Source organism: Hippopotamus amphibius, chromosome 7, assembly GCF_030028045.1.
Source record: "Hippopotamus amphibius kiboko isolate mHipAmp2 chromosome 7, mHipAmp2.hap2, whole genome shotgun sequence".
NCBI classification, from domain to species: domain Eukaryota; kingdom Metazoa; phylum Chordata; class Mammalia; order Artiodactyla; family Hippopotamidae; genus Hippopotamus; species Hippopotamus amphibius.
This window is the reverse complement of record NC_080192.1, coordinates 106,536,769-106,608,857: the sequence shown is the minus strand read 5'-3', so window position 1 is coordinate 106,608,857 and position 72,089 is coordinate 106,536,769. Positions and strand designations below refer to the sequence as shown.

The window sequence follows — 72,089 nt, the reverse complement described above, 5'->3', positions numbered from 1 at the left end:
ATTCACTATTCCACAGGGAAGTATACCACCTGACATTGAACACTCACACCGAAAGGACAAACATGCCATACATACTCCCATAACACACGTTGAGATTATTGAAAACTGGGACTATACTTAGTCTTTATTTTGTACTTGATGTGCCTAGTTCAGTAAATACTACAAACATAAACAAATGCCTGTTCATAGACCAGTAAGAACTCATAATGTATTTGGCATGCTTGTATCTACGTATTTTGCCAAATAGATTGGCCTGGATGAAACAGGTAATTGTGCACAAGTCACAGGATATCAGTAAGTTCTGCCCCAAATATCATGAAACACAAAATGAATTATAATAAATATTATCATTTAAGAAGAGATTTGCAATTTATAGTATCTTTGTTTGGTTTTGGTATCAGGGTAATGGTGGCCTTGTAGAATGAGTTTGGGAGGGTTCCTTCCTCTGCAAATTTTTGGAAGAGTTTGAGAAGGATGGGTGTTAGCTCTTCTCTAAATGTTTGATAGAATTCATCTGTGAAGCCATCTGGTCTTGAACTTTTGTTTGTTGGAAGATTTTTAATCACAGTTTCAATTTCATTCTTTGTAATTAGTCTGTTTATATTTTCTATTTCTTCCTGATTCAGTCTTGGAAGGTTATACCTTTCTAAGAATTTGTCCATTTCTTCCAAGTTGTCCATTTTATTGGCATATAGTTGCTTGTTATTTCTTATGATGCTTTTATATCTGTGGTGTCTGCTGCAACTTCTCCTGTTTCATTTCTACTTTTATTGATTTGAGTCCTCTCCCTCTTTTTCTTGATGAGTCTTGCTAAAGGTTTATCAATTTTGTTTATCTTCTCAAAGAATCAGCTTTTAGTTTTATTGACTTTTGCTATTGTTTTCTTTGTTTCTATTTCATTTATTTCTGCTCTGATCTTTACGATTTCTCTCATTCTACTAACCTTGAGTTTTGTCTGTTCTTCTTTCTCTAGTTCCTTTAGGTGTAGGGTTAGATTGTTTATTTAGGATTTTTCTTGTATCTTGAGGTAGGATTGTATTGCTATAAACTTCTCTCTTAAAACTGCTTTTGCTGCATCTCATAGTTTTTGGATCATTGTGTTTTCATTGTCATTTGTCTCTAAGTATTTGTTGATTTCCTCTTTGATTTCTTCAGTGATCTCTTGGTTATTTAGTAACATATTGTTTAGCCTCCATGTGTTTGTGTTTTTTACAGTTTTTTTTTCCTGTAATTGATTTCTAATCTCATAGCATTGTGGTTGGAAAAGATGTTTGATACGATTTCAATTTTCTTAAATTTACCAAGGCTTGATTTGTGACCAAAATGTGATCTATCCTGGAGAATGTTCTATGTGCAGTTGAGAAGAAAGTGTAAGCTGCTGCTTTTGGATGGAATGTCCTATAAATATCAATTAAATCTGGCTGGCCTACTGTGTCATTTAGAGCTTGTGTTTCCTCGTTAATTTTCTATCTGGATGATCTGTCCATTGGTGTAAGTGGGGCATTAAAGTCTCACACTATTATTGTGTTGTTGATTTACTCTTTTATAGTTGTTAGCATTTGCTTATGTATTGAGGTGCTCCTATATTGGGTGCATATATATTTATAATTGTTATCTCCTCTTCTTGGATTGATCCCTTGATCTTTATGTAGTGTCCTTTCTTGTCTCTTGCAGCATTTTTTATTTTAAAGTCTATTTTATCTGATATGAGTATTGATACTCCAGCTTTCTTTTGATTTCCATTTGCATAGAATATCTTTTTCCATCCCCTCACTTTCAGTCTGTATGTGTCCTAGGTCTGAAGTGGATCTCTTGTAGACAGCATATATGGGTCTTGTTTTTGTATCCATTCAGCCAGTCTGTGTCTTTTGGTTGGAGCATTTAGTCCATTTACATTCAAGGTAATTATCGACATGTTTGTTCCTATTACTATTTTCTTAATTGTTTTGGCTTTGTTTTTGTAGGTCCTTTTCTTCTCTTGTGTTTCCCACTTAGAGAAGTTCCTTTAGCATTTTTTGTAGGGATGGGAGATTTGTAATTTGAATGTAACTTTACATATACTATTTTCCTCACAGGGTGATATGAGGTTGAAATGAGATGATTTTCATTTTATGGGTAATTCTCAATGTTTTAATAAAATCACAGTATCAGAGAATCATTATTTTTGCCTTCATAGATTTTTATTTCAAATTCTGAAGCACATGGTGAAGACTAACATATTTAACATTTAAATAAATAGTTAAACTTTCTCCTAAATGCTAGGTAATACAGATAATAATAATAGTAATAATACAATAGCTAACATATATCTAGTACTTCCTAGGTACAGGCATTTTTCTCAGTATATTATATGTATTAAATCAATTATTCTCATAATAATCTTAGCCAGTAGATATATTATCATTCCGTTGTATAGAGAAGGAAAATGAAGGAGAGAGAATTTTAAGTAACTTGCCGAAGTTACATAGCTAGTAAGCGTCAGAGCTCAGATTCAAACCTTGGTTATTTGTACTCAATGTACTTAACCACTCTGAGTTTCTGCTGGAAACCAATTGAAATATGCTGAAGAAATGGAGTTTTCATCCACTGTTGGGTAATTTTTGAGGCAACAAATGCCAAGAAATTCAGATGTTCTACTGTGTTTGTGTGTGTGTCTATGTTTCTGCGAATTGGGGGGGTGGGTCTAACAAATCAAAGATCAGAATAAGATGAGGAGGTACAAAAGAATAACCTCACTTAATTTGCTTTGCTAGCAAGCTTCTAACTCCAACACCAAGATTACCATGAATGCAAACCAAGTTCAAAGTTTCTTCTTTACATAAATTTCGAAAGCAAACCGAAAAGAGACATGCATTATTCTTCAACCATTTCTTCTTAAACAAGCCAATAAAGGATCTTTGTTATTCTGGGTCTGAAACAGGGGGACTATGCCATAGCTGTGGAAAAGTACAGAGAATCTTGAAATCGGAATCAAAAGACATATTTTGAAACCAAATTATTTTATTAACTTGTTGTCAGATTGTGAAACTTAATTTTCTTATCCTTGCTGAATTCCATTTTTCTCACGTGTAATTGGGATGATTTTTTTTCACAGCGTTGTTATAAATGTTAAATAAGACCTTATATATAAGTGACTAACAGCAACAAATGGTCAGATGATAGGCCATTTTTAGTTAACTAACTAATAATTTTAACAGATATTTAACAGCTCTTTTGGACAAGTTATACATTTTCAAAAATTTAGAGGGTGATGAAAGACAATTATCACTAAAATCATACTGAAATATCAAACTTGTGACTTGGGAGTTTATCATAAATTTATAATCCTTGAGGGATAGTGTGATTGAACATTGAATGAAAAGTTGTATTCATCTGTTATTGCTTCTGTAACAAAATACCACAAATTCAGCAGCTCGAAGCAATACCAATTTATTAGTTCAAAGTTTTGTAGGTCAGAAGTCTGGGTTTGGTGTGACTGGATTCTTATCTGAAGGCTTGGCTAAGAAAGAGTCTGTTTTAAAGCTCATTCAGGTTGTTGGTGTTTTTCAGTTCCTTATAATTATAGAACTGAAGTCTCCAATTTCCTTGTGGGCTATCAGTCAGGGGACATTCTCAGTTTCTGGAGCCCTGCTTCATTTCTTGCCATGTGGCTACCTTCATCTTCAATGTTGAATCTCTCTCACACTTCTCTTTTAAGGGCTCACCTGGTTAGTTCAGATTCACCCAGAATAATCTCCAAATTTTAAAGTCAGTTGATTTAGGAACTCATATCTTCATAGTCTCTTCATAATAGCACCTGGATAAGTATTGGATTGGCCAAGAAGTTTGTCCGGGTTTTTCTGGCTTTTTTTTGGCCAACACAATATTTGTTTGAATAACCAGGTACAGCTGTGTGTGCATCAAGAGGAGGGAATCTTAAGGAAACAACTTAGAACTCTGCATACCACAGGGTTATTCAATGTTCCCTACTGTTAGGATACTCAAAAAAGTAGCCTTGGGAATGTTCTGCTTGATAGAGTCGCTTAAGCTGTTCACCATTTCTACCACTTTTCTGTAAGGAAATCCCCTGTGCTTATCCTGCAACTGTCTTTGATGAGTACCAGTATCCAAATCCAAAGGAGTGTGACAATCCTGAGTCCAGAGGAGCATCCCAACACATATTCTATAGACATATTTTTATACTCCTTAGACTGGAGCTGAGATTCTTTCCCAGGGTTTTCTCTATTACCCAACTGGAGTCAGAAACTGGGTGAAATAAAATCGAGCACTCATAAATCAGAAGAATTTTTCTTAGAATCTAGATATTAGGTAAGGGCAGGGCAGACAGACAAGCTCAGAAATGGTGGCAACCATTTTTTCTGTGAACTTATCGTAAGGCATTAGAGTGTTCAGATTTAGGTGAAAAAAAGATTGTCATTCAGCCAGACATTAAAACAAGATTTAATATTAGTGATCATTCACTGCCTTCCCATGATGAATTTACATAGGTGCTGCTCTCACAATGGTTTAGGAGAATGTTTGTCAAATTAGTGTCCATTATATTATGTGGATCATAGCAGCTGAAAATAATTCTTAAAATGCAAATATCTTGGCCTCTTTAAAGATTTACCAAATTGGATTCTCTATAAATGGGCTTCAAGAATCAATCTGCATTTCTAACAACTTTCCCAAATAATTCTAATCTCCACTGATTTGGAGAGATTGGATTATTGAAACTATTTCTAATTCATTTCAATTTATTTATTATAAAGTTTGACTACTTAAAGTCCTACACAGAGAGTTAGAAAAATGGATTAAACCTCAGGGTTTAACTGTGAATCATCCCTCCTAGCTTAGAAGATGTTCTAATATCTTAGTGTCCAGGTCTACTGTTAAAAAATAGGTTCTCCTTTTGACTCACTTTAAGGTTATGTTATTATTAATAACATTTAGTTCCAGCAAAGATTTTATAAACCACTTAGGCCAATTTTCTTATTTTACAGATAAGAAAATTGGGGCCTAGAATGTTTAAGTGACAAAGTCATTCAGATCTTTAGTGGGGAGATAATGACTTGCAAACAATGCTCAAGATTAGAACTCCCATGATCTTCCCAATGTATTATACTGCCTACATGTTTTATGTGAATCTAGCCAATACTGAAACACTCTCTGTAAAACGCTATTAAAATTTAGGACAATCATCTACAATCATGGTTTCATCTTGAAGGCAGATAACCATGACTTTTCAAAACTTTGACTCATTCCTGGATACTGAAGGAATCCAAGGACTTTTAAAATAAGTCAGTTGATAATACTGCATTTTTATATGCAGTAAAATAAAATCAATACAAAGTGTATCATTTTTCTTTAGCACTTCAAATGTTCCATCTGACATCCTTAGTGTATTTAAATCTCATCTTATTTTATATGCAACTTTTAATAATTTAGATTGCAGATGTCTAAGCTTTAGTTTTATTTGTGCTGCCATATTTCTAAGTAGATTTTGCTTACAGTTTAAATAATTTTTGAACTTCAAAATTATTTGCTTTTATTTCTCTGAGTGGCAATGCTGCTATTTTCACATCATCAATCTTTTATCCTGATATATAGCTCTATTGTAGTGAAACACACAATAATTCAGAAATTCACTGCATTGAAGTGTGATATAGCATTCAAAAAAGTCTCTTTTATGCTGAGTTGCGATTTATAAAGATTCTCCTAAAAACTGAGTCTTTCCATATTTATAAATAAATGACTGTTAAAAATAATAACTTGAAAATATCTTTCCCACCCAGGTGATGTCATCCTAACACAATATCTCTCACTTTGAGTTTGAAAAGTATTGTAAAACTGAGCATTTAAAAATTCTGTGGATTCACAATTGGAAAAGTGAAAGAGCTGGAGGTGAGGTGGAGATAGACATATTGGCGAAGCCAACTCTGAACCTAGACACTCAGATTGCTCTCCAGTTTTTACTATATTCCAATATAATTTTCAGTTTATCTTGTTATATAGCAGGATTGTCACCAATCTCAGGTTCATGTTCACCGACGTTAGCAAGCTTTCTAAAATTAAGTATGTGTAGGAGTTTAAAGGGTTATCACTCATTTCATATAATGGATTAATTAAATGAGACTATGTCCCTCTGGTTTTTGAGTAAATTTGTTTGTGAGTTTTGACTGATGTCAGAGAATGGAGCAAGGAATTCTGGAATGAAGAGTATTTTGGGAGATAGGCGAGTCTGGCCAGTGTGACACAATTAGGGTCTTTGAACAATATATGGCGATGAGGAAACCATAGAAAACTCTTGGAGGTGAGAGAGAGAGAGAGAGAGAGAAAGGATGATGGGAAGATGCTTGCCAATTCCCTGGCTCTTAGCCCAGGTTTCAATGAATGCAATGGATTTCAAAATAAAGTTACTTTCCAAGAAAATGAAATTCAATTCAATTAAAAAAATATAGCTATTGTGTGCCTAATATATGTAAAGCAGTATGACAACTCAAGAAAACAAACAGTCCTAATTTTTTTCACATCTTTATAGTTAGCTCCAATTGGAAGACATGTAATGATATAATTTGTTCAATGTATATAATCATAAAGCCACAGAACTTTTATAACTGAGAGAAACTTAGACATCATAGATTCTAATTCTCTTAGCCCATGGAAAAAGGAACTGAGTCCAAAAGAAGTTGAGTGATTTGCCAAGAGTCCCAGAGAAATCTTTCTGATATTATCTACCTACTCAAAATAGACTTATCATATAACTGAGCAGAAAAATGGGTGAAAAGGCAGGCCAGGAGTACACTATAAATGCTATTGTTCCACATTGAGAATAACCAGTTTAATTATACACGTAACTACTGCAGAATCTCTTTGACCCTAGCTTGGCTCTGAGACATAACTGCAGACAACTGTTTTATCCTTCACCATGGTGAGGCTTTGGCAGGCTTCTCTTCCTTCTTAGGAATTCCCTAATTCCCCTAACTCATTGTGAAAACAAATGAGAAGTTAGCCAAACAGTGTAATTTTCAAAGTTATCATCCGAGTGGATGCAACTGGCCAATTCTAAAGCATTAGGTCGTGATCAAAACCAATTAGAAATCTTCAGTGTCCCTGATGAGCCTTACACACTTGGTCCGGTCACAGCACGGGCCATGTTCTCCATGGCAATTGTTGAGTACCCAGCTGTCAGTTATAAATGATCTTTGACTAAGCAATTTAAGATATGTAAAGCATGCTACCTGTGACATATTGAGATGCCTGATAATATATATTAATTAGTCCTTCTATTTCCAATTTCTTCTTTACAAATGGAAAGCTTTTCATAATCTCCCTTAAAATGATTAGGAGGTAACTCAAAGTGGACCTGAGATAGTTCAAACAAATTGGCTGGTTAAAACACCTAAGGACTGAACACATCATTTTCACTACGGAAGCTTATGTTACAATTTGCTCCCAAGCCACAAAAGCCTTACCTTAGTTCTTTCCTCAGTCAGCTCAATTTAGGAATCTTTCCCTTATCAAAGGAATGTGATACAAAAACATCCTTGTCATCCAGCAGCACCAATTCACCCCAATCCCACAGATTTCTCCAGAACTCCTTCCTGGTTAAAGGCTCTGGCTCTGAAGCCTATCCTTCTTTAATATCACTTCTTTAGTCTTTGTGTAGAACATTTCCTAGTGTATAATGAGTCCCAGATGAAGGACGAAGAAGGCTGTGAAATTCCCAGCAGAAGCACCTCATCTACTGCATTCTTTCTGATATGATGATCAGTGCCCACTCAATCCTCAGGGTATCAGCTACATGTTCATTATGCAATTATGAAATCCCAGGGCTTAGAATATACATACATCTTTTCTAATCTTCTCAATTATATAACCCCATGACTAAATATCCTGTTTTGGAGCAAGTTAGAATTTAGGAACTAATGTCTGGATCTTGTAATTTTCTTCCCTGAGTTTAAAATACAACTAATCACAATTCATCAAGTCCTTTCTGTCCAAGGTTTGAATGCTGTTTTTTCATTTAGATATCCAGAAAAAATAACAGACATATTAACTAGCTAATCATTCTTCCTAAAGTCTATGGCAAAATATCACAGAAAACCACAGAAGGGAGTATGTGGCTATAGTGAAAGGAAAGTGAGTCACAGAATAGATGATCTTGTCTCAAATTCTGGTCTAATTTTAATTAGCTTACTGACAGAGGGAAAATCAGTTATCTCTTTTAATCTGTCTCCATTTGTAAAATCAGAATGATAACAACTGCTATGTAAGTCATTTGCCTAGACTACACAATTTAAGATATGTAAAGCACGCTACCTGTGACATATGGAGGCGCCTGATAATATATATTAATTAGTCCTTCTCTTTCCAATTTCTTCTTTACAAATGGAAAAATATTTGAATAAAATAATGCTTAGTATGAACAGTAAGCAAGCTGTAGGTACAATTATGCTATTAATACTCACTGTTGTGTTTAGACAAAAGCAACGTGAAAGGATTATCACTGTTCATTAATGCATCATCAGTTATAACTGCAACAAAGAGGATTTATTTATGGACTGAACTATATATTCCTGCTATACATATTAAGTTTTTAGTTCTTCTTCACATAACAAGAATTAATACTTAAACGTTTTGGTGAAGTTCTACATGAAAAAAAAAATATATATATATACACTATGGAATTTTCCTTAGACTCCTATTGGGTAAAAAAAAATAAAAATTGCCTAATTCAGCACATTGTCTGATGTCATAATCTCGATATCTTGCCTTTGAGCACTCAGTGGAAATCCAGGTGAAGGTTTATCAATTTCTTATATGATGAAATCATTATAGATGACAAAATTTGCTTCCACTGGGACATTTGTAGCATTCAGGATCCTTCAGAAAAACAAAAACTGTTCAGAGTTTCAAGTAGTTCATGCAGAAAAACATTAGGTATGGGTGAATAGGAAGGGCTGGCAGAATGAAGGCCAGAGAAAGCTGATCCAGGAAATCAGAATGTGCTGGGGAAACCCTGTGTCTTTGGTCTGCAAATCCTCATGCCTGCTGCTGCCTCTTGCAACAGAGGCTTCTGCTTTTCTTGTACTTGCTAGAAATCTCATGAGTGTCTCTCACTGGTAAAATCAAACCTAGAAATTTTGTTCTCAGGAATTCTGGAATATAGAATTACTAGGCTTCTAGCCTCTGAGATACAGAAGAGAGCATAGAAGGGAAATAATTTAGTTATCTAAAGGTAATCTGTCAGAGCAGTGACAAAACATCAGGATATGGTCTCAAATTGAACTAAGAAGAAGGCTGGAGCATAAGATGACAGGTAACTATGTGGACAACATAATAAACCTCTATAAGTATCGCTAGAAATATTGGTTTATTTATTTGGATTTTTTAAAAGGGTGATCCTAGAAGAAACATACCTATCATATGTAGGGAATAAAGTTCTAAGGTTTAATTAACAAGTGTAAAAAGAACTAATATCAAATGCTTACTCTTCTTTTGACTATCATTGCAGAATGTGTTCAATAAATGGTAGTGAATATATGTGAAAATGTAAAATTTTTTCATCCCATATTTTTGGTATTGATTTATAGGAATGTAGAATAGATTCTTTTAACTTTTCCCCTCTCCCTCTAGAATTAAACACATGCAGACACACAAACACAGAGACACAGGCATGTATGTATACAGATACACACAGACTTGATTATGTTTTTATATGCAGAAGACAGAAGCAGATGGTGGAAACTGTGAATTCCTAGCAACAGACTTTGAGACCACAATATTATTCTAGCAAAACAACAAAACATACTGCTCATGTAAACTGATCAATATACAACTCATTAAGAAGTCCAAATATTTTCAGAAATTTATTAAAGAATTAAATCAGTGTTGATCTAGACAAAGTTAATAATACATTTTCCTTGAGTCTCCACCCTCAGATCATTTTAGTTTTCCAGAGAAGATAAAAGAGAAATAAAAATAATTTAATTTTCTTTGTCAAGGAAAATTACTCAAAAAGACAAAAGGACATAGTTTTTTTTTTTTTTTTTTTTTAAGGTAGAAGAGCATGAGACTACAGCTTACCTAATATAAGGACAATTTTAAAAACAAAATAAATCAAACAAATGAGTAAGCTGCTTCTTACCATTCACAAGGGCACCTCAATGCAGATATTTTAGTTTTGGAAAACCCAGGATTCTAGCCTGTTAGTGTGCACATGTGTGGAGGCACACACGCACACACACGGAGTAAGAACGCATCTTTACTATCCAGGAAACAATAAACAATAAGCCTCCAGGATAGTATAAGAAATAAAATACTCAAAGAGCAGAGATATTAAGGGAGAAATTGATATTGCTGTGGCATTTGCTTTATAATATGAGTCTATGTAAAGAACCTCAGGCTGCTACAAATAAATAATAAACTACCAGACTGTCAAACTATCTTCAAAATCCAATAGAGGTAAAGCTTAGCATACTGGTCAGAGATGCTAATTCAATGAATGGTCAGTGTTCACAAGCTGCATGTGAAAAAGAAAATCCTAAGTCAGGAAAAGATTTCCAGGGGTCATTTTCCTTCTCTTGGTAAAATTTCCTTTAATGCACAAGAGCTTTGTTTTTACAGTCTACCTAAATTTATTCTGTTTGGTAAGGCTCCACAGACTTTAATATTTAGAAAACACTTTTATAAAACTTATCTAAATTCCCATAATTTTTCTTTATCTGCTCTTGAAAAACAAGATAAAAACCATGATCACATAAAACAATCTCAGAGGTTTGGCCTGGAGTAGCATCTTCTGTAAAGGGTTATCACTGATTTTTTTTCCCTATTCTTGAAAATTTAGATTCAAACTTTAAAATGTTGAAAATCAGCTGTGTCATTATTTATGATTAGTTTAAGAATAGTTGCTGATACCATCAAATGAAAAGATCCAGAAAATAAACGTATTGATTTCCTTGCCCAAAACCACAAGAATAACTGTTGATCAAACAAAGTCCAGTCTATTACTGCAGTAAGAAAGTACTTAACTTTAACAGTGTTAGTAGTTCCTTAGAAGAGGGAGGTTAAGGGTGGATAATCATAAAGTTCAAAGCTTTTGACTGGAAAAGTTTAAGTTGGGTATTTCCATGTTGGATTTTTATTGGCATTGGCCAAACATGAATTAATGATATGATTGATGGACACAGTGAGAATATAGTCTTTATGAGTAAACAGTTGTTTGATAAGCAAGCAGGTTAGCTCAGTAGAGTCATCTACTGTCCCGAGAAGGGCTCCACCCAGATGTGAAAGTTATTCTCCTGAGAAGTGAACTGCCTTAATGATCTATTGTTTGGATTAATGGAATTTGGGGGAGTTCCTGAGACTAGCAAGAAAGTGTTTACTGGTTTACAGCCTTTCCTTCTCAGGCAAAAGTCTCCTGCAACAAATAGTAAAGGCATGTTGATGTAGGGCCTCTGTTCTTAGTCTCCATAATGTAGCTATGTGGCTGCGGGCTTTCCGTTTTCATTACTTAATTCACATAATTCAAAATCAATATATCAATTTATATTTGGAGATATACCACAACATTTCATGAAGAATATAGAAACATCTTCTTAGGCTCAGATCCACTAAAGAAAATACAGTCGATAAATACAGAAAACGAGGTTGTGTGTTTATCTTGAGGCATTAAGTCAACATAAGCACAAGCCAACAGGCAGAGCAGTGGGTAGAAGACCTTTTGTCCTCCTCTGAGCTATCATGATGTGAGAGCTGTGCTGGCTAATATCAAAATAATTTGCAACCTCTACAGCCCTAAGGAGGTGAGGCGGAAGACAGAACAAGGTGTAGCTGCAGAATCTGCAGGACTTGTCCTTTGCACAAGGAGACAGAAAATGCCCAAAGAGTGGAGCAAAGCTCCCAGGCCACATATTTGTCATCTTTATTATGACTCAGAGCCCAGCACAGCAGTGTGTGAGGGTGGGAGGCTGTGGGCAGAGGTTCCCAGCATCACTCCAGTCCTGTGAGTACATATGTGTGGCAGTGAGGGAAGTGGGCTGGAGCCAAGAGTGAGCAGAATAGTCATCTTCTCTCTGTTCTCAACTGCAGTTAAGGAACATTTAGATTCTTTCATCACAACTTGCCAATTTCTCTGAGAGGGTAAAAAAAGGAAAGGATTTACTTCTGTATAAAAACAAAACATTCAGATTTGTGCTTGTTTGAACTATATTTCCTTGTGCTTGGCTGATATATGTGTATATATATATATAATTTACAGGAATATTAAACAGAGAGAAATGCTTGCATTCTCTAAGAGTAGTACATCTTCTCAAGGAAGAGATATGAAAAGTTTGACACAGGATACAAGTCCTGAACAGTATCTAAATGGCCTGACTCAGATCACATGTTGGTTTGTGTTTTTAATTCAAAGCTACCTAAAAACATTCAATATTTGTTTAACACATTAAACTTTTAATAACATTTTATACTTGTATTACCAGGGTTTTCATATTTATAAAACAAAAAAAAAGGTCCAAAGGGAAATGTGTAAAAGCAAGGGAGAGACATATGTTATGGGTTAAGGTCAGAAATGTTCCCAGAGAACTAAAAATACTATAAAATCTTATCTGTGGTGCAAAATATGTATTTTCCTAAAAATGAAACAATTCATAAATGACTTTTGCAAACATACTATACAAAAGTGAACTATAGACAGTAAGACAAAATTTCTAAAAGAATTTCTTTTGGAGGGTCTAAAATTCTGCTTCTCATCTTGCCTGAAGTGATGCTTACTTGTAAGAAAATAATTTGATATAGCCATCAAAAGAAAACTGGCCAATGAAGTCTATTGCAGATTGAGGAGGGGAATCAGTGAGAGACTAAGTAAAAGAAATTTAAACACCAGCTTATCTTCCACTAATAAAAGAGTTAGATATAGTTTCTTCTTTCTCAAATAGAATGCTCAATGGACTTGTGAACTTTTCATTTTAAATATTTTTAATTTAATAGTTTTGAAGATATCTCCAATTCTTCCTGTACTAAAAAATTGCTGTTAGAAACTTTGCTGATACATTTTAAGTTTTAAGTTTTTGATTAGTTCTTTTCCTTCAAGCAAATTCAACTAGTTTTTGTTTAAATATCAGAATGATGACAAATGACAAAGTTTTCCACTTTAAAAGTACTTAATGATTTCCATTTTTCTCTCAAATGCATTATCATAGAATCAGCAGTTCTATGTTTCTTGTTTATACTAATGCTACAAGATAATGTCTAAAGGCAATAAAATATTCAAATAACTTTAAAATGCACTACTGTATATGCTAAAAATGGTGAACTAGATGAAACAGGAATATTGGCAATGAAATCTTGCCACATCAATTAAGAGATGGAGGATAGTGAAATTAACATTTGACCCTTGTATCCTAACTCTCAATTTGAGGTTCTTCTGTCTCTCATTGCTTCTCTAAATAATTATAATGAAGTAAGCACCATGAAAGCACAGACTTTGTTGGGATTGTTCAGCTCTGAGTCCTTATGCAGAGAATTACTTGGAACATATTAGGACTGTGATGAATGTTTGTAATATTTGTAGGGAAATTCAATTCTTATCTATGTTGCCTAGCATTTTTGCTCATTGTCTGTTCTTTGCAATAGATATACCAAATGATAGTTATTCAACATAGAAACATATCCCACGACTTGGCAGTGGAACAAATGAAGGGAAAGCTGAACCCAGAGACTGCAAATTTCACAGGCAAGACAATAGAGAGAGATGTCAAGAGTAAAGGAAAATTAGTGTGGGTGCCAAGTAGCAGCGGAAACACTCCATTTTCTGGAAATGGTTGAATTAAGGAACTAGATGGCAGACCCCAGGTCCAGAAAGACTGGGATAACATGCAGGGGATTAAAGTGGGCTCTGTTGTATAAAGGGGATAAAAAGGAGTGGGTAGTGATGCTTAGGTGCAAAGCATTCATTTGATCACGGGCAAAGAGATCTGCTATTGGAGCCTATGCAAATGTAAGCTAGGTATGTATGCATATAACTAGTCCCAGCTTCTAAGAAAATAATCACTCAAGGGTTACAAAACATGGTGGCAGATAACTCTGCCTACCAACATTCACATAATTACTGCTGTGTATTGAATGTGCCTACAAGATTCCTTAGAGTTTGGCAGGTTATGCCATTGATTCCAAAAGTATGGTTCCAAACCTAGGAAAATTATCCTCTAAATGATATTACATAGGGGCATTAAGAGGAGCTAAAATAGAACAGGAGATTTGGCTTAATTCATTTTAAACATAAGTATTAAATTGGTATTTGTTTTTAAATAAAAATAAGCAAGTTATAGCCATGGATTGTTAGGTATGGCTACAGTGAAATGTATAAGCATAAATTTTGAATTCCTATCTTTCTTAATTATTACATTCATTAGGAAATAGGTAATTATTTTCCCCTCTTATGAAGCACCAAAATATATACTTCTAAATTAAATATTATACCTCAATATGTAAAACTTAAGCAATAATGTACACATACATAAGACACAATGGATAATTACAACCATACTGGAAATAATCATCATCATAGTACCTAATGTAGACCAAGATAAGTCCTTCCTATATAGGATTCTATTTGATTTTCAGGCTTGGAAAGGTTGTTATTTTTTTCTAAGGGCAAATAGTCAGTAAATTGATGAGACAGTTTCTGAACAAGGAACTATTTGCTTCTAAGTATTCATTGCATTATATGTCTAGAAAGCTTAAAATATTAATCTCTAAGTAGTTTTCAATGAATGCAATATTTGTTTCTTTATAACAACCATGTTTATCATTTTTTCACTCTAAAATCACATATAGGTCTGTTCTTCTCTATCATATGGTAAACTATCATAAACAAACTACCATAAACAAAATATTTTTATTTGCACTTATTTGAAGAAATACAGTACTTTCTAGCAAGAATTGTGTCTATGGCACACTTAATTTCCATGCTGTAAACATGCTAGTGTGTCACCCTTGAAACACATACTGCTAAAGGAGAATTTATTTTTCAGTGCTATGACTTCCAGCTACTAATGGGAATTAGGCTTTGTGGTTTAGGTATCTCATTAATAGAAATTATTCTCTGTCTCATTTTTCCATAAATTAACACAATTAAAAATAAGCTCTATATACTTAATATGTGACAAATTAATTTAAACATATTCCATGACAGCCTGATGCTATGTATCTATGCAAGAATTCAATGAATCTGCTCAAGAAGAGCATCTAGATCAATTAGGGTGTTTCCCTGCCTGAGTCAATTCATGTTGTTATTACCTCTCTGTTCAGAATAGAAAACTTAAAATTTTCAGCAGAGACTCTTTGGAATATTCATTTTAAGGGGGAGATTTTGACGGTCTTGTGTTCCAATGCCAAACAATTAAGAAAAGAAAGGAATCAGAAACCAGAATGAGATTATCCCATTCAGATAAAAAATCACAGGTCAAAAACAGAGAAGAGATTTATAGAAGGAAGGTTCATAGATCAGACCAAAGTGTAGAGCAGCAACAACAACAACAACAACAAAAAAAAAAAAAAAGAGAGAGAGAGAAAGAAAGATCAGTAGGAAAGGTAACACAGAATGAAATTGCTGGAGGCCTGGTGAGAATATCTTTCCCTTTATCTGACCTTGTACTCCAACGCCACTCCTACCACTAAAGATTTAGGATACCAGCTAACCTGCTGATACTTGCCTTCTCTCCCACAACTCCTCGTTTGATAAGAATGCACTAGTTTGAGTTTCTGCAAGAAATATGGGAACAAACTGACCTGAGACACCAAGAGAATGTGACTGCAGGTAGTAGCAGGTGAGGAAGATATTGGGTTGGGGTTTGGAGCATCTTGTAGGGTTGTATTTCCAAACTAATTTGATTACAAAGATTATCTAGAATAAAGATTTATTTATTTATTTTTTTGCAAATGGCCAGGCCTTCTCCAGGATATTTTAATTCTTAATGTATGGTAGGGCTCAAGAATCTATAATACATTCCCAAGGTGTATTATGATGAAGAATGGCTTATAAACACTAGTACGTTAGGATTAAGAGGTTTGTGTACATTTAGGCTAGAAACAATACTAAAACATAGGAGCAACATAATTGTTGATTTTAATTATTTAAGTTAAGGATGTGGGAAAAAAGTTGTAGACTTACTGTGGTTCTAGAAAATAACATGTGAATCTAAGAGGCATCTTGATTGATTCCTTAAATTATTCTATTATTTAACAAAGTTTACCAAGCCGGTGGAAAATGCTAACAGAAAAATAGAAAATTTATCAAACAAAAGGAAGATTATAAACAATTAGCCATATAACCATCCTGCCAAAAATGAACCGCTACTGATTTAACTGTATAATAATATTTCAATACTTCAGGGACATATTCCTGAAACGTCTCCATCATATATGGATAAAATTTGTGTTTAGCAGATATCTGTGTAGAAAAAAATGTTTAGAGAAATCTATTAAAAATGATGTTCAATATATTAAACACAATAAACATTCAAGAGGGTCCTTTCTTCCAAAACAACAGCTTTTTTGGTAATTAAGAGTACTTCTCCCATAAAAAAGTCTCAGACATTTTGTATTACTATTGGACATTGTGTGTTGTGTTGGCCAGGTCTGTGAAAGGATATAAAGGCTTATCCACACTTCCCCCGGAAGGCAGAAATATTTAGATTAACCAAGTTTAGCCAACTTTCAGAGTATTCCCTTAGAAATTGAACAATCTAATTATTGGAGAAAAAAAGGAGAATTTAAAACACACACACACACACACACACACACAAAGTTTTCCTGAAAGACATTCATCAGTTTTTCACAAATCATTGCAATCTATTGAGGATGATTCTTCTAAAAGCCTTACGTTAATAAATCCTCTTCTAGATGTTTTGAAATAACCCATACTTAAAATGTCTATTCCAGTTGTTTTCTCTATTGTTATGGCAAAATATAATGTAAAAACTCAAGGTCTCATCTTCTCTCTATCTCCATATATGTATGTATGTGTGTATGCATGTATATATATATTACATACATATACACATGATATTTAGAAAGAAAGAATGGCTGTAGTCTATGTATAGCAAATTTTATTTCTGGCCAATTTTGTGAGGCAAATATAACATTATATACTATATTAATTAAATATTTTATGACTTTTGGTAGCCATACTTTAAAAATACAACTTTTTAATTCAAATAATCTGTGCACTGTTATGTCACCTTAAATCGCCTGAAACATATCTGAACTAAAAATCAGTACTCAACAAGAAGATTGAAGAAACAACGTTTTTATTTAAGGAAATACCAGACATGTAACTTGTGATTCTAACAGAGTAAATGCTAACCAAGGACACTGCATGCTCTACTAACTGATGAAAAGTGTCATCTCTTACTCTGCCAAGTTAGATATGGTTAGTTTCTATTAAAATTCCCATTGATAGGTTACTGGAGATTAGATATGTTTATAGAGAGAACTTCTAGCAATAAATGCCTAGCATGGTAAAGGAAGTAAAAGTAGTCACTTCATTCTTGGAGTCACCATCTGGGGAAATGTAAGACAGTATTTCTTAAGCCTGAGATACCACCTCATTACAAACACTTCATTAGTGTTTTCAGCTGCTCATTTGTCTCTTTTCTCTCCACCTGCATATCCTCCCAGCCAATTTTCAATAATGGCTGTCCCTTTTCCCAGCCCTCAATGTGCCAAGCACTGGACAGATTCTGAAAGGCTTTGCTTCAATGTGAAATGGAGAATTTGGCCAGGATTTAGCTGCCATGGAGACACCCTTGATATTTTTCTTCCATTGCACGTTTGTCTGAATTGAGTATTTTTTGCCTTTTCATTTTCTTCTTAACGGTACCTCTTCTTTCCCAAATGCTCCAGGGCCGCTTCTCCCAAATTGTGGATTAAGAGAAAACCAGCATTTTGTTTCCTCCTTCTACTTGTTTAGTATAATTTAAGCACGTCTTCCATTTTGGAGTCTATAATATTTACTTATTCAACTTTCTATCCTTATTGTATCTACTATCCTCCAGAATTTTATTTCTATTGAAAACTTTAGAATCTATTTAACCTACTTTATTTCTATCCAAGCATTTGACAGTTTGGTGATTAACATCAGCTCCTGTGATGAAGGCTCACCTAACATCCTGTACATACTTAGCTTATTCATTTCAAATTATCCTAATTCACCTATTCAAATCATAAAAACAACAAGTCCTTGTACCTATTGCTATTCAAAGCTGTTCTTGATTTAACCTGAAAATAAGACAATGTCGAAAATCTCCTCTAATTCTAACCTCATCACTCTATCCAATTACCATCATCTCTGTTTTGGAATGCTAATAGTTTTATATTGGTTTTCTCTGAATTCCCTCTTCCATTCCAATCCACTCTCCATCTGCAATACAGAGTATTTTTTTTTAAATGTAAATTTAATCATGTTCCACATCCTTAGCCCTGCTTCCACTTCAAATAAAATTCAAGTTTTTCACTGTTAGATGGGGGCAGTTTTATGCTGTTAAATGATTGATAATCAGTTGGGGGTGAAAATTTGGGAGATACCTCCCCCCTCCCAATTTGTAGCATTTGCCAGATTCCCATAGTTTACTCCTATGGTGGCTGATTTCTAGCTAGCAATGACCTCTCTGAGTGGACAGTTGGAAAAATGTGTGCACAATCTGCCACAGAGGGAGCCAGTGTAAGCTAACTAACTCTAGAACATCACTGGGTAGTGGAAAATTCCTAAACTTTAAGTTCCTGCTTCACCTGCCCCTCTGACCTTGTTGTAAACCTAGACTGTCTACTGACCACTCTGAGCCAGTGTTTACTTTCTCAAATGCTATGCTCTCTCTAGACAGGGGGACTTTGCACATGCTATTCCTTCCTCTGGGAACATCTCCCTACTTCAACCTTGCCAAATTTAAGATCTCAGCTCTATCGAAATTTTCTTAGGGAAGTCTTTCTTGATTTCTACTGTGCTCAAGACTAATCCAGACACTCCTACTGTATGCACAGTGGTCATCATATACTCTTTCCTCTCTCTTTACATTGTTCTCATTTCTACATCTATTTGTGTGATTGCTTTATTAATGTCTATCTCCTCAACCAGACTATAAACTCTGTAAATGCAGGGTTATGCCTGGGTGGGCTCATTATTGTATCATCAGTGCCTATGTCTAGCATAATTCTAAGCATATAGTAGCTTCTAAAAAGTAATAATGATGATAACATACTTTGAATGAAATAATGAAGAAATCTTTATCCTTCTACTGCATGGAGCTAAGCACATTCTGGGGATTCATTTGATGTTTATTGAATGGTTAATTGAAGATTTTATTTGCTGCATTTCTTCATTTATGCTGAATTGCTCTTACCTTTACTATGCTCTTTATTCCTCAATATCCTTCAATTCAATATTGTTCTCCAACCCTTAGCTGCTATCTTATAGTTCTCTACTCCATCTATTATAATATTCAAAGGCTATATTCCAAATTTTTAACATGCCATTGTTATAATTATAACCTGATAAACTATCAGCCTTTATCACATTTGATTTGGGCACTACATTCTTAACAATTAGTAAAAATCCATTGGTGTTAATCCCGTTCAGAAGATATTGGATTGAAAAAATGGTAGTAAATCAAATAATGAAAATGATTTAACAAAAAATTGCAAAAAATCATACATGAGAAAGCAAAATTCATCCTTGACATAGATATTTTGTGAGGAAAAATGTGATCATTTACAAGTAAATGTTGTGAGTGGGATCTTAAAAAATGCTTGATAGTACTCTATCACAGACACTCAGAGAAAGCAAGTCATTATATAAGTGGTAGATTTAATAAGTCCACTCTGACATTCTCATTACTAATATGGATGACATGTATGAATGAACCCAAATAATTAAGGAAATTTCACATAAAATCACCAGTGACATTTAATAAACATATTATGATTCTAGTGAACCATGTTATGTAGGTGTTGATACTTTAACATAAACAACTTAGTTGTATAAAAACAAACACACCGAATCAATATATAGTCTTTCTCGCTTGCAATGTCTGATTTTTTTTCCTGATGGTATGTTCAACAGAACATGCTGAGGTTGTTTCTATTGTTTTGTTTTGCTTTATCTCTAAAAGTGAAGTGACTCTTTTTTTGCCTCCGCATTTTTTGCCTGCAAAGTCAGACACCTCTGTTTCTCAGAAAAAGTCAATTTTTATAAGCTAACTTTAAAAAATGAGACAGAGAATCTATTCTATAAAGACTTCTGTTTAAACACTGTGTTTAAAGTGCTTGTTGCCTAGTGTTTTTAGAAGCTAGAGATATTTCTTTTGAAGTGTCAATCTGACTATTATCATGATTTTGATGGTAATTATAGTGGAATGCCTATATTTCAAAGAGTGAGATCAAAAGTTCATTTTAATCTCTTCACTGAATGGAACTGGCAGTGTTTCTGTGGCTTTTGAGTCCTGAGTACATATATTTGCAATGCATTGTGATGTAATAAACTGATTGTTTTGGTTTATCTGGTTGGTTAGATCAGTTGGCTATATTAGCAAACAGTGCAGTGGTTTAAGCATGACATCTAATATTACAATCATATTTGAAGATAAAGTGTAGACATTATTAGACAGATACCATACGCTCTTCTATGGAAATTATTTTTAATAATCAAAACAAAAATTGAATAATAGATAAATATTTCTTTTAGCCTTTACCTAGGGGTACCTTAAAATAGGTTCTGTGAAGAATGCAAAAAGGGAATGTCACTCTTCGGTCCCTACTTGTGGGAATAAGAAAAGACACTGAAAATGGATAAAAAGAAAAGACTAAAATGACTGACTATACAAGGCAAGGACAGAGCAAATCACAATGCAGTATCTGGTTAATTTACTGAGTGAAGCATCTATGTATAAAATCCCATAGCAGACACCTCAGAAATACAAAACATCATGAGAGACTACTACAAGCAACTATATGCCAATCAATTGGATAACCTGGAAGAAATGGATACATTCTTAGAAAAATACAATCTTCCAAGACTGAACCAGGAAGAAATAGAAACCATGAACAGACCAATCACAAGTACAGAAATTGAGGCAGTGATTAAAAATCTCCCAACACACAAAAGCCCAGGACCAGATGGATTCACAGGCGAATTCTATCAAACATTTCGAGAAGAGTTAACACCTATCCTTCTCAAACTCTTCCAAAATATTGCAGAAGGCGGAGCACTCCCAAACTCATTCTACGAGGCTACCATCACCCTGATACCAAAACCAGGCAAAGATGTCACAAAAAAAGAAAACTACAGACCAATATCACTGATGAATATAGACGCAAAAATCCTCAACAAAATACTAGCTAACAGACTGCAACAGCACATTAAAAAAATCATCCACCACGATCAAGTGGGGTTTATCCCTGGGATGCAAGGATTCTTCAATATACGCAAATCAATCAACGTGATACATCATATCAACAAATTGAAGGATAAAAACCATATGATCATTTCAATAGATGCAGAAAAAGCTTTTGACAAAGTTCAACATCCATTTATGATAAAAGCTCTCCAGAAAATGGGCATAGAAGGAAATTACCTCAACATCATAAAAGCCATATATGACAAACCAAAAGCCAACATTGTTCTCAATGGAGAAAAACTGGAAGAATTCCCTCTAAGAACAGGAACAAGACAAGGGTGTCCACTCTCACCACTGTTATTCAACATAGTTTTGGAAGTGTTAACCACAGCAATCAGAGAAGAAAAAGAAATTAAAGGAATCCAAATTGGAAAAGAAGAAGTAAAATTGTCACTCTTTGCAGATGACATGATATTATATATAGAAAACCCTAAAGACTCTACCAGAAAACTGCTAGCACTCATTGATGAGTTTAGTAAAGTAGCAGGATACAAAATTAATGCACAGAAATCTCTTGCATTCCTATACACTAACAACGGAAGAGCAGAAAGAGAAATTAAGGAAACTCTCCCATTCACCATTGCAACCAAAAGAATAAAATACCTAGGAATAAACCTGCCTAAGGAGGCAAAAGATCTGTATGCAGAAAACTTTAAGACATTGATGAAAGAAATCAAAGATGACATAAACAGATGGAGGGATATACCATGTTCCTGGATTGGAAGAATCAACATCGTGAAAATGACTGTACTACCCAAAGCAATTTACAGATTTAATGCAATCCCGATCAGATTACCAATGGCATTTTTCACAGAACTAGAGCAAGAAATCTTACGATTTGTATGGAAACGCAAAAGACCCCGAATAGCCAAAGCAATCTTGAGAAGGAAAAATGGAGTTGGTGAAATCAGGCTTCCTGACTTCAAACTATACTACAAGGCCATAGTGATCAAGACAGTATGGTACTGGCACAAAAATAGAAAGGAAGATCAATGGAATAGAATAGAGAACTCAGAAGTAAGCCCAAACACATATGGGCACCTTATCTTTGACAAAGGAGGCACGAGTATACAATGGAAAAAAGACAGCCTCTTCAATAAGTGGTGCTGGGAACATTGGACAGCAACATGTAAAAGAATGAAATTAGAACACTTCCTAACACCATACACAAAAATAAACTCCAAATGGATTAAAGACCTACATGTAAGGCCAGACACGATAAAACTCCTAGAGGAAAACATAGGCAGAACACTCTTTGACATACATCAAAGCAACACCCTTTTTGACCCACCTCCTAGAATCATGGAAATAAAATCAAGAATAAACGAATGGGACCTCATGAAACTTAAAAGCTTTTGCACAGCAAAAGAAACCATAAACAAGACTAAAAGGCAACCCTCAGAATGGGAAAAAATAATTGCCTATGAAACAACGGACAAAGGATTAACCTCCAAAATATACAAACAGCTCATGCAGCTTCATACCAAAAAAGCAAATAACCCAATCCACAAATGGGCAGAAGACCTAAATAGACATTTCTCCAAAGAAGACATACAGATGGCCAACAAACACATGAAAAGATGCTCAACATCACTCATCATCAGAGAAATGCAAGTCAAAGCCACAATGAGGTATCACCTCACACCAATCAGAATGGCCATCATCACAAAGTCTGGAAACCACAAATGTTGGAGAGGGTGTGGAGAAAAGGGAACTCTCCTGAACTATTGGTGGGACTGTAATTTGGTACAGCCACTATGGAAAACAATTTGGAGGTTCCTTCAAAAACTACACATAGAACTACCATATGATTCAGTAATCCCACTCCTGGGCATATACCCAAAGAAAACCATAATCCCAAAAGAAACATGTACCATAATGTTTATTGCAGCACTCTTTACAATAGCCAGGACATGGAAGCAACCTAAATGCCCATCAACAAATGAATGGATACAGAAGTTGTGGCATATATATACAATGGAATATTACTCAGCTATAAAAAGGGATGAGATGGAGCTATATGTAATGAGGTGGATAGAACTACAATCTGTCATACATAGTGAAGTAAGTCAGAAAGAGAAGGACAAATATTGTATGCTAACTCACATATACAGAATCTAAAAATGGTACTGATGAACTCAGTGACAAGAACAAGGATGCAGATACAGAGAATGGACTGGAGAACTTGAGGTATGGGAGGGGGCGGGGGGTGAAGGGGAAACTGAGAAGAAGCGAGAGAGTAGCACAGACATATATATACTACCAACTGTAAAATAGTCAGTGGGAAGTTGTTGTATAACAAAGGGAGTCCAACTCGAGGATGGAAGATGCCTTAGAGGACTGGGGCAGGGAGGGTGGGGGGGACTCGAGGGGGGGGCGTCAAGGAAGGGAGAGAATATGGGGATATGTGTATAAAAACAGTTGATTGAACCTGGTGTTACCCCCCCCAAAAAAAAAAAAAAAAAATCCCATAGCAGCTTCTTTCCAAAAGTAGAAACCCCAGGAGATGCAAGAATAAATAAATGGAAATACATAGTATTTGTAATTTTTCACACACCATTTTTAATCCAATACAGGTAAGTAGATAAAAATAAGTGAGGATATAGAAAAACTAACATAAGAAATAATGTATATATCATGATAAAATATTCAAATTGGCATCAGATAGTAATGAATACACATTTTTAAATATATATGTAAGACATTCATAAAAAAAAGACATTCATGAAAACTGACCACATATTATCTTGCAAAGGCAAATTCAATGTTTCATAAATCAAGATTAATACTAAGAATCTCTTATTGCAATGCAAGAAAACTAGTAACTTCTAGTTTTATTAGTAATAAGGTCATAAAACAAGAAGACTTCTACACTGAAAAAAATAAATTCTTGTGTCAAGGGGGAAACACAAACTAAAATTTTAAAAGTAGTTTAAAACAATAATGATAATAAAAGTCAGTACATTCCAGAATCTATAATATTTAAAAGACATTATATAGGGAAACTCATAGTATCAAATACTTAGATAAATAAAAATACATGAATGAAAATAAACATATTAAATATTCAAATAAAAATATTTTAAAAATATACTGAAAGAAAATACAAGAAATGATAAAGGAAAAAGCAGAGAGTAATAAGTAAGAATAAAAGCTTTAAGACTAATGAAAAAATGTAAAAGTTGGTGCTTTACAAAAATTGATTAAACTATTATTTAACCCAATTAATTAAAAAATGAGAAAAATATAAATTTAAGAGAACATGATGAAGGAAAAATAACTAACTATAGAGACAGAAGTTCTATTAATGGGGAGTGCTGCCAAGAAAACAGGCTTCTCTCCTCTCCTAGTTCCCAGTTAAAGGCTATAGTTTCTCTCCAAGGAGGACAGACCACCAGCGTTTCTCATCTATATCCCACCAGCTTTTGGTTGCAGAAGCTCTTTTCCAAGCAAATCCAGCTGAGAGGTCTAGGGCTTACTTCTTTCAAACTCAGCTACCAACCACAGAATAGAAGTTCTACTCCAGGCAGGACAGGCAGATAATATTGGACCCCAGTTATTCATCCTCACCTGTTTTATAGGATAGAAATTTCATAATGGAAGGCAAGTTAAGAACAAGGGCTACTGCCCTCAGTGACCCATCTATAGATCAGAGGTGTCTGTCCCAATTCCCAGCTTAAAAGCAGTGACACAGAATTTCTCCCCAGGAGGAGAAGCAAATCCTAAGAACTGAGAACTCCATAGTTCACAGCTCTCACCAAGGGAACTGATTTTATTTTCAAAGAGATGGGAAATTTCAAGACTAAGGGCACTGTCAAAAACAATGGAAGTATTGATGGTAAACAGTTAAGAAGGGGTTTTCAGTTCCAGGATAGCAACAAGTGAAACCACAGGGCTGCTAGAAGTTTAACGAAGAGGACCAGGAAAAGAGACAGGTAAAATGAGTATTTTTAAGCTCAGAACAGCATCAAAGATGGTCTTAATGACTACTTCTTCAAAGAGTTCAAATTTAATTTGATTATACTGTGGAGTAATTTATTTCTCAGGAATAAATTATTGTCAAAAACAATAGAACAATCAGCTAGCAATTAGTGGAGGCAAACAGCTGAGAGAATTTGTCATTAGCAGACTTCACTTACAAGAAATACTAAAGGATATTCTTCAAGCTGAAAGCAAGTAATACCAGAAAGCAAAAGAATGGAAGAAAAATAACAGGATACAATATCCAACATAATAGGACTGGAGGGACTTTACACAAGAAAATAACAATAGAAATAAAGAGGGACAACAAGGGAGATATAATAAATATAAACATACATATACCTAACAAGAGACAAAACACATGAAGTAAAAATGATCAGAATTGAAGAGAGGAATAGACAAGTCAAAGATAATAGCTGGTGGAGCAACAGGAACTTTCATTCATTTCTGATGGGAATGCAAAATGGTATAGTCGCTTTGGAAGACAGTTTAGTGGTTTCTTACAAAACTAAACATAATTTTTACCATACAATCCAGCAATTGCACTCCTTAGTATTTGCTCAGAGAATCTGAAATCAACGTCTTGTCCTTTGACATATACTTATATGTTAATAATATATATTCATACATTTTGTATATAATACAAAATGATATATAAATATAATATATATTTATACTCTAGACAAAAGACAGCCTTTTATCTAATGAGAAGCAGAGGATATATTCAGTGAAATTTGGAAAAGACAAAAATGCTTTATATATTTACTACTATTTAACATTGTGTTGACATTAACAAGCTGTTAACTGTGGGGCTGTGAAATATATAAAAAAACTTGGAAAAGTATGGCAATCATGGAGCTAGCTTCATGGAACATACTAGGAAGCCTATGTAACTAAAGCAGTATGGTTTTAGTACAAAAATGAGAAGATAGAGTAATGGAACACAATAAAAAATCCAGAATTATCTTCAAGAACAAATGGAAATATATATATATATATTTATATATATAATGAAAGCAGCATCTAAATTGCTAGATAGAAGATAGCTATTCTGTACTACAAAGCTACAGTACTCAAAACAGTATGGGCCTGACACAAAAACAGAAATAATCCCACACACCTATGGTCAATTAATCTATGACAAAGAAGGCAATAATATACAGTGGAGGAAATACAGTCTATTCAATAAGTGGTCCTGGGAAAACTGGACAGCTATGTGTAAAAGAATGAAATTAGAACATTCTCTAACACTATACACAAAAATAAACTCAAAATGGATTAAAGATCTAAATGTAAGGCCAGGTACTATAAAATTCTTGGAAGCAAACAGACAGGACACTCTTTGACATAAATCACAGCAATATCTTTGTGGATCTACCTCCTGAATAGTGAAAATAAAAACAAAAACAAAGAAATTGGACCTAATTAAACTTAAAAGCTTTTGCACAGAAAAGAAAACCATCAATAAAACTAAAAGACAACACACAGAATGGGAGAAAATATTTGCAAGCGATGTGACTGACAAGGGATTAATCTTCAGAGTATACAAACTGCTCATGCCTCTCTATATCAAATAAACAAACAACACAATCAAAAAATGCATGGAAGATCTAAATAGACATTTCTCCAAAGAAGACATACAGGTGGCCAAAAACACGTGAAAAATGCTCAACATCACTAATTATTAGAGAAATTCAAATCAAAACTACAATGAGGTATCACCTCACACTGGTCAGAATGGCCATCATCAAAATATTTACAAACAACAAATGTTAGAGAAAGTGTGGAGAAAAGGGAACCCTCCTACACTGCTGGTGAGAATGTAAATTGGTACAACTTCTATGGAGAACAGTATAGAGGTTCCTTAAAAAACTAAAAATAGAGCCACATATGATCCTGCAATCCCACTCTTGGGCATATATCAGGAGAAAATCATAATTAGAAAAGATACATGCACCCCAGTGTTCCTTGTAGTACTATTTGTAATAGCCAAGACATGGAAGCAAGCTAAATGTCTGTTGACAGAGGAATGGATAAAGAAGATGTGGTACATGTATGCAATGGAATATTAGCCATAAAAAGAATGAAATGATGCCATTTGTAGCAACATGGATGGACCTAGAGATTATCATATTGAGTGAAGTAAGTCAGATAAAGAAAGACAAATATCATATGATATCACTTACATGTGGAACCAAAAAAAAAGATAAAGAAAAAGAAAAAATGATACAAATGAACTTAGTTACAAAACAGAAACAGACTCACAGACAGACTTTGGAAACAAACTTATGGTTACCTAAGGGGAAATGTAGGAGAGATGGATAAATTAGGAGGTTGGGATTAAGATATATACTACTATGTATAAACTAGATAATCAACAAGGACCTACTGTATAGTACAGGGAACTCTATTCAATACGCTGTAATAACCTATATGGGAAACGAATCTGAAAGAGAACAAATAAATGTATATGTATAACTGATCACTTTGCTGTACACCTGAAACTAATGCAGTATTGTAAATCAACTATACTCCAATATAAAATAAAAAATTAAATTAAAAAAGAAAAAAGATATTCTAAATAAATAGTTTTATGACAAGGAACCCATTTACAAAAAATATAAAACTCTATTCATACCTCTTGCACCATATTCCAAATAAATAAATGGTTCACAGATTTAAATTTAAAAAAAATACAATTTACACACCACAGGAATAAATTCCTTTATAACCTGAGATATGGAAAGTTTTTAAACCAAAGCTCAGAAATAATATAAGAAAGACATGATAAATTCAACTACATTTATACACACAGATAAATATATGAACCAAGTTGAAAGTAAAATGACAATCTTGAAAAAATATTTGCAACTTGTATCAATGTCAAGGAATTAATATCATTAATGTATAAAGAGCTCTTAAGATTGAAAATAAACTTTAAAATCCAATAGAAAATGGGAAAGATATACATAGGCACTCAAAGATAAAGAAATTCTTCTTTAACATATAAAATATAATCTAGCTCAAAATAAGAAAAATACAAAATACAAAGGTATACACAATTTCTGTTGGTGCAGCTGTTAAAAAACAGACTCTCATATATTGCAGGTAAGAGTGCAAAATGGTACAATCCAAATGTACAATATCTTATCAATATCTCTAAAAATTATATAAAATAGCATTTGTAAATACTATTTGTAAATGCAATAGTGTAATTTGTAAAACATTGGTAATAAATCCAAATACACACATTAAGTAACACACTTTATAAAGGATGGCATATTAAATTATACTACCTTACAATATCATGAAGAAGTCTCTATCTAATAATGTAACATGATTTCCAGGATATATTTTTAAGTGAAGAAAACAAGGTTCAAAGCACTGCATATAGTATGTTATTGTTTGCATTAGAAAGTGAAACACATGCACATGTATATGCTTCTTGGCAAAGAAATTACACTAGAAGAATAAATTAGAAATTAATTCATATAAATAGCTTCCTCTGAGGATAGGGATTGGAGTAGAAGGAACAGGAATGAATGCAAAATTCAGAATGCCTTTTTTTTAATTGAACTGTATTTGCTGTACAATATTATGTAAGTTAAGTGTAACAATATAGTAATTCACAATTTTTAAAGATTATGCTTCATTTGTAGTTATTATAAAATACTGGCTATATTCCCCGTGTTGCACACTATATCCTAGTAGCTTATTTTATACCTAATACTTTGTACCCCTTACTCTCCTATTCCTTTATTGTCCCTCACCCTTTCCTCTCCCACTTGTAACCACTCATTTGTTCTCTGTATCAGTGAATCTGCTTCTTTTTTGTTATATTCAAAATTGTGTTGTATTTTTTAGATTCCACATATGTGATACCATACAGTATTTGTCTTTCTCTCTCTGTCTTTTTTCATAAAAACACTAATTTGAAAAGATATATGTGCCCCAATGTTCATAGCAGCATTATTTACAATTGCCAAGATACGGAAGCAACCTAAGGGTCTATCAACAGATGAATGGATGAAGAAGACTTGATACACATATACAATGGAATATATAATGAAATACTACTCAGCCATAAAGAAGAATTAAATTTTGCCATTTGTAGCAACATGGGTGGACTTGGAGGGCATTATACTAAGTGAAATAAGACAAAATATCTTTTAATATAGTCTGCCTTTGAACCATGTATTTATGGTTTTTTAAAATAATTTTTTCACATTTAAAAATAAAACACACTAATTCATTTTAAAACATATAAATATTGTGCCATTTATCCAATGATCTATTGATTCACACATCATTTGTCCATTCAATCTAGAAATATTTATTGAGAGCTTCCTTTGGGCCAGTAACTGTTCTACATACAACAGAAAACTATAGAGCATGGTACATGTTTACATGGGACAGATTTGGCTAGACCCGCCCTTTTCAGTAGGAATGTTCCATCCAAAATGGGCCACAGAATCCATTTTAGACCCGCCTGGGCTTCACAGTATTTGCATGCATGACCCTTGATTTAAATAAATGGTTTTGTAACAAATTTCATAGCAAAAAAACAATCAACAGGAATGAAATATTTAGGTTATGTTAAATCATTATTGTTAAATGTAATGATATTTAATACGGAGCTAGGGACAGATGTGCTGAGTATCACTGTGGAACAAACCTGTGAGATGATCTTACAGAAGGAAAAAATTCTCAAATATTTATCTTATTGCCATTATTCTATGAAGGAAATAATGAAAATAAGTACACTCTGTTGAGTATTTCCTGAGATCCAAACCTTCCACCTAGGGCTTTTTTTCCTTATCCCCTTATTTACTCCATACAAGGTTATCCTCATTTTACATATAAATAAACTGAGGCATATAGATATTAATAAACTTACCTGACATACTGAGAAAGTTACCTGAAATGAAGGTAATTAGGCAGAGCTAGCACTCTAGTCTTAAATTCAGAGGCTATATTTCTATTCACTACTCATAGTAAGTCTAAAAGTAAAAAATATAGTTTTCTGAGGAAAGAGGTCAAATAGTACTGGCTGAAAGAAAGAATAGCTGATATAAAGAGAGAAAATACTGGATACTTTAAATAAACGTATATACATATAGGCTTCATATTGAATATCTGTTAGGCACATATTAAAGAGATGTTAAAAATAATGTCTTTGATAAGGTAAAGTCTTTTACTTTTTTAATCTCTAAATTTATTGTAATAAACAAGAATATGCTTTATTCTCCCCTCTATTGTTTACAATAATAAAAATAGAGTATTCAAAAATTTTTCTTGGCCTAGACAAATTCATCGCAAGCGTGTACTTGGAAATGCAATTTCTAAACCCTTGATTTTGGTTACTCAAGTATCTTCCATTGGGGAAATGGACAAAGATTGGAAATAAGGGGGGGTGTGCAGTTTTGACTTTCATAAAGTAACCATAGTAGGGTGGGGAGAGGGAGTATGAGCTGGGCTTGGAGGTGAAGGGGAAAAAAATAGCAATATAAAATAAATAAGGGCCATGGTTCAGATAGATGTCTGTGAACAGCCATGACCTATTGCCTGTGATTAATGCCTCTCCGTATTCTTGAGGTACTCAAAATAAAGTTATTCAAAAGTGATCTCTTTCTAAATATGACAGATTTTAACAAATTTAATTATGTTTCAAACAACTTCTATTATTACTAACTAGACTTAATTTTATATTTTTAAAGGCTATTATTTCCTTATGTTTTTTCAAGTTTTGTCCTATTTTTATGTGTGTCTTTAGCCTTTCCTTTGAGTTCACTTTGCTTTTCGTGAAAATGTATATAAAATATTGGCGAACTCCCAAAGTCTTTATAAATCTGAAAGTGTCTTTATTTTGCTTGTACTCTTGAATGAGAATTCACCTCAGTAAAAGCTCCAGATTGAGAGTTAATTTCTCTCAACACTGTGAAGTTATCATTTCATTCTCTCTGGCTTCCGTGGTTGTTTTCCATGTCTGTGTCAGTCTAATTGCTGCTCTTTTTGCAGTTAATCTCTTTTGTGGCTTGTTGCCTTTTAAGATTTCTTTAACCTTTTCTATTCTGCAGTTTCACTACAGGATATCTATTTAGGGATTTGAGTTTATTCTGTTTTTTAAATATACTTTTGATCTGAGGCATACTGTCTTTCTTCAGTTCTGGAAAATTAAGAACTATCATATCTTCAAATATTGCTTTTATTATACTCTTTCTTCTCCTGAGACAAGCTTTGGGATCATAATGACTGATCAAATTTTGACCAATCATTAACTGTGTGGCTACATAAACTTTCGTGCATTGGTTAATGTATACACATACACACACACACAGACACGCACAAACAAACACACACACACATATACTAATTGTTTTTCAAATCATGCTTCTTTATCACTCCTTTATATTACCTATCTATTTCTGTGTGTCTCTTCCTAATGATCTCTTCAATCTTATCCTGTTTGGAGTTTATCCCTTTTTTTAATAATTATACTTTTTCATTTGCAAGATTGTAATCATTTTTTGTTGATTGGTGTTTCCTGCTTGCTTTAATTTCATGATTTCTTCCTTATTTAAATAGAAAATTTGTTCATGTATCTTGTACTTTCCTTGTATACTCCCAGGTTTTTTGGGTTGTTTTTGTTTTTGTTTGGATTGCAGGGTAAATTTTGTTCTCTACATCTGTATTCACCCAGCCCTACCAGGCGGCTTTTGTGTAGCCTCTAAATGGTCCTAGGAACTCCTGAACCTGAACTAGATCTTTAATTGTGTTTCCGTATCTTGTTCAGTAATGATTGTCTGGGATATTGCAGACAAATTTACTGAGTCAGTTAGCTGTTTGGTTCACTTTCTGGTCAAAAAGTAGGGTCTTATATACGGAATCTTAAAAAAAAAAGAAAGGTACTGATGAACCCAGTGACAGGGCAAGAATAAGGATGCAGATGCAGAGAATGGACTGGAGGACATGGGGTTGGGGGGGCTGGGGGCCAAAGGGGAAGCTGGGACGAAGTGAGAGAGTAGCATAGACATATATACACTACCAACTGTAAAATAGATAGCTAGTGGGAAGTTGCTGTATAACAAAAGGAGATCAACTCAATGATGGGTGATGCCTTAGGGGGCCAGGACAGGGAGAGCGGGAGGGAGTTGCAGGAGGGTAGGGATATGGGGATATATGTATAAATAGAGCTGATTCACTTTGGTGTACCTCAAAAGCTGGTACAAGAGTGTAAAACAATTATATTTCAATAAAGAGCTTAAAAAAAAATAGGGTCTTTTCCCTCCTACCTCCCTCACTCAATCCACAGTTTCCTATATAACAAAATAGGTCAGCCAACAGGTTTTTGGTTTGTATGTTTCAATAAAAAAAAAATTCCTATCCCACCCCATTGCTTTGAGAAGTGAGTCTACTTTTGGTTCCTTGATTGGAAATGGACATTACACCATGGGAACTTCTGTTCAATGCTGTGTGATTCCAGACTCAAAGCCCTACATGTCCACAGCATCATATTTAATCTCTACTTTGTGTTTTTGTACAGTCTTGGTCCAAAACAATATTTATCTTGTTTTTGAGTTCAGTTTTGTCTTTTTCTCTTTTCATGTATCATTTTCAATAGTATGCATTTGGAGTAGGGCATGGGGTGGGAGGATGGCTAAGTGGAAATTCATGATATCATCTTGACCAGAATTCCTCTATCACTTACTTTTCAGTGCTTATTGAAATGTGATTTTCAGACTTTTGGACACATATTCCACTTCCATGGTTTGTCAATAATGAAATATACTGAATAGGAATAGCATGCTGTTTGAAAAAGAACTGAAAACACTGTGAAGGTGTTTAGCTCAGAAAAAAATGGGCTTTGAGTGGAAGGTGCTGAGTAACGGTTTTCATATATTTGAAAGGATGTCAAGTGCAAGGGGATTTAATTTATTAGTATTTTTTGAAGTGAATAAAGTCAGTTTGAGTAAATAGAGTGAAGCCTGAGCTATGGAAAGATGGAATGATAGCTTAGAGATACAGTGACTCTCCTAACCCTTTAGTTTTTACTCATAGACTAGGGAACCATTCAGTAGCTTTTAGATCTAAGTAGGTTTTAGATCTAGGTAGATTAGAATCAAAAGGCTGCAAGTCCTTCCTATAACTGGGATTTTGACTTTAGTATAAAGTGAAGTACAGAAAATTCAGAGATTATCTTTTATGCTAAAGTTGCCATAAAATTGAGGCCTTCACACACTCCTAAGAACAAAAGAATGGTATCTTGGACATTTTGCCAATTAAAGCAATTTGCTCTTAATTTCAGTTATATTTCTCATATACTAAGAGAAATACCTCTTCCTTATTGTTTTGGTTTGTAGATCATGGCTCTTTGAATTGAGGCTTAGTGTATTTATTTACTCAACAAATACTTATTTAGCACTTACTGCGAGTAAGAACTGTTCTAAGTGCTTCACAAATATTACCTCAAAAACTCACATGAGATTTTTCAAAAACTCATATGAGGTTGGTAATAATACAGCTCCCAGTTTAGAGATGTAGAAAACTGAGGTATGGAGAGGTTTGATTATATCCTTGAAGTCACAGAGTCAGTAATGACAGGGGAAAGTTTCAAATCCAAGAAGTCAGGGACTTGAGTCTTTAGGCTTAACTGTTAACAGTACTCAAAATAAGATCATTCATTAAATCATAGTTACTATAAAGTTCTTTAGCAGCTATGCATTTTATGTTGGAAGATACTGAAAATGTTCTTTACATGTTAAATCTGGAATGAATTCATTTTACCTAATAATAGACAACAATTTTATAGGCCTAGAATATATTATCTATTATATAAAATGTACATGAATATGAAAACATAAACGGAAGAGAGAAAGGTCACAATAGAATAGCAAGGTAAATTTTAATTATTCATTGCCATCTTCAAATTCATTGACTGTCTACTTTTTCAAATGGGTTTTGGGTGGTAAGAGTGGAAATTAATTGTTTAATACGTGCTTTCCTTTAAAAGAAGGAGTATTAGAGTAATTATGTGAACATATAAGTTTCACTAAAGGACTCTAGGGTGATAAATCACTTTATCACAAAATTTAAAGCAGCATTAACATTCCACCCATGACTTATCTAGCAGCAGCCATATTTGTGGAACAATTTATATGTAAATTTTTAAAAATAAATTGATTTTGAAGTTATCTAAGGATGGCTACTTTATATGTATGATTTATGATCAATTGTGAGTATGGTATTTATCATGCGGGCACAAGAAATAAATTGAACAACCAATGCAAATCATAAAAAGTGAAGAAAAGTGCCCAAAGACTATATTATATTGACACATGCTCCCAGAAAATTGTGTCTCCATTCACGCTCCCTTAAACTGTTGATATATACATAAAAAATGCCATGGAAAATTTTTCAACATTTCTAATAAAATATGTTACAGATGCACTCTGTTTACATGAAAGGACTTACTGGTATTCAATCTCAAAAGCCACTTAAACATATGAAAACTTAGATGGATAGTTTTTCAGGTAGATAGACTGACTTTGCTGCTAGATAAAGGGAATACTTTTAAAATCTAATTTTCATTTATTAAATATTAAAAACAAAAAGCACAGTTACTTGAAAAATATGTTCTTAGCTTTCTTACAAGGGTCCAAGTTGACAATCAGTTGGGATCTTTTTTCCCTTGGCAGTACAGAGTCGGGGTGTACATCAAGAAAGTCAAGGACTAATTAAGACTGGATATTCTCCCTATTTAATATTTTTCAAATTTATGTGGAAGTGGCTCTGATAATATTTCAGTTAAGAGCTGGTTTCATACTAAGCCAGTTGATTTCTTGGAAAATACCACTTATTCCAATAAAAATGATAAAAAGTGGTATATGAAATTTCCTGTAACTATGGCCTTAGCTTGATTTATAATCTAGGTGTACACACACCACCACAGATTAATGCTGACAAATTTTAACTTCTGTTTCCTTTAGGAATGGTTTTATACCCATTCATATGACTGTCTCAGCAAGTGGAATAAGCCATGATATAACTGCAGATGAATTATCTCTGTGATTACGGTAATTATTTTTAAGAGAATGTAGTGGCCTGCTTCCCTAAGTTATGAGGTAAACAGTTAACAGTGATAGTTTCCTTTCCTAATTCACTGACTGGTATTTTTCATTCCTTAATCCATGTTGGGTAACATGGTACCTATTGGAGATCCCTAAATATGTTTGAATGTGGCATCTGTAAAAATAGTTTCTAGATAGGTTTACTATTATAAATTACAAGCATAGATCCCATTTGTAGAATTCTCATTACATGACAAACATTGTGGTAAGCTCTTTAAATACTTTTATTAGTATCCTCAAACCCTAGAGGGTAAACCCCATAATCTGTCATGGCTTTATTCTGAATTATATGCTTGCTGCATAGCATTTACATAGTAAATGAGCAATATACAGAAAACAATGATGCAAAAATTTCCTTCTTCAAGTTCATGAACTCCTTAAATCTCTATCAAAAACACTCTTGTGATTTCATGGTCTCCAAGTTAAAAACACTTGCAGAAACTTCAGCTGACTAAAAGCTATCCAGCATGGTGGTCAAATTCCATAGTGCTTGGCCACTGGGTAGGGAGGTTGGTCTTCCTGATGTTATGAACTCTCCCATAAGTATGTTCCCTGAGTTCTCTATGAGTACACAGACACAAACTAAAATATATTTTATTTAAAATATTAGATCCTATTGTCTCTCTTAAGCATACTTGCATTTTTATGTGAAAATGGGTTTCATCTTACGTATATTTCAGAAAATGCTAAGTCATAACTGAATGTAGAAAGTTATCACTGTTTCTGTGAAGCTGACCAAGATAATACCCAAATGCTCCACTGGTGTAGCCTGACCCTGATCTTCAATGGCATGTTGAAACTACTGAAGTCGCAAAACTGGAGTATTATCGGTGGAATTTTTTAGTGAATTATCCATATCTATATTGTGTCTTGAATATCTTTTTAAACAAAGGTATATTTTAACTATTTTTCACTCACCACTAGGAAACTGTTCTGTTTTCATGCCACCTCTGCTATGCTCTTATAGTACTGAATGTGCACTATTTAGAGATGCTCGTTGATATAAAACTACTTATTTACACAGTTTCTTCAGGTTAACTTTGTCATATACCTCAAAGTTGAGATAGTTTGAGGTTCAAGTCCCCATTAGAACTTAGTACAAATCTCTCCTACAAATGAAAACAGAGTAAAATAACTACTGCCTGGGAACTTCAAAAACCTTTTATAGCTCTTACTATTATTGCCTTCTTGCCAAAATGAACTATCTGCTCATTTATTCTAAATGAGAATTGTGTAGTTAACAAAGACCAAGAAGATTATCAACATGGTGTAAAGCCAGCATAGCACAGCATTTAGTTTTTCTTTTGTAAATAGTGCTTTCCCATGCTTATTAGTTAAGTATTATTTAAGATACTATTGAGTCTTAATAGAATGCTCACATCATTAAAAATTTAAGCTGGACATTAAAACATGTATGAAGTTCTGTCAAGTATTATTAATGATTATACAATGAGGAAATATGTTATTACAGTGTATTCAATCTTTAATGTCCATTAAATCCACTTGGTAAGTATAAGTGGAAACAATACTAACTACAATTCTTGCTCTCAAGTAGTCCTTTACACATTATAAAGAAATGAGGGTCTTACAACACCAATCAATAAGTGATGAAAGGAAACCACACACAGTCGCTGTAATTTGAATGAGCCTTTCACAGAAATCTTATTATCCTCCTACTAGGAATAGTGATGAACAGGCATCTTGCTTTCCACTTTGTAACCAAATGCCTGTGCATGTAGCACTGTGATTATATTACTATCTCGGGCCTTAGATCATCTTCAGCATCACAGAGTTCTGAAAATCCCATTAAGAAATCATTTCAAGGAAACATAAATATACTTTGAAATATTCTTCAATGCTTTTCTAATTTTTTATATAAATGTCTCTTCTAAATTTCTTCTCAGAATGGGAAATAAATTCACTTGTGTGTATGCACAGAGGGATATGGATATACAGTTTATTTTCTTTTCTATTTTAATTGCTCTCCTAACTAAATATAAAACATATAATGCAAATGTTTGCCAAACTTTATACGGGATATGCTTAACATGCATAATACTAGAATGTATAAATGAATTGATCCCAAGAAAACCTTCCAGAGTAAAACTTTATTTTTTAGAGAAGGAAAAAGTATTGTTGTAAAGTTTTGAGTTTTTACTTTTTCTTATGATTTTGTGGTCTAATGAAGAATAAATACTTCATGAAATTTAACCCAATTTCCTTTCACTTCTAATTGATCCTCAAGGACTTGAGGGAATTTTTCCTTATATGTATCCCCAAAGGAGACTTTCCACATAATTTTTTGAGTCAGCATCATTCAATTTTCAACAGCCAGAGCCCTAAAATAGGTACAAAATTTATATTAAATTCCTCATTTTCTACTTTAGAGTGTGTGGGATCAGCAGAAGTTTCACACTAACCATACTGTTGTAAGGGTAAAGTAGGTAAGAGATAGTGAAAGCTTTGTATCTTTCGATAAATGAGTTTTAAGTATCATTTTTTTTCTCTTAAATGCTTCTTGTTGTTCTGATTGTGAAGACACATAATTTACTCCCATAATCTGTCTTCTTTAATCTTCCCATGTAAATTTAGAATTCTCGTGTGTCAAAAATTGTTGACATTTGGCCATTTGTTGAATTTCTTCCTGGTATCATGACATGATTAAAAATGTAATTATTCTACTCAAGTAACAAAAAGTAAGCCTCATTTGTGGTGCCTGCCAGACCCTAATAATATCTTTTCCTCTGAGAACATATCCCCCCAACCTACTACTATTCCTATATCCAAGAAAAATAAAACATAGCACAACTAGGGTTGTCCTGCAGGGTCCTGCTTCCTGGCAATAGCTGATCAGGGATAGCTGACTGCCTTAAGTCAAGCTACTGAGAGTCTCTTTCCTAGTAATAAGAAGTGAGAAAGATTTTAATTCAGCCTCAGCTGTTTGCTTGGACTTGAGTTATGCAAACCTGGTAAGTGCAGGTGGGGAGGAGCTGCTTTATACATAGAAAAGAGGACAAAGCCAGTTTATTACAGAGAATGAACAGGTGCAGTTGAAGCAGAAAAGCACGAGAAAGAGCAAGAGAAAGAGAAAGGAAGGAAGGGATGGGCAAGAGAGAGTTGTTAGTCTTCTTACAGCTTTTCACTTACCTAAAAAGACAGCCAATTTTGAAACTTTTTGGATTCTTTTATTAATGTCACATCGATGAGTTCCACCACTTTGTAGCAATTTATATTTTTTTGTAAGGCAAAGATAAGTTCTCACATTTTTTTTTCCTTGAGGTACATGTGAGAAGTCACGTGTTGAAGGTCTATAGCTCTTGTTCTAGGTCTGGGAAACACACTCCAGACTTTTTTAAAAATTGATGTTTGTCAAATGTGCTGCATGACTTGGTTTCCTAGGTAACAGTGAGTGTTGACTTAGTTGTCAAATTTCTATTTCCTTGAGCTCACACTTGAGGGGGGCAGGGAGTTCCAAAATGTATATAAATCTCAGGATCAGAAATTTCCCTCTCATCCTCCACTACTTCTTGCCACCTGCATCCTCACAGAATCTATATTTATCAACTTTCAAGCAGGATTTGCTGTTCTTCAATTTTCCCACAAGCCCTTAGGAGCTTATTTCTAGCTTATAACACTCCCAACTTATGTTACCTGAGTCATAGGAATGATTTAAAAATTTATATCTAATGAAAATTATAATTTTAAACTATTCACTGAGCATTCACTAAATATGAAGCACTTTGTCCTTTATATGCATTATTTCATTTGATCTGCACAACAATCCTAGACACTAAATATGATTATCATTTCTTTTTTTTTAACTTTTTATTTTATATTAGCATATAGTTGATTAAGAATGTTGTGTTAGTTTCAGCAAAGTGATTCAGTTATACATATACGTGTATCTGTTTTTTTTCAGATTCTTTTCCCATTTAGATTGTTACACAATATTGAGCAGAGTTCCCTGTGCTATAGAGTAGGTCCTTGTTGGTTATCCATTTTAAACATAGCAGGGTGCACATGTCAATCATTTCTTTTTGGTAGGTGAGGAAACTGAAGTTTCATAAAGGTAAATGACTTAAAGTCATAAATTTGTGAGGTCATGACTTGAATCCATGTCTGTAAATGCCAGACAAACATGCCCTGAGCCAGTATATTACACCAGAAACACAAAGCTATGTGTTCATCTGATATCTCTGTATCAAGGCATAGGGGGATGTAGGAAGAGAATCAGGTTCCCTCAGTTTGAGGTCCCAGAGAATACATGGGAGAGATATACATTGGTAGATAGGGAGAAATTTGACTTGCAGCATTTATCATCAATTATTTATTTATTTATTTATTTATTTATTTATTTATTTTAGATCAATATCGTACACTTTATAATATACTCACAAAATTTTACACAAATTTCATGTTTACAGTGCAAAAGGCAAAGAACCTCAAAGAATCGAAGTAACTGTATTATCAACTACATTCAATAGAGTTAATACGGTTGTTCCCACTCTTCATCTTCTAAATTCAGAAGGGAACCTTAAATACCATCCCCCACGTGGACTCCACTTTCAGAAGTTGGAGACTGGGTGTAGTTCTGCACACGTCTGGTTTTCAACAGAACTGAATTGAGATTCCATCGTGTTCCAGGCCAAATCGGCCATAAGAAAGTCATCCCTTGCTGTTTGAGTTTCATTGCTGGTGAAGAATAAGCTCCCCAAAGTTTCAAAGTCAGAATTCATGGTCTGCGTTTCTGCACTGTTCAACTGAACTTTGCTTTCTAGAGCAGGTAGGTTTTTAGCAGCAGAGATTCCTTCAGTTTGGGTCTCTGTGTCAGATGAATCAGTACTCATGGAAAAGCAGGAGTGTTTCAGAACACTCCCAAGAGGTAGATGAGGGTTACTGTCTAAAAAGAAGTTCAAGTCCGTCTGTGTCTGCGTGTCAAACATTTCAAGGCCTAAGAAGTTAGAATTTCCTCTACAACTGTAGGACTGGGCAGAGGTATCTGCAAGTAGGGAGTCAGTTTGGGTCTCTATGTCCAGTGATTTCAAGACTGGCTCAGTGGTCATGGTGCTAAGCTCACTCTCTTCAGTTTGAGTCTGGATACTTGAGGCCGAAAAGAACTCTTCAATATCAAAATCAGTTGCAGGATTCTGGGTTGGGCCAGATGGGAGCTGGGTGTCAAGTCCAGTATTTGTGTCAGACAAAAGACTATGATTGTCCAGTGTCTGACCAGGCAGATTACTTGACAAGATGTTTTCTAGATCTTAACAAATCTATGGTTTGAGTCTGATTATCTGTCATGTTCTGTGAAGAAAGCACACTATTCTGTGCACTGAAGTTTATAATTGGTGGAGATTTCTCAATATCTGGATTTAAAGTTTTAGGGTGGTTCTGAGGTAACAAACCATGAGTCACAGTCTCTGCTACTAAGCTGCTGCTGCTTATAATACTGTCTGTAGAAACACCATATGACGAATGCACACTCTTAAAAATGTCTCCACACATTAGAGCTTGGTCCATCTGTTCTTGATCATCTGCTGGACTCTGCATTCCACCGGTCTGAGTTTCTCCGGAGACCCCACCTGGCTGAAAACTGGTATCTATAAACGCATCAGTATGAGCAGCTATAGAGGAGGTTACCTTAGAATTGGGCAAAAAGATTTGAGTATGAACACTAATGGGAAGGGAAACTTGAGAGCCAAACGTCAAATCAGTTTGAGAACAAGATGAAACAGAGGAATCAGGGCTAGCCCACTGTGCGGACGGTATAAAGTGCTGTGTGGTGTAAGGCAGGTCTGTCTGTACATTGGTTGAAGAAATGCTGTTCTTTTGACATGTGCCCCCTTGTTCTTGTAATGGGTTAGATGGACTTTTACCCAAGTTCACTTGAACACCTGTGCTAATTGGCTCAACAGCAACAGGATTTACAATCTTTGAAAGAGGGAGGCTCTCCTTGAGAGAGCAAGCCTCTGAATCTAGGCCGAGGATCAGGGTTCGGATGGACAAGGGCAGTAAGTGCACAGCACCCGGGGCAGAGCCCTGATGATCGACACCCAACACCACAGGCTGGGCTGAGGCGTCGGCTGTAGGCACAAAGACAGGCACAGGAGAAAACTGCATAACAGGGAGTTTAACCAAAGCCACTTAGGCCTTTGGTAAAAGCAACTTCTGAGGATACCTTGGAGGTGCTGGAAGAGTCTGCTTTCTGGCATTTGAGCTGCAAGAGTCTTCAAAAGAAGCTACTAGCTTTATTTCTGAAGCTTCTAGTTTTTGAGCGTCTGGTCTTGGGGTTGGTTGGTTGCTCAGTGATTCAACAGCCTTCCTGGACAACTTCTGGTTGTGCAGGCAGTTTTCCATTTTCCTTTTCTTACGAGGGGGATCCCTGTGTCCTGCAGGGATCTCATGGCCAGTTCGGTATATGTGGGACTGCAATGCAGTCCTGCTGGCATAGGGGCAGCCACAGGTGCACTGGAAGGTCTTGCCATAATCCTCCGCGTGTCTTTTCAAGTCCCACTCAGTGCCATACGAATTGCTGCACTTCCTACATTGATGCTTCTTTTCAGCATGCATTTTCATAAAGTGCTGTCTTAAGGGAGAAAATTGAGAAAATGGTCTGTCAGGGCCTCTAGGGCATTCCTTCCATTGGACAGCAGTAGAATTCCGGTACAGTTTTCAAATCTTTTCTTGTTGTTGGATTCACTATGCCATCCTGCAGGCGGTGGCTCTTGACCAGGTGCATGTTGAGCGCGGGGCTGCTGGGCAGGATCTTGCCACAGTCGCGCACCGTGCACGGGATGTTGGTCCGCACGGCCCGGGACAGCTTGCTCACCGACAGCTGGATGAGCGGGAGGGCGGGCGGCGCCGCGCCCGCGGGCTGCTGCCTCGCTGCCGTGGGTCGCGGCCGGCTGCCCCTCAGCCGCCCCGGGGGCCCTTGCGGGCCAGAGGCGGCGGCGGCTCCCCTCACGGCCGCCGGGACGGCCGGGGTGCCCGAGGCCAGAGCCCAATTCTTTATTTCTTAAGGGCAGGGAGAACACTGTATTATATCCTTGTCTCAATTATTATATAATGTCTTACTGGTGGGCAGGCTCTTGTAATAACAAGTTGATTGGTTAATAATCGGAACCATGGATGAAGCCTCTTTGGCTTGTCAGGGCAACTGCCCTAAATTGTAACCTCTCCTTTTACCTCTATAACATAGTTCCGTATAAAAGTCATCTATAAATAATGTTTCTTTCTATTTTTCAAAATTTCTGGTATATAGTAAAAAAACATGATTGAATAAGCATCTAATAAAATATATGAGTATGTGCCAGAAAAGCTTGTATTTGGAACTTTTCCTTGTCCATTTGTGCTCCCAGTTATTTCTCCCACTTTCAACCCCCTGTAATACTCTTCCTATAATAATGTCGCTGATTCACCTTCTAAGAACATTAAGGACTGAAGGAATCCTGTCCTTTGTCATTATTTTTCAGATTAAAAAAACTGAGGGTTAAAGAGGTAAAGAGGCTCACTTAATGATCTATCCCATATACAACTGAGGATTTCAGAATAAGAAGTAGAACTGAGGTTTCTCAGTCATAAGCCCAGTGATATATCTGCTGCATTTCATATAACCACTTCGGTCTATACTGCTCTGGTCATCACAATTAGTTATGCTTTTGGTTACAATACATACATACATACATACGTAGACTGGACAATTTGAAGAGAATTGAACATATTTGAAAAGCACCTCAAACTGCACAAAGTTGGTGGGATGCTGAAGAACCAGATTCAAAAAATTAGCAGGGCCTGAGAGACACTGGGCACCCAGAACAACTGTCAAAGTCCTGTCATCCTTCAGGACCACAGAAGAGAGCTGTGGTAAAAGCTATGGCCATAGTGTTACTAGTGGCACTGCTGCTCCAGACTGGATGCAGCCTTTGCTACCACTGCTCCTGGAATGATTTCCAGACTGACTCCTGCTTATTTGCATATACCACTCCAGAGTGGAAGTCCCAGTAGGGGGTAGCCCAGGGTTAGGTTAGGTCAGAGGCTCACATTTCAGCTGCCAAGGACCTAGAAGACAACAAATATGGCTCCCTTTTCAGTTTTCATAGTGGGAGATAAAATTTTGCCTTTCTTTCTAGAGATTTCTCCAAGCAGAAGGGATTCAGAGATTGGGCAGCTGCAGGTGAGAAGTGTCTGCTAAACATTTTTAAGTTTATTTTATTGACAAAAAGTGCCTTGGATAAGTTACACCGGCAAGGAAGACTTTAAGACTATTGCAATAGGGGAGAAAGCTTGAACTCAAAAAGCAGGAGAGTTTTTAAGTGCTGGGATGAGCTAGTGGAAAAGTACTGGAGGAAGTTAGAGGGAGGTTGGACATTGGGATTAGGCCATCTGATTTACTAACTGGCGCTTATCAAAGTTAAGCTCCTACTCTCCCACAATGACTAGAATATAGGGGCCCTGTCTTTCTTAATGATTACACTTCAAAGGGTTGTGTCTTAGGTCCTTGAGAGATACATCTCTGAGTTGCAAAACTGGCAAAAGGATGGGAAAAGATTATATCTTAAAGGAGCAGAAAAATAATTTAAGATTAAAAGTGTTCTAAAATAAATGCTCTAAGGAAAGAGAAGGCAGGGACCTATAGTCAGGAAGACAACAGTCTAAAGTTCAGTCAAGCTGAGGAAAATGCTAGGGCCTTCTTGATCTTAGCATGTTCGTGTTCTAGTTCTTTGACTAGATAGAAAGTTTTACAAGACTTCAATTTATATTGTACTATTATCTCTTTCTCTCCCAGTCCATCACCATATTTTAAAATACAGCAATGGTAAAAGATGACTAAGTATTTGAATGAACACAATGGAAAGTCATGAAACTTCTTTTAGCTTCCTTCTTTCCCCCACCAAAACTTTTTGGACACTATCTTATTCAAAGAGTTCTCGAATAATCTGAGGATAAAAATAGAGATGTTTCTAAAGGTACAAATATATAACTAGATTAAGTGTATTTAATTTGAAGGACAAATAATTCCAGGCTAAATTTATTTTTGTTTGTCTTAGAGTTATTGATAAAGAAAATGTGAATTTTTTCAGCAAGTCTGTTTAGAGAAATAGCAGTAACAAAAATCTAGTTACAGCTCCATTGATTATTAACTCCCTTTGCAGTTTTCCTGAAAGCATTATTTCATTATTAAAGTTTAGACTCTTTTTCACAACTAATCCATTGACAGAACGCAAAAACATTGTGTACTTCTAACTTTGTAAAATAAGGAAATGATAAACTTGTAAGAAATAGGGCTGCTATATTGGACTGAAGTAAAATATGCAAAATATAAGCTTGGCCCTCAATGTAACTATACTTTATTTCTGCAAAAACTACTCTAGGCTGGCCTCATCTTAAATCACTACACTAAACCAGTATAAACTCAAAACACTAAACCAATATAAACTCAAAACAACCAAGTTCTAACACTGAACTTTGGCTACCTCCAACATGTATGTATGGAAAACTAGAATCTCTGTTTCTAGAAATCCTTGCTGTTACACACATCTTCCCTCAGCACCCTATAGCCTTTCAGAACAATAACAAAAGATCCAGGAGGCTACTGAAATGAAGAATGCCAGGATAGATGCAACTGAGTTATATCAATGTATTTCAGATCCAAAAGGAAAGAACACTCTTAGAGTGATTTTGGTGATGGCTTAATTTACTCCAGGAAGCTAGAAATGGGGTGAAATAAACTTGACTGGGAATATCTGTGTGTGTGTGTGTAAAATCTTAGACAAAAATATATTTTGGATATTTTTTATCAGGCTAAATTCATAAAACAAAAATATTCATGTTTTAATCCATCTTCATTTGTGATACAAAAACCTCTATCAAAAATGGCCCTTATATGATAATTTCTATAAAGGATAATATACCTTAAATGTTTGCCAAAGCAAAACATCTTTATACTACAAAGGTATGGCTGCAGATGCCTAGAGAACCCTTTCTAACTACCCACAATTGAGAGACTGAGTATTAGTAGAAGAAAACTTTGAAATAATGAGTGAATACTCTGAGAGTGTTTTTGCTAGTGTTGTTAGCATTACAGAGGATTTGGGGAGTGGGCAGTATTTGAGACATGGAGTTTCTTTTTTTACCTCAAACTGCTTGAAACATAATATAATAATGACAATAATGCTTCTTTTTATTGACAACATGCTTTAACATTTATTGTGTATTTTTTTACTTGTTATATGTATTTGGACCTTCACTGAAACACAGTGAAGTCTACAGAGTAGGTTTTATCTACATTTTATAAGATGAGAATGAGAATACTGATGTCATTGACAAGTAAAAGGAGGAGCTCAGCTTGGAATTCAGATTTAATTAATGGATTAAAGAATTAATGGATATAAAGAAATTACCACATTTTTTGATGTACAGAAAATGTTAGCCATCAGTATTATTGCTATTGCTAGTATCTTTATAAATATTTTATAATACCCCTTCTCTGAATCAGCTGTCAACCACAGGAACACAATTTACAAGATTTTTGCTCTGGGAAAGCATTTTCCTATATTCCTTTCTCATAAGACCCTTCTGATTATACTATGTTCAAGGAGATTGCTGATTCCTCCCAAGACAACAGGACAATATTTTAGGTATATGAATGGTTTGCCAGCATGGACTAGGCTGATGTCTATGGTTAGCCTAATAAGAAAGTCACTGATTATTTTCTTCCCATCCATACCTATGCTTCTATTTTCCCACCAGGATTCCTCTTTTACCACAAGTACACAGAACATCTGGGAGCCTGGGGTTCTATTGTTATTTAAGATGGCAATCTGCTACAATTGTCTGCCTTCATTCATAACCAATCCCACTGGAAATCTCAATCACAACTTGGATGACATGGATGCTAAGCAAAAGAGGAATCATCCACTACAGTGGAACTCAGAAATGAGGAAAGAAAAATGAATTTGACTGTCAAGCAAGTAATTTCTATTCTGCAAAACTGACTGTTGTGCTGTGATCGACAGCTAATTTTGATAGACTGAGCTGAAAAGATTACAAAATTAAACCCCACCAAACCAAGGAGTTAAAACCTCAATTGGATTAGGTCTATTTGACCTAATCTTTAGGAGCCGCTTTCATTCAAACTTCTACCCCAGTTCCTACTGTCAAGGTGATTTTGGTGGTCCTTTATTTATGAAATCATTCTGTAAAGGAATATATAATTAACACACACCAAACACACTGTGCTAGCCTAGTTCTTTTGGGCAGGTATAAATCATTTTTAGTATTGTTTATACTATTTTATTATTCATTTACTACTATTATCCTATTGTATTTATAAAATTTTAAAATTATTTTTTTGTTTTTTGTTTTCTACCTAAGGGCTATCACTACAAGAAAGAAATCAAATAGGTGCCCTTAAGGGAACCTATAGTATTATGCCTATATGCAGTAGGTACAATACACAAATAAGTAAGTTCAGATATAATTGTATTGTTCTGAAGGTGGCTAATGGACTACCATTTTTATTGCCAGAGTTCATCATGGATCCTAAAAGGTTTCAGTGACTTGGAGAAAAGGTCAGTCAGAGAGCTAGAAGCAGTGAATCAATTATTCTATAGTACAGCTTCAGTTTAAACTGGTGAGAATGGCTTCCTGATGTAATTGTCAATTGTTTAAGAAACACACAGGTGGGTTCTGAAGAGGTTAATGCTCTCAGGCACTCACTATTTAGCTATTCATTTAATACACATTTATTTAGAGCCTTTCATGTGTTACACATTATTTTATGTGCTGGGAATATAGCATAAATAAGAGCAAGTTGTCAACTTTAATCACATGTTACTCAACTTGAAATAGTTTAAACAGAAACAACTGGTAAATTGTAAATGCAACTGGAGAGGTCAAGAAGTGAATCTGTTTTTATTTTTTTATTGCATTATTATTGACATGTAACTGTACATTAGTTCTAAGTGTACAATGTAGGGATTCAATATTTTTATACATTACAAAATGATCACCAACTACAAGTCTAATTACCATATGTCACCACACAGAGTTATTACAACATTATTGACTATATTCTCTATGCTATACATTACATCTCTGTGACTTATTGACCTTATTGCTGGAGTTTGTACCTCTTAATCACCTTCACCCACTTGGCCTGACCCTCTGATCCTGTACTCTCTGACAACCACCAGTTTGTTCTCTGTATTTATGAGTATGTTCCTTTTTTGTTTTATTTGTTCATTCGTTTTGATTTTTTGATCCCACAGATAAGTGAAATCATATGGTTTTTGCCTTTCTCTCTGTGACATATTTCACTTAGCGTAATACCCTCTAGGTCTATCCATGTTGTTTCAAATGGCAAGATTTCATTTATTTCTCTGTGGATAAATAATATTTTGTCATACATATACATACCACATCTTTATCCATTCATCTATCAATGGACATTTAAGTTTCTACCATTTCTTGTCTATTGTAAATAGCATTGCAATGAAGAGGTACATATATCTTTTCAAATTAGTGTTTTCATTTTTAAAAATACATACCCAAAAGGGGAATTGCTGGATGGTATGGTAGTTCTTTTTTAGTCCTTTGAGGCACCTTTATACTGTTTCCATAGTGACTACAACAATTAACATTCTCAATAACAATGCATGAAGGTTCCCTTTTCTCCACATCCTTGCCAACACTTGTCATTTCTTGTCTTTTTGATAATAGCCATTCTTACAGATGTGAGATAATATCTCATTGTGATCTTGATATGCACTTGTTTTATGGCCTACCATGATCTGTTCTAGAGAATGGTCCCTGTACACTTAAAGAAAAATGTGTATTCTGCTGCTTTTAGATGGAATGTTCTGTATATGTCTATTAATTCTATACAGTCTAATGTGTTGTTTAATGTTGATGTTTTCTAACTGATTTCATACCTTCTGGGACCCCTATAATGTGAATGTTATTCTGCTTGATGTTGTCTCAGGTGTCCCTTAAGGGGGGGGATCCTTTTATAATTTTTCTGTTCTGTATGGGTATTTTCCATTGCTTTGTCTTTCAACTTGCTGATCTGTGCTTCTATTTCATCTGTTCTACTGTAGAACCTCTCTAGTATGTTTTTAAGTTCAATTATAACTTCAGTTGGTGCTTTCTTATATTTTCTATCTCTTTTCTGAAGTTCTTTCTGGGTTAATCCATTCTTCTCCTAAGATCTATAAAGAGCATCATTATGACTGTCACTTTGAACACTTTATCAGGTAGGTTACTTATCTCCATTTCATTGAGGTCTTTTTCTAGGGATTCATCTTTTCTTTGGTTTGGAATATATTTCTTTGCCTCCTCATTTTCTCTGCCTGTCTGTGTTTGTCTATACATATCAGGCAAAATGGCTATCTCCTTCAGTCTTGAAGGAGTGGTCTTGTGTAGGAGCTGTTCCATGTGGCCCAAAAGTGCAATCTCCCCCAGCCACTGAGACAGGTACTCTATGGGTGGCCCTAAGTAGACTGCATATGCCCACTAGCTGTGACAGGGTTGCAACTGCTGTGCAGGGAAGGTGAGTCTCAGAGCATTCACTTGGCCTGGCTGTAGTTCTGCTGCTGTGCAGGTGGATGTGGTTTTGAGTTGCTTGCTTCTCCCAACAGGCAGTAGGTCTTTTTCAAGGGAAGAAAGGCATGGGCAAAATAATGGGAAATGCATGATGATCAAGCTGATCAACAGATGTCTACTACTTAATTCACGTGACTAGTTATTCAATTTAAATGTTAAAATAAGTTGTTTCTGATTTTAAAAAATCTTAAATGCATTATCTAAAACAATGAAATTAAGAAACTGGAGAAGAAATTACTTGTTTGAGCTGTGAACCCTGGTGCTGTATTCTCAAGGAAATCATATGGAGATCAACCCCTCCACCTTCCTCTTTCGTGTCACATTCTTAAATGGGCAATTTTCCTTGTGTCTTTTGTAGGAGGAATAGTAGTAGGGAAAGTTAGTACTGATTTATTTCTGGTTCACCTTTAAAGTAATATCCTTCTGGGAGGTGGTCTCTTACAAGGCTTTCTATTTTGATTACAAGTTGAATTTTGTCTCTTGCACTCTGGGTCATCTGAGGTCATTTAAAACAATTCATCAAATGCTTTCAACAGTAAATATGGCTTTAGTGCACTGTTTATCTATCTGAATTTTCATCTTTAATCAGTTTTAGTCTTACATTCTAAGTTCAATGATACATTTAAAATGATATTTAAAATACATCTCTCCATAAATCTTAGTTGTTTTCACAGAAATAGAGTCTACCTGTGTACCTAGTTCATAATATTGCTAGAAACTGATCTCTGAAAAGTAGATTTTGAACATTATTGTGTTGGCCATGGAAAGCATCATATGTTTTTTGAGCAGATGACTACTGTGTTTTAGAAAAATTATCATCGGTTATTGTAGAAAGAACAAATAGACATGGAGATTGAAGACAGAGAGATGATTTAGGAAATTAATTCAATTGTATAGTAAGATTTGTTAAAAGTATAAAGTAAAGCTGAGTTACTTAAAATGGAGAAGAAGGAGCAAAAACTAAAAAAATTAGATCGTCAAGTATAGATATACAGGTACATCAACTTTAAGAATTAAATATTCACTCTTGAATCCATACTACTGGAGACTACCAGATGATAGTTAGTCTATATTAAGTTTAGCTTAAGGGCCCCCTGGGATTAAGTTATAAGTTGAATTGAATCATGACAAATACAAACTGTTTTAAATATCTTTTATCACCATAGTGGCATAAACTCTTTGGTTCAATTACAGAATCATAATTAACCTTAACCTTAAGGTGTTGTAGCAGATACAAAGCCCTGAATTTCAGTGAAAGGCAAAACTGTTGAAAGGCTTTGGATGCCAATGAAACTACTTACTGGTGCTACTGGTGAGAAATTATGTAACTTACCAAGTAAATAACACATTGATTAGAGGTAACTTTTAAAAAGTGATAATTTTTGAAGACATTTTAAGTTGTTCCCCAAATTGAAGTGTACAAGATATGAGAAATGAAGTTATGCCTTACATCTGTGTCCATCAAAATATGTGAGGAGAGAAACTAGCGAAGGCTCAGTTTAAAAATTAGATTTCTTTGGAAAATCTTCCTAATGGCTCCAGGACTTATTAACCTGGCCATCTTTAATTCTCAGATGAATTTATTCCTGCACCACATGGTGAATATCTTCTAAAATAAGTTGTTTTCTAACTCCCAACATTAAAAATCGATCTCTTAAGAGAGATGGTGTAGATTAATGAAAAAAAGTGTATATTTTAAAGACACTCAACCAGTGACATATTTTCTGGGTTTGCATCTAGCTCCATCACTTTTACCTAAGAGATCTTCCACAAATGTCTCACCTTCACTTAGCCTTCGTGGCCTAGTGAATCAAGGAAAACCATTCCTACTTTGGAGGATTTTTTTAAATTTCAAGATGATATAAATTGACAAGCACAGTGCCTGACATGTATTAAGAACCTATCAACCCACTCTTGCCACTTCTATTCAGCATAGCACTGGGAATCCTAACCATAGCAATAAGGCAATAAGAAGAAACAGGATACATCTAAATTGGAAAATAAGAAGTAAAATTATCTCCATTTGTAGATGACATGATCATATATGTAGAAAATGCTAAAGACTCCAGAGAAACAAAAACAAAAGATCTGTTAGAACTAATAAAGAAATTCAGTAAAGTTGCAGCTTAAAAAACTGATGGACAAAAGACAGTTGTATTTTCTATACACTAAAAAAACCTATCCAAAAAGGAAAGTAACAATTTCATTTAAAATATCACCAAAAAGAATAAAATTTTTAGGAATAAACTTAACTGAGGAGATGAAAGACTTGTACACTGAAAACTACAAAACGTTGATGAAAGAAATTAAAAAAGACACAAATGGCTGAAAAGATATCCTGTGTTTATGAATTGGAAGACTTTGTAAAGCTAAAATGTCCACATTACACCCAATAACCTTCATATTCAATGCAATCACTATCATAATCTCAATAACAATCTTTATAGAAATAGAAAAAATCAATTCTAAAAGTCATATAGAACCACAAAACCCCTAAATAGCCAAGAAAATTTTGAGAAGGAACAAAGCTGGAGATATTTCAAAATGCATTATTTCTGATTTCAAAATGTATTACATTTGGCCCTCTGAACCTGTGGATGCAGAAGCTACAGATATGGAGGGCTGACTGTACCATGTCATTTCACATAAGGGACTTGAGCATTTGTGGATTTTGGTATTCACAAGGGTTCTAGAACTAATCCTTCATGGATAATGAGGGATGATTGTACAAAGCTACAGTAATTAAAACAGTATGATACTGGCATGAAAGCAGACTTCTAGATCAATGGAATGGAACAGTGAGCCTGGATATAAATCTATACATATCTGGTCAATGAATCTTCAACAAGGGTGCCAAAAATATACAATGTGGGAAAGGATAGTCTCTTCAACAAATGTTGGGAAAACTGGATATTCCCATGCAGGAGAATGACATTTATCATATACCACACACAAAAACCAACTCAAAATGCATTAGACTTAAATGTAAGACCTGAAACTATAAAACTCCTAGTAGAAAACATTGGGGGGGAAACTTAATGGCTTGGTCTTAGCAGTGATGTTTTGGATATGACACCAAGCACAGGGGACAAAAGCAAAAATAGAGAAGAGGACTACATCAAACTAAAAAGTTGTTTCACAACAAAGAAAACATGTAACATAGAGTGAAAAGTAACCTATGGAATGGGATAAAATATCTGCAAGTCATGTACCTGATAAAGGGTTAATATCTAAAATATATAAAAAACTCCTTCAACTCAAGTAAGTGACTTGATTTTAAAAATAAGCAAAAGAGTAAATAGACACTTATTTGAAGAAGACATATAAATGGTCAACAGTTATATGAAAAGATACTCAATCACTAGTCAAATTTTATACCCATTAATCATTAGGGAAATGCAAACCAAAACCATGAGCTATCACTTTACACCTGTTAGGAGGGACAGCTTTTATGAAAAAGACAACAAATAACAAGTCTTGGATGTGGGATAAAAGGGGACCCTTCTACACTATTGGTAGGAATGTAAATTGCTAGCTATCATGGAGACAGTATAGAGTTTCCTCAAAATATTAAGAATAGAAATACCATATGATCCAGCAATCCCAATTTTGGGTTGTTTATCTAAAATATTTGAAATCAGGATTTTGAAGAGATATTAACACTCGTGGTTTTTGCAGCATTACTTGCCAAGAGGTATAAAAAACCTAGAAGTCCATTCAAGATGAAAGGATGAAGAAAATGTGTTATATACACCCAATGGATTACTAGCCAGCCTCTAAAAATAAGGAAATTCTGCCATATTTGACCACATGGATGGACTCTGAGGACATGATGCTAAGTGAAATGAGCCAGTCACAGAAAGACAAATACCACAATTCCATTTATATGAGTTATCTAAAATAGTCAAACATGTAGAAGCAGAAAGTAGAATTGTGGTTTACAGGGACAGCAAGGAGGAGGAGGAAATGGGGAGTTGCTATTCAAGGGGTATAAAGTTTCAGTTATGCAAGATGATTAAGTTCTAGAGATCTAATGTATTTACAATAGTGTGGCTATTGTACACTTAAAAAAGTTAAGAGTTTATATTTCATGTTATGTTCTTACAATTTTAAAAAAATATTGAATAATTGCTTTTATTATTTATTGGAAGGCATCTGAACATTTTGCATTTACATATATACATATATATTATACATTATTATATATATGTGTATATATATTATGTATAAAATCTTACTGGCCCCCCTTATATGTTGAAAGTCTTACAGGATGGTACTATGTCTTAAAATAAAATGATGAAAGTCAAATAACTTCTTTGAATATTGATTTTTTTCATCTTTTATCAGAGGGAATTAAATAATTGAGTCTAAGGTCTAATCAAGTTCAAAGCTCATTTCTATGATGCTCTTTTGGAATCCAGTTGGTATGCAAAATTATGCTACACATCAAGAAATGACTGAATGAAAACATGTTGACTATTAGTTGTTACAGTTCAAAAATGAATTTGAAATTTTTAAAGTAAAATTTGAACTTTAGTATTTTAAGGTTTCCCTTGTTTATGTGTATGTGTAGCTTTTTAAAGTTCTGTATACAATTTTTCATGAGATCTTTCCATTCAAGTATGTATGTACATGTAAATAGAAAAAAAATCTTGCTGTGAATAAAGAAAACACCTCTTAGTTTTAAAACTCTGTCACACTGCTATGGCAATTTGAATGTTCAAATAAAAAAATATAGAATGGAAAGTGTTTTTCTCCCATTTACTCTTAAAGAGGGATTTTGGAGCTTATGAGCTAAAAGAAGAGGGAGGGAAGGTAGAAGAAAAAAAAGAAAGAGAGAGAGGGAGGGAGGGAGAGGGAAAGGGGAAGGAAGGGAGAAGGAAAAGCCTAGTTGTGTACCAGAGGTTAGGTGTGTACAACAAAGACACAGGATTGAATGACTCAGATTGAAGAGATCCTGGAGTATGCAGACTGAAGTACTTTAAATAGATATAGAAAGAGTTTCAGAAAATGTCACTTTTTGTGCCCCTCTGTGAGGAAATTGAAAGATAAAGTTTTAGGTTGAACAGAGAGATAATATTTTTTTCACAAAGCCATGGACAAGCAGTTATTGAATTCCTACTTTTTGCACTATGCTAGGCATTGTAGGCTGTACAGTATGGTAAAAGTCCTTGATCTTGAGCAGCTTAGATTTAAGATGAAAGGGAAGGAGAGAATGGAGAAGGAAATGAGGGAGAAAAGAATGGAGGGAAAGAGGAATGAGTAAATGAAAGGAAGGGATAGAAAGCATATTTTGTGACATACAATGTGCTAAGGTATTTGAGGCAAAACAAAATGATGCAATGGAATGTTCTCTTTTATTTAACTTTTTGAAGGTTATATCAATACATATACAAAAATTCCTGTTTTTCTTATAGATCTTTGTAAATGTGATACAATGGGTCCTTTGCTTCCTAAATAACTAAAGTCAAAACAAACAAAACTTGTGGCTTGCTCCATAGTGGTTTAATAACACCACTGACCCTGATCTTTCTGTAAGCAGAAATTGGATTTTTCTCTCATGGTCTTATATTGACTAAGTGTTCTCCCAAACTAGTACATAAATAATGCAAGGAGAAAATCAAAAGTGAAGACAATTAGGTTTGATTGTCTTCTTTACAACATATGGTCTTATGAGCATTTTAATGACTATTATCTGCTATGATTGAAATTACCACAATTATATTATGCTCTCTACACTCTGATTAGCTAGTGACAATAGAAAAAAATATTTAGTTGCAGAAAAGAGGGTTATGAATAGAAAACCGGTTTCTGGCAATGCAAGTAAAGTTAGGACTAGGAATATTTAATATTCCCCAGAGTTTCCTAAACACTTCCATCTATACGCTTATATGACTGATTTAGATGGATGTTTTATTCATTTCCAATTCCTTTCCTAAAATGATTCCTCTGCCACACAAAATGATTATTCTCACCTAGTATTTTGGATCAACAAGTTGAAGGAATATAAGCTGTGTAAATTTATAACTGGGAATTGTTTGATGTCATTTTTTTGTGTTAATAAGAAAACAGGAAGTAAAGACATATTTCTATTGCTTTACTCATATAGAAAAAGTTACATGAATAGTACAGTTATTATATACACATAGATATACATGTATGGATAGGATATATGCTCTTACATGTAAAGAAATATTATAAAAATTTTATCAGAAAGTAAAAAGTGACATTATATATCAAATTGATCCCTCCCTTTCTAATTCTTTCCCACCTCAAAGTTTTAAGATTTGGTAGTTACCTTTTATTCTTTTTTCAGACTGAGTCATCATAATAATTTCTCAGTATGTACTACATATTTTACTGTTATTGTGTCTCCATCTAAATCCATTAATTGTTAAACTCCTAATCTAGCTATTCTTCAGAATAAGGAAATAATGTAAGCCAAATAATCCTCTGCAGTTTAAAATATAATGCTGACACTCTTTCATGCTCACAACAAAATAACTCTTTATCCTGCGTACAATGATCTATGTGATTTGATGTCTAGCTACTTTACCAAACCTATCTTCTAACACTCTCCCACACACTGTCCTATAGCCTCACTGGAATTCTGTGTTTTGTATCAATTCCTTTTACTTCTTGGAACGTATGCATTCATTGCTTCTTTGCTTGGAATATCCTTCCTTTAGCCCTTTCCATAGCTGGATCCTCCTCAAAAGTTAGATCTCAGTTTAAATATTACCTCCTCAACAATGCCTTCCTTGATTATGCATACAAAATCGCTTCCCAATTTCTTCTAGCCTGCCCCCTCCTTTATTACATTTATGGTACACCTCACAATCTGAACTCATCTTATTTGTTTACTGATCTATATTTTGCCCTGAATTTTCTTAGAGGGATTTCACATGAATAATATTTTTTAAAATGTAAAGAGCACACTCCAGATTTTTATAACCCCTGAATATGAAGCATTTTGAACTGAGAAGCGTACTATTCCTTTAATTTTATGATACCAAAGGAATAGTAAAAATCTAAGAGGGTAATGGAGCAAAGGGAAGGAAAGAGGTGTCCCCAAGCAGGAGAAGCATTTACAAAGGCCTTTTCTGGAGACAAGAGAGATGAAAAAGTATATGGTGAGTATGAAAAACCAAACGGAATTTAGCTTTGATGAAGCAGTGAGTGGGGAGGGAAAGTAATGCAAGATAAAATGTTACAGAAATAAACTGAGTGAAGTGAGAGTTATGGTGTTACCTGTGAGCATCGAACAATAGATGTTAAAATAACTTCAGATAAGGAATGATTCCGGTGCAAGGTGTTCACTTTAGAAGAAGCAAAGAGAGGTGCAAAGAACACTGGTTCCATCAAAAGCCACAGGACTTGGGAATATGGGCTTGGCCTTACTGGAAACTAACCAAGTGATTTTGAATAAGTCACTTAAGGATTGCAGACATATTCATAAAATGAGCATTTGAATAGGTGATTTCTAGGTTCCCTTTTTGCTTTAAAAATTGAAACATAAATGAATCAGTCTAGCACTTTTCCACAGTTACTCCCTGCAGAAACTATTTCAAATAAATGATGATGGTTCTTCTGTCTACTCTTAACCATCTTTGCAGACTGTCACTTCTTTTATCTCATTAATGTTTATCAACTGGTTACTTCTCCCTTTCTCCATAAAATGGAATCTTCCTGTTCATGACTGGTGTTAAGACAAATAAAATAATTTCTATGCCTACTATATAACCTCATATTCATTTGTTGCTCCTTTTATCAAAGTTTAAACCTGACCTAAGTTCTAAACTCACATAGTTGTTTGGAAACCCTGTCTGAACATATGTATAACCTTTATATTTCTCTTTCAAACAAATAAATGTTTGTTTTCTAAAGTGAAGAGAAACTGGTGAACAAAACAGAACAAAAATCTTGATTGAGGTCACATCAACAATTTCAGCAAATCAACAAAGGAATTAAAGGGAATGAACTTAGTTCCTTCCTAATAGCATTTCAGTATGTTTCCATATTGCCCCCTTTTTTTCTGTTATTATGCAGTTAATGCAATCTAATTCAGTAATGTCTTCTGAATGATTAAGCCATTTATGATTGAACCTGATGAAGGAAATGAGAAAAGCCTCTTAAACATCTAAATAGGATAATTCCTATTAACTTGTAAATCACAACCAGAATGCTATCAAATTCAACATTTTGCTCAAGCACAAATATGTCCAGAATTGAATCATTTTCATTGATATTTGTAATGAAACTTAGAAAAGAAATTAGAACTCCTTATATTAGACTATCTTTATGGTTTGAAGAATTTTCTCTCTGAAAAATATTTTGTGGAAATATCAGTGGTCCCTCTGTATGAACTGCAAGTGGAAAGATCAGGACAATCAAGAGGGTTTTTCATGTCCCTTCAACATATCAAAGACATAATAGTCTTTTTAGAACCTGACAGTATCTGATATTATGTTTTGCAGAAGAATTCAGGTTATATTCTAAAACCTGCAAAGAGGTACATTGGACAATATGCAACTGTTTAGTTTGAATTTTTAAAAAATATATATATCTTAATCATTTTTAAGGTTAATAAGCATGTTCCTTCATACACACTAGTTACCAAGTATTAACTTATCTTAATAATATAAATGCATAAATTGTACTAGAAGGTTTACTCATGTTAATATAATCCTTGAAATAAACATGTTTAGCCATCTCTGCTTACACTTTTAAATGGCTTTTGCATGGTCAATGATTAGAAGTTTATAGCTCTGTACTGAGTTTTTAAACTTAGGTTTAAACATGTATCTGTGCTCCAACCTGCATAAACAAGGACACTGTTCCATTCTTTGGTTCCAGGCTCAGTTGACGCCAGACAAGATTAATGTATATCTGTTGCTGCGTGTTCTTGGGTGGAATATTGGTTTGTTGTAAAATAAGAAGCATTATTGTTATGTGTTTTAAAAAGGTAATAATATATATGATTTTAGACCTTTTATGTGGTTGCTTCTTACCTAAATGTATTTGCATAAATATTACTTTATTTTAGGTAAACTGAATTACTTTTAAAAGATGGTATTTTACATAAGTGAATAAAATAATTTCCCTTAAAGAAGATATAAAAAAAGACAGATCAATAAGGATTCATGTGAAATGACACTACCAAGAGCAGCTAATTCTTCAATGATTTGATAGAGCAGAAAATTATATAAAATGAAAGAAAGCAATAGAACCCATACTTCCACACAGTCTTTCAAAGGAAGAATGTATGCTGTATGGATTACAAGCAGTTCTGCTCTGAAACATGGGCAAGTGGCACCTTGCCTCAGGTCCTTTGACTCTGGGGACTCCATGTTTTAGAATATCTTACTTGAAATTTTCTAAGTTCCCCTCTGGTGTCTGGGACAGGCTAGGCTATTGGTGCCATCTGGATAGGATGTCCCAGATTTGGGGTGGGGTCCATGTGGGCCTTGGAGAGCCCTTCAGTTCTTGCCTCACATGTGAGATGGCCAGATACCTCTGGAAGTTTTGAGACTCATGCCTATAGGGTTGTCCCAGGGTCTTGTAGCTGGGCCCCCCTTTGCAGCACAATATCTCTTCACAGAATCATGTAAGATAGACTCAACAGTATGGTGCTTAAGATGTTAATTTAGGTGCTCAAATTAAGTAGATAAGACCCCCACAAAAAGTTTTGTCCAGGGTCCCACATATCCTAGAGGCAACCTGAATTACATGCCATATAAAAATTATTCAATTTTCAGTATGTTTTATTCTACACATTTGAACAATAGATCCAAGATACTTGACAAGGTACAAGGTCATTCTGAAGCAAACATACTGAACATAAAAATAAGTCTCTTGGTTTCTTTCTTTGAAAATAAAACAAGCTAATGTTATCAAACATTATATCAATAAATATTAAAGCTGACAATTAAAATGCTATTCTAACAGCACTCAGGGAAGTTATTACAGCATACAACAGGAGGAAGAATACACAAGTAGGAAAAAAATAAATATTGTAGCCTGTCCTATTGACACAGTGGTGTTCTGGTGAATTGTTTTTGTAAAACAAACCATTCCAAAATGTAGTGGTTTTTAGAACAACAGTAATAATTTATTCTGCTCACAGATCTTCAATTTAGGTAAAGTTCATAACAGACGGCTTTCATTGTTTCACACAGCAGTGGCTGGGGTATTTCAAGTAGGGCCAAAGGATCCTCTTTCAAAATAATTTCCACATTTGATGGCAAAGTTGTTATTGGGTGTTGGCTGGTAGCTCAGTTAAGGCTGTCAGAAGCCCTCAGGTCCTCTTCATTTGGGCCTTTTGCTAGTTGGGCTTACTTATAGTATGGAAGCTAGGTCCAAGAGTGAGTGTTACAAGTGGTAAGAAGTAGAAACTGCCAGTATCTTCTTGACTGGGACCAGAATCCAGTATCACTTGTACAATTCTATTGGTCAAAGGAGTCACAGAACTTCCTCTTGTGATTTAAGGGACAAGGATGCAGATCCCATTTTCCAATGGAAGCAATGTCAAAGTAATTGTGGCCATGTTTAATCCACCACAAGAAGGCAAACAATAACTACAAAAATACAGTTAGAATCCTTGTCTAAGTCCAAAGAAACTGTTTAGACTCCAAAGAAAAAAATTCCATTCTAAATAATGTAGTGTGAGAAAATAAGTGTCTACAACTGCTTTTGCCACTATGAGTCTATGAGGACACCCAATCACATGAAATCACCTCAGTGGAAGTGAAGGTACCACTGTCTTACCCTTACCTGCATAAAAAAGGTAAGAAAACCATTGTTTTATGCCGTTGTTTAACTGTTTAAAAAGCCTCATCTGAAACTGTATGCTAAGATTGAAATTTACAGGTATATGCACAACTAAACTTTCTACACTGTTTAATCTAATTTCAGTGATCCTTTCTACTAGTTGTGACTAAGATTATACTAACTAGAACACTGCTTTTAAGTATATTGAAAGAGAGGTTCAGTTAGCTAAAGTGAGTGACTCAAACATTTAAACATCTGTTTGATAGCAGAATCAGTACTTAATCTAGTGCTTCTTTCATCACGTTGGCCTTTCCTTTTTCCATACTTTGTACCAGATATTTCAAGCATGCCACATTTATCCTCATATACTATTTTGAAAAAGTTGATTTAAAAAATTGTTTGAAAAAGTAAATATATATATATATATAAAATAAGCAAAATGCCACAACAAATTATTCTTTAAAAGTTGAATAAATATAATTACTTGAGAATTCATTTTTTCATAGTCAATATTCTTATTCATGGCCTTTGTAAAGACAAATCATACAAAGATATCTGGGTCAAATATCAGTTATTGAATCATTCTAAGGGCTGCAAAAGTCAGGTATGCAGAATGGTTTAGTGTTTTCACTTTGAAATGTTGCCTGAGAATTATTTTCAGATTTAAAAATTCTGCTTAAAGCTTTTAAAACAGACTTTTCTGAATGTAATGTTTCCCTATTCATCATGAATTGCCCTTGGAAAAGCAGATAAATGAGTTTTACCATAGGCAAAATAGACTCAATTACAATTTCCTCCTATGCCAATGGCAGATTTGTGAGTGAATAATAATGACTCATGAGTATAAGACTTTAATATTTAAAAAAGAAATTGTGAAAAATGCTGGATATTAAATTATTAAAGCTTAATGCTAATATTAATACTAATAAAATGTAAATTGGTAAGTCATTCATTCATTCATTCACCTATCCAACCAACTGGTATTATTGAGTAAGATCTAAGTATGTGAAGAATCATAGAGTAAGGAATTGAGGCAGGAAATAGCTTGGTTTATTCCAATATATTAGCTAATAATAGTAACTAACATTAATAACTTTATTTCTCTGCTTCAAACTTGAAATTCTCTTTGCAAGCATTATCTCATCTAGCATTTATCATGATCTTATCACTTAATTTCTGTGATTATCTCCTTTTCAGAGATGAGTTGACTGAAATGTTGCTCGAAGGCTTTATGCTGAGAATGGAACTCACTGAGGAACAGAGATGAAAAGGATGTTGTCAAAAAAGATGTAGTGTGATAAAAATTTCATTTTTTATTGTCTGTGATTGTTTTCTACTCAGAATTTTTAACAATTCCTTCTGCCCCTCTCTCCACCACCATTCAGGCAACATCCAGGATTCTCCAGATGAAGAGATAACAAAGCAAAAACAGAGAGAGAAGAAGAATCCAATTATTTACTTCTGAGTTTCAAAAACTGTGGATTGGACCTAAGACAAAAGATTTGAAAAATATGTCAGAGCTAGTTTTTGCTGCTCTAGAGACTAGTAAGTTTTGCCTAAATTGGAGAAAAGGGGGAGAGAATAAAATTGGAAATGGCCAGTCCTACTCTGACTGAGGCCTGAAAGTGAGAAAGCAAGAGAAATACCTGGGAGAATCTGGGAACCTTGGAGTAGAAGGAGTTTGTACTCCATTTCTCTGTAAAGCCCAGGGTAGTGACAAGACCTCAGGCTCCCTTCACGGGCAAGAACAGATGAAATGTGTAAATGGTATGGATGCCTAGACAAAAGGACCTGAGACAACCCTATAGTGTGGCTCAGGAGATGTGAGGGCTCTCCAGTGTTGTCCAGATTGGCACTGATATTGTACAGAACACTAAGAAACCTAAGAGTTCTTGTGGTCAGGAGAAAAGAGCCTGCCCATGCTTATTTCCATTTATGATGCCTATTCCAATTAACTCACAGGTCGTACTTTTCAGGAATCAGTTGATGTGTAATTTCTTATACTTCTTTTGGGGAAGGGAAACCAAGCTTTGAAAATCTCTATATATTCTTTTTTCCCTATTTTATATCGAGGGAAATATCATCAAGAAAGAGAAAAAAAGGAAATATAAATCACTTCTTAACTTTTAGCATGAAGCCAATTTGTATCCTATATTAGAAGGTGGGGTTAACCCAAGTAACAGTGGATGTTATTGTGGCATGCATACCTTGTGATTCCCAGATTAAAACATATTTAATATCTAGAGAATGTGTAACTGCTTACATATAGGTTTCATTGATTACTATTTGTTGGGGAAGTAAGACACAAGCAGAACTAGTACAATATAAAGCAATCTTACATTCAGTCAAGTAGAGGGAAATGAATGAGGAGATTTTTGAAATTTCTTTTGGATTATCATGGCTGTGTTGATACAGTATATTGATAATTTTATTCCTTGTGTGTCAAAGATTCAAGTAAGGCAAAAGATGGGAAAATGCCATGACATTCCTACAAACACAGACACACACAACCACCTCAAAGTACTTTCTCGACATTTCCTAAGAACAGATATTAACCAATGTAAAGCAGAAAAGATAATTTCCTAGACAGGTAAATTGTTAGTGTAATTTTGTAACAGCCTTTAAAATACTCATAAAATTGAACAGAAATACTAGTTCTAAATATTTAAATTTAAAAATAATCATAAAACCATAAAACTCAAAGATTCACATATAAATTATTCCTCAGAATGTTATTTGTAATAATAGAATGATGACAAAAATGCAATTTTCTAACAAGAAAAAATTGATTAATTAAACGGTATACTAGCAATTCTTAAAAACTATGATTTTTATACTTATTTAGTGGCATGGTTAAATATATCACAAGATAAATAAACAAATCACATTAAAAGCAAAAATAAAATGAAAGTTTTTCTATCTAAGGGAAATAAATAAAAATATTTACAGTTATATTTGGTGTCAAGGTTATGGATAATTTTTATTTTCTTTATAATTTTCTATATTATCTAAATTTATTTTCTAAGCTTATTTCTAAATTTATTTCCTTGCATTTGTGTGACATTTATAATAAAAATGATATTATTTAAAAACAAGGTAAGCACACAAAATGCAATCTAAAAACATAAAACTTGGCTAAAAGCTCTTAGTTGGTATTCTGCCTGCATGAGTCTAGCTTTGAATGTTGCTGAGAAGAAGGAAGAAAATCAAGCCATAAGGTCAACACACACCAGTGCTCAATGAGTCTCCAAAGGCTCAGCTTGGATGAGCCCCAAAATATTCAGCTGTGCTATTGAAAATTAACCTGTACCATCCGAACCTTTGAGGTTTATAAGATTAAAGATAAAATTTGTCTGAATAGAGGAGATAAAAGTAGGAAGAACAGTTCAACTCTGACTCAAATTGTCTCATAGGTTTTAAAATTTATTTTAGTTATTATTACTAAGGCCGAATGAAAAGATAAATTTAAATCTGCATTAAAGTATAAGCTTGAACATGTTTATCTAAAACATGTTTCCATTAGACCCAATGTTTTTATTTTTAATTACATAATGGAAATGGCTTCAATGTTTGTTTGTTTTATTCCTCTTGATACAATTTACAGGTGTTTATTGTAAACATACCTAAACATATACATGCACGCATATAAACATAAGGACAAAAAAAAAAAATCAAACAACAAACAGGAGACTAGGGAATAAAACATTGATGCATATTCCATATATTTCAGGTACTTCTCCGTATATAGGTACACACACAGATATAGTATTTCAAAAGTATTATAAATATTTTCATCTATTTTCCAAAGATAACAAGACATAAATCAAACTAATATACTGTTTACTTTAAATCTGCATTTAAAAGAACGCTATTCTCAAAATTGTTTTAATTAAAAATAATAAATTTTCCTTGTCAATATAACTAAATCTCTGTCACCAATACCAGCAGCTACATATTATTTTATTATATGGCTAAACTATAATTTGTTTAACCTTTCTCCTAATAATGTACATTTAGGTTATCCGTTATATGAGTCTCTAGATAAAGTTCTTTTCTAAAAGGAATACAGAATAATTACCTCAAGAATTAGTATGAATAAGCACAAAATGGATTAAAGACTTAAATGTAAGACCAGATACTGTAAACCTCCTAGAGGAAAACAGGCAAAACACTCTTTGAAATAAATTGCAACAGTATCATTTTGGATCCATCTCTAGAGTAAAGAAAATAAAGACAAAAATAAACAAATAGGACCAAATTAAACTTAAAAGCTTTGGCACAGCAAAGGAAACCATCAATAAAACTAAAAGACACCCCACAAAATGGGAGAAAATATTTGCAAATGATGCAACTGACAAGGAATTAATCTCCAAAACATACAAACAGACCATGTGGTTCTATATAAAAATTAAATACATAAATAAACAACCCAATGGAAAAATGTGCAGGAGCTCTAAATAGACATTTCTCCATAGAAGACATATAGATGGCTAAAAAGCACATGAAAAGATGCTCAACATCACTAATTATTAGGGAATTGCAAATCAAAACTACAATGAGATATCTTCTCATGCCAGTCAGAATGGCCATCATCAAAAAGTCTACAAACAATGCTGGAGAGGGTGTGGAGTAAAGGGAACTCTCCTATACTACTGGTGAGAATGTAAATTGGTACAACCCCTACAGAGAACAGTATGGAGGTTCCTTAAAAAACTAAAAATAGAGCTACATATGATCCTGCAATCCCACTCTTGGGCATATATCAGGAGAAATTCATAATTAGAAAAGATACATGCACCCCAATGTTCATTGTAGCACTATTCATAATAGCCAAGACATGGAAGCAACTTAAATGTCCATTGCCAGAGGAATGGATAAAGAAGATGTGGTACATATATGCAATGGAATATTACTTAGCCATAAAAAGAATGAAATGCCATCTGCAGCAACATGGATGGACCTAGAGATTATCATACTGAGTGAAGTAAATCAACAGAAAAAGACAAATATCATGTGATATACCACTTATATGTGAATTCTAAAGAAATGATACAAATGAACTTATTTATAAAACAGAAACAGACTAACCAATTTAGGAAACAAGCTTATGGTTACCAAAGGGGAAAGAGGGGTGGGGAGGGATAAATTAGGAGGTAGGGATTAAGATATACACATTACTATGCATAAAATAGATAATCAACAATAACTAATGAGAACCTGCTGTATAGCGCAGGGAACTCTATTCAATACTCTGTAATAACCTATATGGGAAAAGGATCTGAAAAAGTATAAATATATGTATATGTATAACTGAATCCTTTTGCTGTACACCTGAAACTAACACAACATTGTAAATTAACTATACTCCAATATAAAATAAAAATTAAAAAAAAATTATTATGTAGACTGTTTACACAATGTATACCAATAAAAACTGGCACCATATCAGACAGATAATGGCTGAAACACAAAATCTTTAAAACTAGAAATACGTACATAGTCTATTATAAAGTAGAATATATTGCAGATGATCACCTTTAACACTTTCAAACTAGGACCAATTTAAGCAATTACACAAATGATAAATGTAGAAAATCCAAAAGGCTGAAACTAAAATATATACAAAATTGAAGCACTAGTTCATAGAAGACAGATTAAGCTCTTGGGTGTAGTATCAGGAGATAAAATCAAGATCAATACAGGAATTACACAGGGAAATATAATGGCTCTGAAGTATAATGGTTCTAAAACATCTGTGGCTGAGTCAAAGTCACCCCAGCTGCACAGTTTCTGGCTTATATGCAGTAACAGAGACCAGATTTTCCCTCCCACCTGAAACAAGTAAAAATTTGTCAAAAATTATTAACCAGTGGTTTTCAGGAAAAGACATATCTGGCAATGAAGGACAGTGGTTGCTGAGAGAAAGGAAATAAATGATTTAAATTCTACAATTGTCCCAGCGTAATGACTCCAAGGACAATATACAGTTTAAACAAAAAATTAAAATGTGATATGAGATTTTTAACACATGTAAAAGTAAAATGTATTACAATAACAAGAAAGATGTATGAAGGGGAGAGATGGTTCATATACATATAATACCACTTGAAGGTAGACTCTGATAAGTTAAAGATATATGTTATAAATGTTAAAGAAACTACATAAATAACAAAGATTTATAGTAAATCAGATATCCAAGGAGGTTACACAGTATCATAAAATATATTCAATTCATTCCAAAGAATATAGATAACAAAGCAAAAGTGAAAAAGTAACAGATGAGACAAATAGAAAATGAATGCAAGACAGTTTAAATCTAACTACATAAATAAATTAAATGTTTGCAAGAGAAGACAAATACTTGGACTGAAAGACAAAGATTTTCAGGCTTGATTTTAAAAAGACTCAATTCTAAGTTGACTCTAAGAAATATACTTTAAATATAAAGATGCAAATCTGTTAAAAGGAAAAGGATGGAAAAAGATAGTCCATGCTAACATCAATCAAAAGAAAGAGTACTTGTAATGATATGAGAAAAAATACCTTTTAGAGTAAAGAATATTAATGGGGATAAAGAAGATCATTTCATAATGATAAAAGGGTCAATTTATTAAGTACAAAAATCCCTAAATGTTTATGTATCTAATTACAGAGCTTCAAAATTCATGAACTAAAAATTCCACAATAAGAGAGTAAGATTTAAATACTCCTCTTTTGATAATTGATAGAACAATAAACAGAACAGTAGTAAGCATTAAGAACATTTGAACATCATTATGCAATTTGACATTCATAGAGCATTTCCCCTAAGAATGACAGAAGACACATTATTTTCAAGTGGACACAGAAACCTTAACAAGATAGACCATATTTGGATCCACAATCCAAGTCTCAATAAATATTTAAAGGGGTTCTAGTTATACAAAGTGTATTCTCTGGCCACAGTGGATTTAAGTCAGAAATCAGTAATAGAAAGATCTCTGAAGACAAACAAACAAAAAATAAAACAAGTTTTGGAAAATGAAATAACCCATTACTCATCCACGTGGGCCAATGAATTAATCAAATTTCAGGACGATGAATTTACCAGTGAAATCTATGCAACATTTAGGAGGGAATAATACCAATTCAACACAAATTGTTTCAGAATATTAAAGAGGAGGGGTTACTTTACAACTCACTGTATGAGGTCAGCATTACTCTAATACTGAAGTCAGATAAAATAAATACAAGTAAATACACCAATACCTCTCATAGGTATGATGCAAAATTCTAAACATAATTTTAGCAAATGACCAAGTGTGCTTTGGGATGCAAGGTCAGTTAACATTTAGAAATCAATCAGTTCAACATCAATTCTTAACTTAAAAAAAAATACCTTGCAGTCAACTTAGAAAAGAGAGAAATTTCTTCATCCTGATAAAGAGCAATTTTGGAAACCAACAGCTGACATAATATTGAAAGACTAACTGCTTTTCTCCAAGATAGAGAATGAAACCAGGATTTCTATTCTTTCCACTTTTGCTTAACATTGTACTTGAGTTTCTAACCAGAATAATAAGGCAAAAACAACAACAACAGGAAAAAGATAAAAGAAAAATAAAAAGACATCCTGATTAGAAATAAAGTGACAAAATTACCTATTCTCATGTAAATGCTCCAATGGAATCCAACTACTAGAACTAAAATGAGTTTAGTAACATTGTCAGATAAAAGAACAATATAAAAAATCCTTTTGATTTCTACACTAGAAACATTTTGAATTTGAAATTAAAAAAAAAAAAAAAGCCTTTTCCGATACCACCAAGATATCAATACTTAGGGAGAATCTGACAAAAGATATAACTATGATGTATGTACCAAAACCCACACAGTATTGAGATAAACTGAACTGTACCTAGTTAAAGGAAGGGATACATCACACTCATACATTAGAAGACTCAGTGCTGTATTGTTAAGCTGTCAATTCTCTCCTGATTTATAGATTGTAAAAAATCACAATCAAAATCCGAGTAGGCTATTTTTTTTAAAAAAAGAAACTTACCAACTGAGTCCAAAATTTCCCCTGGAGTGCAAAAGACCCAGAATATCTAAAACAATTTTGAAAAACCATAAAGTTGGAGTACTAACACTACTTGATATCAAAACTTTATAATATGGAACTGAGGTCAAGGAAGACAAATACATGGATAAAACAGAATAGACTCACATATTTATAAAAAGCAGTTTTGTCAAAAGTGCAAAAACAAACCAGTGAAGAAATTATATACTTTTGAAAAACAATTATGGGACAATTGGACATTCATAGGCAAGAAAAAAACTTTCATCCATATACCATACCATACAAAAATTAAATCATAATGGATCAAAGATCTTAAAACATTAAACTTCTGGAAAACAAAACAAAACATATGGGACAACCTTTGTCACCTTGGATTAGGCAAGGATTGCTCAGATAAAAACCAAAAGCATAATCATAAAAGAAAAAATAAAGATGAATTGGACTTCATCAAAATTAAAATCTCCTGCTGTATAAAAAGACACTTAAGAAAATAAAGGTGCAGTGAGAAAATATTTGCAAATCATATATCTGATAAAAGATTCATATATAGAACTCTCAAAATACAATAAAATATTAAAAATGGGCAAAAGATTTAACAGAAATTTTAACAAAGAAAATATTGGGATATCAAATGAGCTCATGAAAAGATACTCAGGTTCATTACTCATTTGGGAAACATAAATTGAAACCAAAATTTTATATGATCACAAACCAATAAGAATGACTAAAATTTTAAGTCTAAATACCAAGTGTTAACAAGAATATGGAAAAGCTGGAAGTCTCAAACACTTTTAGTGGGAATGTATAATGGTATAACTAATTTGGTAATCATCTCGGCAGTATCGTAAAAATTTAAACATTATCTACCATGTGATCTCATCATTCCACTCTGCAGTATTTTCCCAAGAGAAATGAAATCACTGTGCATACAAAGACTTGTACAGAAAGTTCATAGCTTCTTTGTGATAGCCCAAAACTGGAAAGAACCCAAATGTCTATTAACAGATGAACAGATGAAACTGTGATCCATTCATATAATGGAAATCTACTCAGCAATAAAAAATAATAAACTATTAATATAAAGAAAATAATTATGTTCTATGAAAGTTGCATGGCTAAGAATGTACATACTTCATGATTCTATTTATAAGCAATTCAGGAAATGAAAACTAATAGGTAGTGAAAGAAAGCAAATCAGTGACTGCCTAGGGTTTGGGTAGGGGAAAGAGGAGAGGGAGGGAATCACTAAGAGGTGTGCAAAGAAACTTGCATGGGTGATGGATATATTCATTATCTTGATTGTGATAATACTTTCATGGATGTACACTTATTTCAAAGCTTATTCAATAGTACACTTTGATATATTCAGTAAATTGCATTCAGTTGTACTTCAATAAAGTTGTTAAAACACACTTCGTAGATGATGAAATATATTCAAAGATGGAATAGGCTGATGAGGTATTTTAAAGTAAATGTATTAGATGCATATATGATGTATGATATGACTATATTGTCTTTATTGTATTTCCAACAACGATATTCTGTGATTACAGCTCTACAGTGGAACCATCCTTTTCAAATATTCTCTCTATCTGAGATTTGAATTTTTCTGTGGATGAGCTGTAAAAAGAATGAAAACAATCCTCATTATATGATTTAATCCAAACATACTTACCATGCAGTATAATGAGAAAATAAAATAAAATAAAATAAAAATCCTCATCAGGCAACTATCCACCTGTGGTTTTTGCATGATAGAGTACAGGTTATCTCTATCTCCATGAATGATCTGGCAATTTGGCATCATGAAGTCACATGTTACGCATCCTTCTCATATAGTATTAGGGACTTGAATTTACACCTTTTTTTCGGTGTAGAGCACCAAAAATACACCAAGTGAAAGAAGACTTCCACATATTGGATAAAAATCATTGCCTAGTATGAAAATAATTTTAATTCCTAAGGAAAAAAAATCACTTAATTTATGTAAATGAAGTCTATAGCTAATACAGCAAATTTAACTCTGGCAATCCAGTGATTCAATAGTCTTCTTTCTGTTAAGACTTAAAGTGAAAAGCTCGGACCAAACCAATGAAGTCAGTTCATATTTTCTAATTCTTGAAATCCTCTCGATTCCAACTCAAGTGTAAACTAGTATCATCTAAATATATAACAGGGAATTATTAGGTGGTCATAGATATTGTATAATCTCTAGGGATTTAAATTTTAAAAAAAGCACCCTTCAGATATGTCTGGAAACTGATTTATGTTAATACTGATGTGCACTTAGTGTTTTAGAAAAGGATTTTATTGCTATCTGAAAGCAGCACTATATTAAACCCACAAATTAGCTTCTGTTCTGTTAGAATTTAATTATCTTTATGTAGGGCAATAGTCCAGCAAGCCCGGGGCAAAATTTTACCTTTAAAGTGGAGGCTTGAATAGAGAAAATGATAGACTGCTAAGCTAAATAGTATTTACTGTGGAGTCCACATGGGACTGGGGTGAGGAGGTATGAATACCACAAAGGCATGTACTGCCAGCTCAATGGCAGATAGGCAGTCCAGTTTTTCCTGGACATTTGGTGAAACTTTCATCTTTCTTAGAATGTACTCCAAATTAATACTTATTTCTTGCTTTTTAAAAAATTCCTTTTGGGTGCTCAGTTTTAACTCAAAAAGCATATTCTAGTCATCACCTCTTTTCAGGATTTTGTAAAGATCAAGTCTCCATCTTTCCTGGACATAGCATGAAATCACTAACTTAATAATTTTCATTTCTTTTATCTTTTGCTTTTATGATCTATCATTGATCCCATGTATTTCTTTAAAGACCCAATGGCAGTGACCAGGTAAGTATGGGGCAGATATGCTTGTAAAATATCCATACAGAAATAACCTTGGCTCAAATAATACTGAAAAGAATATGTTTTACCTGATAAAACTAGTCTAGATAATTTGAAGTATTTGAGGTATGGTTAGTAATATATAAAACTGACTAGAGGGTTTCTTCCTAGGATTCTGTGATAAAGAAGAAGAACAGAAAATGATTAAAAGCACATTATGGAATTGATTACATAAAGTTAGTAGCTATTAGACTTAATTCAACATAAGGGTAAACCATAAAAATGTTATATACTGATGTTTCCATACCATACCCCAATTCCTTCTGACAGAACTGTTTAATATATCTAGGCAGGTGTTGATAAGAGGATTTCTTTATTCTTTATTAATCAAACGAATACTTATTGAGCATCTTCTATGTGCTGGGTATTATGAAAACAACTATGGGTGTTTCTCCATTCTCTATATGACCAGATTGTGCAGCCAAGGTCAAAAAGCAGATAAGTGCCACCCAGGGAAGAGACCAGTGCATGATTCAAGGTCACTGTAAGCAAACATCAAGCATTCCAGGCTCAAGTTGTATAGCCTTTACTTAACAAGAGAGAATAGAGAGTGCACAATGTGTTAGTCTCTGATGGCCTAGGTGGGTCCACTCCACAGTCAACAAGTGATATAACTGCAAAGCATGACACCACTTTGTGCTGTAGTGGAAGGATCTCAGCAGTGCCCCCATGGGAGCTTTCTGTGAAATACAGAAAATGGGGGGTATGCTTCAGGGTCACTGATGCACATCTTAAGCAGAACAAAGGAGTATACCTCTAGCTCAGAGTAAGGAAAGATATTCCTTTTCCTCACAAGGCAAGCCCAGCTCAGGCTGTCAAAACTCTTAATCTTTCAGTAAGGAAATGTTCCAGGACCAAGGCCACTCTTATGCTACTTCACAGTAGATGGGAAACTAAGCCTAACTACCTTTCCAAAGAAGAGATACAATGGTGAACAAGGCATACATGTTACCTTTCTTCTGGAAAGGAGTATAATGAGGTAAAAGATAATATATAAACAAATAGAAGATTAAATGAACGAATGGCCATTTGTGATAGTGCTATGAAAAAAAGTTGCAAGGTGCTGTAGTACAGAGAGGGAGACTGAAGTAGTTTTTAGAAAGGAAAAGACCCTTTGAGGAATTTAAGACAATGATACCTAAACTGAGAGCTGATTGGAGAGAAGGAGCTGGCAAAATGATGAAAAGGGGAACACAATCTAATGAGATAAA

The 72,089-nt window shown here is 34.1% G+C and overlaps 1 pseudogene; it reads right to left on the bottom strand.

The window, feature by feature from the left end:
• Positions 1-40,107: 40,107 nt before the first annotated feature.
• On the bottom strand, positions 40,108-42,293 carry LOC130857725 (ATM interactor-like; annotated as a pseudogene).
• Positions 42,294-72,089: the final 29,796 nt, after the last annotated feature.